The 72,089-nt window shown below is 33.2% G+C and overlaps 3 protein-coding genes across 3 annotated transcripts; 2 read left to right on the top strand and 1 right to left on the bottom strand.

Moving 5' to 3' along the window:
- Nucleotides 1-11,892: 11,892 nt before the first annotated feature.
- Nucleotides 11,893-13,182, bottom strand: LOTGIDRAFT_133359 (hypothetical protein; the record flags this gene model as incomplete). Its single annotated transcript, XM_009067640.1, has 1 exon — nt 11,893-13,182. The coding sequence occupies one exon, from the start codon at nt 13,180-13,182 to the stop codon at nt 11,893-11,895; it is 1,290 nt and encodes a 429-aa protein (XP_009065888.1).
- A 1,400-nt stretch (nt 13,183-14,582) lies between these two features.
- On the top strand, nt 14,583-17,408 carry LOTGIDRAFT_133469 (hypothetical protein; the record flags this gene model as incomplete). The annotated part of the gene is made up of 5 exons (XM_009067639.1): nt 14,583-14,801; nt 15,142-15,266; nt 15,930-16,109; nt 16,705-16,852; nt 17,160-17,408. 5 exons carry the CDS (start codon nt 14,583-14,585, stop codon nt 17,406-17,408), a joined length of 921 nt encoding a protein of 306 aa, XP_009065887.1.
- A 3,280-nt stretch (nt 17,409-20,688) lies between these two features.
- On the top strand, nt 20,689-39,303 carry LOTGIDRAFT_169322 (hypothetical protein; the record flags this gene model as incomplete). The annotated part of the gene is made up of 13 exons (XM_009067638.1): nt 20,689-20,800; nt 21,351-21,472; nt 21,937-22,074; nt 22,284-22,445; nt 26,050-26,280; nt 26,467-26,580; nt 26,957-27,116; nt 27,361-27,614; nt 27,659-27,663; nt 29,519-29,603; nt 30,985-31,168; nt 33,277-33,395; nt 39,172-39,303. The coding sequence occupies 13 exons, from the start codon at nt 20,689-20,691 to the stop codon at nt 39,301-39,303; spliced, it is 1,818 nt and encodes a 605-aa protein (XP_009065886.1).
- Between the last annotated feature and the right edge of the window lie 32,786 nt (nt 39,304-72,089).

Below are 72,089 nucleotides of genomic sequence, written 5' to 3'. Positions count from 1 at the left end.
ACAACCATATATTATAAAGGGTAGTAACCGTACGTGGAGTCTCTTTTAAAGTGATAGATTCGCCATTTTCGGGGTTGATTTGGGTAATAAAATTAATAGTAATTAAAATGTATAATTTCTTCAAAAATATCTATAGCTAGGAATTTCATTTTCTTTTTCTATATATGGCAAAGTCTCAAGAAAAGGCGAGTCGTCAATTGATTTTCAAATGCGGATACACATAGATTTGAAGGCTCATATTCGAAGATGAACTATGAACACTTTTTACTGATTAGCTTAGCTAAATAACTCACGTTTCTAAAACTAAGGTACGAACGGTCAAACAGTTGGCGAATCTATCCCTTTAAAATATGATGGCACTATTGCCAGCCATCGATTTGTTTTGACTCCCTTGGTCCATCGGCACAGGTTTGCGAAACTAATGAGTCGAAAAATAATTGGGTCATTTGAATGGAGACCCCGTTTTTTCGATTAGTCCAAGAGCTCAATTTCAACATACTTAAAGGTTAACTCAATTGAAAGGGTCCATCGAGAATACTTTTTCAGAATTTCGCCCGCCAAACCATCCATGAGAAGCAATATTCAGATACTAAGCTGCCTTCTCCTTGGAGGTAAAAAGTCCCACCTATACATTTCGTCTTAATTACCTCAAAATTATTGTACCACCGTAACACGGATAAGTAGGACATCAAACGGGGTTATGTTGCAATTCATCTGATACAAATATCTGTAATTGTATTTCACAACATTCATTACATAGTTCACTAAGTTTGTAGGATTCGATTTTCTTAATTCAAAAATTGATTTATCTCAAGATTTTACTGGATTTAATTGGAACATGTGTTAATCTTGAGGATTCTAGTAGAAAGGCGAGTTATAGCTTCTTTTTCCGCTGGTATTTACTACGAGAAACGACATATACCATCCAAAGCGCTATTTACAAACCATAGATCAAAAGCCTAATATCAATGAAGCACGTATAATTCAATAAGAAAATGGATACCACAGGTTTGCAATAAAAACAGTATGCGGTCTCTGCCGAGCGGGATGCAAAAACCGAGATGATCGCAAGTCTGCAATATCCGAAAGACGCATCATGGGGAAGAAATTTGATCACACATTCAATGTGATTCGGGGTTTGTAATAGCTGAACATTGTGAAGATGGGATCACACCTGCCGCTTCAATTAACACTGGAGTGACCAGGTGTGGTGCATGAAGTACCAATCGAAATAACCAGGTAGATTAAGAAGTCTGTAATAAACAACAATCGTGATGAAAGATAATGCTGATTGTGTGTTATCTATATATAATTAAATGATTATAAGAGAAAGGAGATATATCATTATAGGATCAGCTAATGACATGACATGGGATGATCAGTTCAAAAAATTCGTTTAACTACGTCAATACCAACTCCCTACTCGGCTAATGAAGACGGGAAATGTAACGTGAAAACAACTTTGCAGGCCATTGGTCTTTTTTTTCAATTTTCAGTTCCTGAAAATGATTTTTTTCCTGCTTATAATATTAGATACGTTCCGGTTTATTGTCGAATGAAAGCGGAGTTGCTGAAAGGTTTCTTTGATTCTGTTTCAACGTAGGACATTCAGTGACAAAACTACAATAGGGTCTGGTTGAACCAAGTCTACAGGACCCATCCCTAAAATTACAATCAAACTAAGCAATCAGAGTGAAATAGAATTAACTACTAACCGAAAATCTTTAAATCTTCCATTAGCAGGCATTAAATTGACTTACAGACGGGTCTCAGAATGAAGGAGAGCATAATATGTTAAAAACCCGTCATTGGGGAGGAGCCCGACCCACTTTAGTCTGAGGTCCCCTACTCAGTTGAGCCACTGCGGACATTACTGTTAGAAAGGAGCTGGATAAAGACACAATTTCATAAATTCGTACGTCCTTCTGCTTTTCAGTGGAGTAAGTAGACATTTGACTGCGACACTACCGACTACGTTTCAAATTTCCAGTAACCCGGGGCGATATGAATCTTGTTAATTATTTTTTTTCGCCAGTGTTAAGCTCTTCATCGAACCAAAGTTGCCATAACGACATGTATTAGATTATCAATAGGTAAAAGAACTTTAATAGATTCTTAACAATAAGGTGTGAAAAAACGACAAATCCTGGAAAATAAATGCGCATTAGTTATTGGGAGGTGGATGTCCGTCGTTATCCTAGGATGACCCTATCAATCAGGGTGCAAATCTTTTTTTACGATGAAGTTGGAGTAACTTTCAGCAACCCCCTTGCGAAACTTTCATAGTCAACCTATTTAGAAGGGGCTCATTTGTACGACTCCGCAGTTGAAGATCTTCAATTACTATCATGTTATGATCTTGCTTTTTTGGCACCTTGGATGTTTACACGGAGAAACCGAGAAACATTGGTAGGACTATAATATGTCAACCAGAAAAGGGCAGAACAATGGCCATCGAAGAGAGCATCATCATCCGATCTTGAATAAACCACGAACAACTTAAAAGAATACTACCTCTTAGAATGGACATAAAATGGACTTACCATCTATCATATATATATCAATTAAATTAAGTAATTATTGAAACACGCTTCTAAGCATGTTTCAAAATTACTTAGTTTAATGCATTTATTGGATTGTAGTAGGATTGTGTAGTATAGTTTTGCCATCAGGTAAGTCCACTAATGAACAAAGACTCATTCTGGCCATGTTTAAAAATTTCTTTTTTCTTTTGGTTATCTTTAAAGGTAGTATGCCTTTAAGCACCACATAAATTCGGTTAAACAATATATTATCACACACGGCACCTGCCACATCAATTCTGGTACGGATGTTCTGCCATTCCGTTCTGATATAATTGTCTCTAATATCCTTTTATATTTTAATCATAAAAAAATACAGCAATTATGACAGACGGTCATCAAAACATTCACTTCCGATTTTCTGCCTCAAAGGAAATAGACAAGTTTCAAGGAAAACGCGAGGGAGGAAAACACTATCGTATCAGTTTGCTTAAGACAACTGTTAAAACAAACTGTAATTGCTCTCTTCAGGGCTGAAGTTACTAAAGCTCAAATTCCATCGACCATTCCCTCCTTTAGGGCACTTATACTGTTCAGAAGCAATTCAAAGTAGACGTAATCCAAATATTATGATAAGATGAAATGAGAGGTGATGACGTATTGTTGGAATTATATGTCCGTCAAGTTGCTCATGTGTCATGAATTCTTTAATATGAATTATCTGTTGATATTTGGGAAATGATGAGATGTCTTGTAGAATGATATAATCTTAGTAAATGACATCATATCGTCTCATACTGTTAATTTCTACCAACGACATATTCGGTATAATCATAATATTTACATTTCAAGGAATATTAAAGAGCGTCTCGTATATACCTCTTTAACTGCTGGACGAAATTAGATATCGACGATCGCTCTTCTAAAACAATAATTTGTCGTCATCTTCAGTGGTTCGTTCCAAAGAACCAGTCATACTGCCCTTTATCAAAAGCATTGGTTTCGGGTTTTTTTCCCCACTAAACATAAGTTTTGCCATATCAAAAGGCAAAGGGTCACAGAAATCACGAAAAACGTTTTTCAAAACTGTTAAAAAGCGGATAACTGAACTGAAACCTGGATTTTTTCCAATAATTTATTTAATAAAGTGCACGAATCGACTTCATGGAAACAACTATTCAAATAAATGTCCAACTGAATCGCTGATTTGTGACAGCCACAATCAAGTTGCGTCATCTATTAAGAATATTTATACGACTTAATCCCCTTTCATTGAGTTCCGAATGCATGTCATGTTAACCGTATCATTTGATACCTTACTGAAAGTGGATACCTTGGGAATGGTATAAATGTTTAAAAAGTTGCACCACACCCATTACAATAATATAGTTCATTCGTAGAAACCCGATACATTTAATGCCTTGCATAATGATTATTTTTCGGCGACAGTCGCGTTCTAATGACGTTATCTAAACCACTCGAAGCATGTCATCAAGACCTGTATCTTGCTAACAGTGACGAATTATGGGATAATGGACCCTTTAAAGTCCTTACGAATTGCTCTATTTTGGGTTTCGCTATCCCATAATTCGATATCTTTAGAACGCAATTGGCGAAGAAAACTTATTGGATTAAAATGGAGACGAAAAATATCAGAAAATATACGAAATTGTAACCTTTTTTGATTAGATTATCCACACGGATTGTGTTATAGTTAACAGTATTAATAAAAAACGACGCATTTTCTTCATTTTTTTCCATACCAACAATTTGATGTTTTAAGCGGATATTCTATTGTAATGAGATACCAAAGTCTTTTTTTCAGCAAATTATATTGAGATAACCATAAAATTCTTTGAATGTATTTCATGTATTATGTTTTCAAGAGATATAATCAAATATTTTATGACGTGAAAGAAAATAAATGCGATATTTCAATATAAAAATAATGGCTATCAGATCCTTTAATCTTTTCAATCTATTCGCTCATTTCTTCTTGTCACACAAATATTCAAATGAAAATAAGAAAGAAGTTCCTTTCAATGAGATTTAATCTGATTTTCTGAATAACTAAGACGAAATGGAGTATTACGTCTCGACAAAGAACGGAGATATATTTCAGTAATCACAAGAATATCTCCTGAAACCTTTAAAAGATTTAAGAGGGATTGTGGTTTAGTCGGTTAAAAAAAACCGCAGACATCTTATTTAAAATTCAGAAATAGATAGACCTATTGAAGAATGGAAACACCAGTGTTACATCTTTTTTCTATTTCAGGCACAGATAGACCTATTGAAGAATGGCAGCACCAGTGCTACATCTTTTTTTTCAATTTCAGGCACAAACAGACCTATTGAAGAATCGAAACACCAGTGGTATGCAATCTACATGGAGAAAATTTTTACTACGACGATGGCAGCATAAGACAAATCTTTCTGTTGTCCAACCTTCGAAGAACCTTTGACGTGCCGAGTATGTAAGTCGGTGACACTGACAGTCCAAAAGGACCTTCCGACCTACATCAAAAGGAACCCGGACTGTAAAACCCGATGAGGGGTTCAAACTCTCTTTGTCACATCGAACATAATATATAGGCATACATAGCAACACAATCTTACAACAAAACGGAGAGCATTGGAAGCAATTGTGTCCGTGCATCACCAACATTCCACATTCCATTTATTATCATCCTCTGTTCAATTATTTGGTTATGAATGAAAGCGGCAACCCAGATAACTTATAAATATCTGTTGTTTTAAATAAAGTTTACATTGACGAACTCCATTATAACTTCCATTAATATTCATTACTAAGTCATTTTGAATCAAATCTACAGTAAGATCTCGATCACATCAATTTCTCGTTGATTTTCCCAATATAGATGACAATTTCAACAGATTTTACGGCAAATGAACAAATATGTCGATTATACCTACCGAGCCTTGAGAATCGACCCAATTGGCTTAATAAAGGTAATGTAGGCCATTAGGTTAGTGATAATTAGCCAAATTCTAAAAGAAAGAAGATGAAATTTCTGACATTTTATTACAAGCTTTCATCTCATTTTTTGAAACAATATTCTAGAAAATGATAGCAGCAATAGTACTAGTAGTAGTAGTTTGTTTGGCGAGTAGATGTAAGGTTCCGACCTAACTTGGATTGGGAATTTTAGGTTGTAACATTGCGGTTAAGCAATGTTACGAAAGCACAGGCACAGGCATGTAGGCGTAACCTCTAGTGATAGAGCAATGTTTGTGAAGTTAGTTTAAAAGAATGATTTAGAATATTTGAAATGCAAATCCATTATCTTCCGAATCTGAAATATATAAGAGGAATACTGGATTGGGGCTATTTCAACTTTCAAATGGCAAAGTTGGTGATTGTACTGTCTCTTGTATCATATGTCGTCCCCTCATACCATTCGCGGTTGTGTACTACTAAGTAAACTGTTGGTCTTATCATGGTGGGTCACTTTTTTTATGAATAACTGAAAATTCAAATTCTTGTATCATGTCATGACTCACAGATGCAAAATGTCATCCCTCGTTTTTACCTTGGTCTAGGAATCACAGTTTGACCAGTAGTTTCTAATCTCTCCTAAACTAATGGCTCAGTGCGTATTCAAGAAATGTCATGCTATTGCGATATCAAGGAACAAAGCTCTATAAATGTTGTAATGATTCTAATTCCACTGATAAATATTTAGATGGCTGAGTGACTACCAGACTCCATAAAATTAATCAGTTAGAACAATGTCATCAACTTATTTCAACACAGACAAATCGTTTAATTAACAATTTACAGCGTTTCTTTAATCGGAAAATCTGTCCTTAAAACTTTGAATTACTGGTCGGTTGATCTCCCAGTTCCGTGTTTCTCTGAGAAGACGCAGTGGCTCATGGGGTTAAAGGCTTGCATGCTCACCAGGGTTGTCTTGACATAATTATATCAACGTAATACCTTTGCATTTAAAGATGGTTTCCTTATTTTTTAGTGTCAAATTAAGCAAACTATTTGATTAATTGGTGTTTATAATAAATTATTATGTATTTCTTAATCATATCATTATGTTCTTATTTCATGTAATTATGAGTTTTAACCAATCATAATTGTCCATGTATATACAGTCTGGATAAACAAAAAAAAAAGACTTTTTGACTTTTCTTGATCGGTCACTCATTGGAATTCTGCTGGTAATTTAGCTAATTATGAATTAATTATGGACATGTGAGACAAACTGATCTTTTCCCAAGTCATTAGAACACCTCTACTTTCTATTAATATACAATGTAAGTATTAGCATTTTCATGTTCATAAATGGAAATAAGGGAACCCATCTTTAAAGTCGGCACCACTTTACAAGTATCAGTGATGAATGTCAGAGAACCAACCTTCTAGTGGTGCAGACGGAACAACAAATCCTTGTACTCTTTGCTCCTTGCGCTACAGAATTTGTATGTTAAGAATGCCTCTACAATAATTTGAAGTCGAAAATATAAAAGTTTATACCTCTGTCCTACCGCATAATTGGTTTTGACAGATAGAATTTTTCAATAGCGAATATAAATTGTAATTCAAAGCTGTAATAGACCTTAACCTAATAATGTTCAGTTGGTTAGACTTTTATAATACGACATACAGACTCTGGGTTTTATTCATAAAGATTCTACTCCAGTGACACAAATTCCTGGGCTAAGATAGGATTGACATTTCTTTGAGTGTTGTTGACAATCCGTTAAGAAACTCAAGAGTGTTGTATTCTTGTTAAGTAACATTTGTCTGAATTTCCTGGATTTTCAGCCTGTCATTATGAACATTTTTCACCACTGATCATTTTGACCACAGAAATCTGTCTATGTGTCAGGCATAGTTGATTTGGGTCTTGAAAAAATGTACATGGCCTTGAGAACTGTATAAACATCGCACAATTCTTCGAAAAAACACGTAATGCTAGGAGAAGCAAGGTAAGTTAACTTCCGAAAATGGTGTATCATGCCCTTTAACAAACTTACATGTTTGACATTATCTTTCGTATGATCTCGATATTAAACAAGACTGAATTTGCTTATTGTATTTTCAGGCGTAATGATTGGATAATGCATAAATGCACGCTGATACAGACCAGTGTCTACAACGGTTCTACATTGATTCTCAAGCTTCGATCGCTTATGTCGCTGTCCTGGCAAAATGTTCATAAACTATTGCAGGATCTATTCCTCTATTTCATTTTCACAATCATGTATTTGACAACCGTTTGCATTCAAAAAGTATTTCGCAATAACATTGCCCTCATTTTTGCTAATTGTCTATTATAGTACAGTGATATATGTATTTTTAAAAAGTTTAACAGGTCAAGATGTTGTGTTAACAGACGAAAATCGGGCACGAGTTTCAAATATCTATATATTAGATTTTGATAAAGAGAGAAATCTGAAACTAAATGGTACTAAGAGTATGGTTGTAATGACAGAGGTCGTTTTTAAATATCTCTCATAAAGTTTCATGTTAGACGCAAATTATATAGTAAACTAAAAAAATATAGATTTGTGTGTCTTGTTTTAAGATAATTATTAAAGGGAAGTAACCACTGTCAAACTAGTACAAACGACCAGGACTCGAAATTCATTTACCATCTGTTTCCATGTTAAATCACGAAATTCAACATTTTATAACTTCTTCAAGAAATCTCGTTGAAAAACTTTCCAATATAGCCATTACTTAGTTTCTGGACCAACATTCAACATCAACAATTTTTGCATACGAATGTAGTCTAGGCTATTTTTTAGAAATCTTCTTTCTCTCTCCCTTTTGGGGTTTTTGCATGCCTATTTTTGGTCTAGATTTGGAAAGTAAACCAGTACATTTTATCAACATCAGTTAGACTGTCTCTGCACACAAAACAACTATTTTTAGGAATATTCCTCAGCATGAAAATCTCTCATAATTTCACAAAATCCGAAAGAAAATGCAATTTCAGAGATCAAATTCCCCGATCTTTGGCAACGATCTTTGTTTTGTTTACCTGATCTTCAGTCTGTTACCTACTACTTTTCTTTCAAAACATATTGATTGAACATAAAAACATAGATTAACCTTCTGAAATCTACACAGTAACACAAAATCAATCTGAGTATAAGAATAAAAATAAGCAAAATGCAATACTTAATTCAATGAATATGTCAATAAAACCTGCCGAAAATTAAGTTTCACGTATGTTTTTTTTTTTTTGCTTCAACAAAGAAACTTTTACTTCTCTTAAAAACAGATTGCGAAAAACGATCAGTTTTCTTGTGACATCTGCATAACTTGCATAACTCACTGTTTGAAGCATTAGCAACTACAATAGATTCAATAAATTGACAACTGGGGATAAATCGTGTTAAGACTTTATCGATAATGTATTCCTTAATACATTTTCTAAAGCCAAACCTCAGCTCGACGGATTTCATTATGGCGTGGGTTCATGAGTGCGCCTACTGCTTTGATATTTCTCCCAAATTCGATGAGTTGTGCATCCCTTAGAAAATAAGAACATCTCCATCGGATTTATAGTCAACTTTAAAATGTCAGAGAGAACATAAATCTATATCAATTTCCATCCAAGTTTCATTCAATTGGAATGGATAATGTCATTTCTAATGTCAAGGGAGTCTTCCTAAATTCCGTTTTCATGTGGTTGTATTATGTATAGGTGAAAACACCTACTAAAGTGGTGAGCATACTGAAAACAATTCTTAAGGAATTGAAAACTCATTTCGCTTATCACACTCAATAGGATAACAGTGATTTTTGTCAATAAGTAAAGGTCAAAGGCTTTTGTAATCAAAATGAAATTACACTTTTCTGCGCCAAGTGGGCTAATGAAGACGGGCAACGCCATGCAGAGTGCAATACCAAAATTTGCCAGGACAGTTGCATTAGCCTGTTCTTTTTCGATTTCCAACTGTCGAGAGATCTTTACCGTGCACATTCCGTAGCACACGGGGCCTCGATTTAATATCCCATCTGAAAGACTAGGAGCTTTTTCCATGCCAGCCCCTCTAATTTGCATCACAGACAGACGGAAACGTTGTATAATCAATAAGTCATTATTAAGTATATTGTGTTTCTTACCAACAGATTTCTTGTGAATGAAACTAATTTATTCAAAATTGATTTTTTATTGTTAACTATTTTCAATTGATTTGGTACCTATAACTTCAATGCTGTTTACTTTAGTACATTTGTTGGTGAATAACTTTCCTTTAAATTATATGTTGTTTTGAAGAAAAGCATCGATTAGTGTTCAGAATTAAAATGATAAAATAATGTTCATACAAATGATACATATGGAATTAAACAGTTGACATGTTTCATAGATATGATGGGATCAAAAAGAAATGTTTGTTATTTACTAGTGCTAATATTTTGGTTGACAGGTAAGTTAAAGAGACAGTGGCTCACATACGACATATTGCACTTTTAATTTTGAATTAAGAACTTTAATTTTCACAAGGTGATAATTCGTGTAATTTTCAATTAAAAACTTAAATTTTCACAAGGTGATAATTCGTGTAATTTTCAATTAAAAACTTTAATTTTTAAATAGTTGAAAAAAATTTCCACCACGAAAAAAATTAATGAAAAATTACACGAATTATCAGCTAATTTTTTAATTCAAAATTAATTTTCACCAAGCAAAAATTAAAGTTTTTAATTCAAAATTAAAATTGAAAAATGTTGTATTTGTGCCACCTTAGATGCTTCTTGATCTTGAATATATGTAATCAGTATTCAGAAGAACTAGAAATGTACCAAAATTGCATAATTCCTTCAAAAATATCTTAGTCTAGGAAATTCTCTTCTATGCCTTTCTGTATTATGGTAGTGTCTCTAAAAAAGGAGACTCATCTTTTTAACTTTCAAACGCTGATAATTCTTGACACACGGATTTGAAGGCTAAAATTTCGACGGTGAGCTGTAAACACTATTACAGAGCTTAGCTAAAAATAATTCTCGTTTCTAAGACTTTTGACTGGTCAAAAAATGTCCCTTTAATGTGTATTTTTTATGAGATTTTCGTTTCAGAACGGAATTATACCCTTAGCTTATTCGCTCTAAATCTTTGATTTTATATTTTTCGCATTCCAGTGTTACATAAGAAAATGACGACTGATTAATAGATAAGACTATCATGTAATATGACGTGCCCACTCTGCTAACATTCTAAACGTAATCAAATTTTCATGAAATATTTCAAAACTTTTTTTTGTTGATCAGGAGACGATGCTTATCGATAATGAATTTGATTGAAACAATATTGTACTTCAATATTAAACATTCTATATTTGTACATAATATTCTGACAGTCCCTGAATAGCGAGGCGTAGGTGGGTAGATATCTGTTTGATATTTTTTATTTGTCTTATCTGATTTCTGGAAATAGTACATCATCTTATTCAGAAACATCTTTGATAAATTGGCATGTCAGGTCGACATGGCATATTTTGCTCCATTATTAACCACAACCATCCCCAAAATGCCTACTATTCAAGCGAGAAAAAATAAATGCAATTAAATGAACATATTGAATGATGTAATGAGCAACCCTTCTCCTATTCTTTCTGACCACAGCCCAATTGCATATTTCAGCTAGACTAAAGTAGTAACACATGTCGTAAACTTTTGCAGTACAGTATAGCAAAGTAAAGAATGTTAAATGCAAAACAAGATGAGTAAGGGAACTTAAGTGGGTTGGGGCCCCTCCAGTGGTAATATTTTAAAATATATGCTCTCCTTCATATTTTTCTTGAGGTGGGGGATCCTTAGCAGGCACAAGTATAAATCGGACCACATAATTTGTAATCTTACCAAGAACAATGCAATTTCAACACATATTTAGCAGTAGCAGTAAAATATAATGTAGCTATAAGTTTTAACTTAAAAGACTTAAAAGGGCCTTCCGCTTCGTGTGGGTCGAATTTTTTTTGCTCAAATTTTTAAAAACTTTACACCAAAATCTAAAGAAATGCGTCCCTTAACGAATCTGAAAGTTTTAACTAAATCCAGCCCTTAATTTTTTAACAATACTATTTAATAACATTATGCTTGTTGGAAGCTGTTTTAAAACTACTGAACGGATTTATCCTCTTTTAAAACAAATTTAGTCTGATCAAATAGATACATCCAGATATAAATAGCATACTTTAGCAATATTTTCAGGTATAATTTACGATGTTTTTGATTATAGAAATTTTACATACTGCTCCTTTAAGGTTGCAATTGAAAACATCTTTGATCGTAAACGTTCAGTTTAATCAAGCAATAAATTGAAATATAACTGTCTTGATATCTCTTTTCTTATATTTCTAAGATCCTACACAATACTTTCTAGAAAGGCATTTTTGCTTCAGATGTAACTGCATTATTTTTATTCAACTCTGCCTGCTTCTTTGATTCTTCCTCAGACCTAGAATATGGTCGGTGCAGTTTATCACGTGATAAGGTGACACCAAAGCCTGGTGTATCTAGAAGATCAATATATCCATCTTTGGGAAGCGGTTCATCAGGAAACAGGCCTCCAAAATAAGGAACAATTGCGTCAGCATTCGGACTCAAGTTAATATATTCGGCTAAGGGACAGTTTGAAAAAGCATACTGTAGATGATATGAGTACACACTAGATCCGTGAGGTATGACCAATACATCTTGAGCTGCAGCCATAGCAACTACTTTTCTGGCTTCAGTAATGCCTCCTAACCACGTAATATCTGGCTGAATAATGTCCACACAGCGACTACTTAGCAATTGTTGAAAACCATATCGTGTGTACTCGTGTTCTCCTGATGTTAAAAGAATGTCGGAACTGCTTAATGCTTTTCTTACGTCTTTGTATCCTTCATAATTGTCCGGCGGCAAAAATTCTTCGATCCATTTTAATCCATAAGGAGACAAAGCATGTGCCAGTTTTATGGTGTATGGTACCGTTAACGCCATATAGCAGTCCAACATCAAAGGGAAATCATCTCCCACTTTCTCTCGCCATCCCTTGAAAAACTCAACATTTCTCTTCAGTCCGTCATCACCTTCTGAGGGTCCATATGGGCAAGGTACTTTAGCTCCAACAAATCCAAAGTTTTTAGCAAGATCTGGTCTTGAGGTTGTGGAATACACTGGTAACCGTTCTTTAGTTTTCCCTCCCAGCAAGGCATAAACTGGTTCTCCTCGTAGCTTTCCGAGTAAATCCCATATTGCAAGATCTATAGCACTAATCGTTTGAATCGGTAGTCCTTTACGCCCGTAATTCACAGTTCCACGAAACATTTGCTCCCATATCAGTTCCACGTTGCGAGGATCTTGACCCTCAACAAATCGACTCAGATGCTTCTCAGCAATGTAACATCCTGGTTCACCACCAATAGTCACACCTACACCAACCGTGCCGTCATCAGCTTCCACTTCAATAACTAAAGATCCCAAGGCATTGATTCCCCATGACTTTCTTGTTTTACTGTATAATGGGTACATCGACATGGGATTAGCGATAGGTGTACCAGCTCCATTAATCCAGTGATCGTCAGCAACATCGTGACAATCGGCACCTTGATCACCAGCTTGTCCTTCTTGTACGGTGTAAGCTCGAAGAGTTTTAATTGTGGGAAAACCTCTCGTCGTCGCCATTTTACTAGTAACTCTATACCCTACTCTATTAATGCGTTATCACAACACCTTGAACTGATAACACTGTTATTTCATTAGAAAGATATGCAAGAGAGTATTGTTGTATCATTTTATTGGGTCATAATATAATATCAGATAAAATTTTCAGTGATTATTGAGCCATAAAAATGATATAAGATGAGGTTTTTGGCGTTATTGGGTCAAAATGACACCAGATAGGGTTTTCAGTGATTATTTGTTCATAATATCAGATAAAGTATACAGCGTCACATCAGGCATGGTAGTGAAGAAAATCATTGGCTCTGTGAACCAAAAAGTTTTGTTGACTCTGATGATAATTTCCGAAATATAGCAAAATCAGAAGAAATTATCTCTTCGCGCACATTGAAAATCGCGAAGGCTTGAAATAAGTCATAATTTAGCTTCAGTTGTCTGTTTTAGTAGCATTTCCTTCGGAATCTTGATGAATGAAGAAATCATGCGAATACATGTTGGTTTTTACAATGACAAATGTCCTTTTTTGTCTTTGAAATATGTTTTCAAAGAAAAACCAAATCATAGAAATGGCCACTGTTCGATGGCTCATTTTATGTTTTCTCTATTTCATATAGATTTGTACAATAAATCGGTATTTTCTACTTTATGCAGAATCTGGGGAATTTCTCAGAAAATATCTCTAACAGCCATTGCAGAAAAAAATCGAAATTACCTGCAGTATACATTGTAAATAACAGAGATCAATGAACTGAAATTAAAATCTTAAGAAATGGGAAGTGAAACAGCTGTCTTTATGAACAAGTGAACAAGTACATACCCATTAAAATGACATTAAACATAACAATATCTTTTGAACTGTGTTATAAGACAATGGATCAACGTTGCTACTTTGAAAATAAAAGTGCATTCAAGGACCCGTATTCGTGTATGTCTTGGATCATTTGCATTCTAGACATCGAATAGAAAAGATTTAACGTAGCTCCGGGCCGTATCTGGAAAAGCCAGATGCGGGGACCAAAATAATAACCGGCGGGGACCAAGAAAGGCGTCTCTGCGAGGCAATGCCAGAAAATCTTTTAGCACTTGAGCTAGTGACTGGGGGCTACCTGAGGTCCCGAGAAGCCAACGGATTTTAGGTGGTTGGAATTGAATTTTGGGCATTAAGAGTGCTTAATTTTCTCTTCAAAATAACACATTTACAATGGCCCACACCCTTAATACGCCTTGCGTAGCTCCCTTACAGTTTTCGACTCATTGCGTACTGCTTGGCATAATCCCATTTAGTTTTTAAAAAAAGTAGAACTTAGAACTCGAAAGTTAGTCCATTATCAAAAATATTCATGTTATGTATTGCAGTTGCTGTTCGGGTATATATTGTTACAGTAGTACAACTACATAGCCCAATGTACCTTTCTCCATTAGAAGGTACAGACAACTTGACATTCTTTATGCTTGGTGATTGGGGTGGTCAAGAAACATTCCCCTATACATCAGAAGTAGCTGCTACCACGGCTGATAGAATGGCAGATCTGGCTATGAAACTAAAACCACAGTTTATTGTGAGCCTTGGAGATAATTTTTATGACGATGGAGTGGTTGATGTTGAAGATAAAAGATTTCAGGTAAATTTGCAAGTTCAAGGCGGAGATCGGAAAGTCAATCACCTTCGATAGTAGCCAAAAAATACACCGTATCATCGTTTACGCATTTTTTAATTTTCTAATAACAATAAACAAGTCTATTATTGCAATATGTCGTTTATGTTAAATAGCTTAGATCTACAATGAATCTTGAATATGTTGACATTATATCATTGAAAATCATAAGCTCTCATGGAGACTTAAAAAGTGACATAAGAAAGTTTCAATATAGTCCCTCGTGAGAGATTCTATACCACACCCAAATCATCAAAACGAAAACGTTTAATAATAGTAATATCTGTTTTCAATTGAAATATTATAGAGAACTTATGAGAAAGTTTATGATGATCCAGCACTAAATATCCCATGGTATATAATAGCTGGTAATCATGATTGGAGAGGTAATGTGTCTGCTCAGATAGAATATTCAAAGCGTTCGCACCGATGGTAAGATTATCATTATAACCAAATCACGAAGTCACGATAGGAAAGTTCAAATTGCAATATCTTTGATTAAGCAAAAGCTGTGATAACAGCGTCTAATACCTTTCTTGTATCAAAGAATTTTGAAATGCATTCACAAACTTCCATGATAGACGCAATAGCTTGACGGTGGAAGATGTTCAGTTTCTGGGACCATGACATGAGGAGGTTTTCTGCTCACTTGAGATACGTTAGGTATCTGTTCCCTTAATACTTTATTATTTTGTTCTAAGCTCCCTTTTTGTTATTGAGCCCTTCATTCCGGGCATTCCACCGATAAAAATAATACAACCATTATTCGCGTTGAGACTGAGATAGTTGCACAGGCAATGAAATAAAGAGGTCATCGATAGAGAAGCCAGAGATCACCACCCGAAATGGACATGCCGACTCAACTATATGAGCAGTAATTTCAGTTGACAGACAACAAAATATAAATACGTGTACATGTACCTCTAAAGGCAAGAAAGGGGTGAGAACTGCTAATACTTTCAGTATCCTACCTCAAACCTGCGCGGAAAAGTCTTCGATTGCGTTCAAACTACGTTATCAATAACCTCGCTTACGTCTACGAAATTCAGCGTCATGTACAATTTATATTGCAGAAACATTTATATTCAATTTCAGGAATTTTCCATTCTATTTTTACCCTCTATCATTTACAATTCCTGGAACAAATGATACTGTTGATATTTTAATGATAGATACTAATATACTTTGTTTAAAAGAAGAAACTCAAAATATGGAAAATGTAGAGGGTATTGATCACCAATGGGAATGGTTGGAAACCAATTTAAAAAACAGCAAGTATGAACATAGGTTTTCTTTTCATTTGGAAGGAAGCTCAATAGAGAGGCTTCTGCCAAACTTGTTATCAAACGGTCAATCAGAAAAATTCCTTACTGGATGTGAAAGCTACGGCATCAGATTTCATCCGTTTCGATTTGAATCTCATCCAATGTTTTGCCTATCTAAAATGTTACTTTCTGTCTCTTCTTAGCAATCTTAACTAGGAATAAAAAAAAATATCTCTCCATTGGTCAATCAGTTTATTACTTTGGGAACTATTTTAGGTACGTTTACTTGGTATTCGTAATGATACAGGTATATGGTTGCTGGTAGATCATAACCATAAACAGCACTCAACCATGGAATATATGCTTTAGACAATTCATACTAATGCATCTTTATCTGCACCTTTGAACATAATTACCCTTAATCTTTAATCTAGATTTCCTTTTGTGGTGTTCTCAAATATACCAGAAACCAAAAGATGCATTTACCACAGTCACTAAAAGATGGCAGTGGTTTTATAAAGACGCCAATATAATCCTAAAGACCAACATGAAAAGACTATTTTAAGTGTGAGTTATTGGTTGTCATTGAAAATTTCTTATTTCAGAGCAAAATATCTACTAACGATTGGTCACATGCCTGTGTACTCGGTTGGTTGGCATGGGTCATCATCTTGTTTAATTGAAAGATTTCTACCGTTATTAGAAAAATATAATGTTAATGCCCATATAGCTGGGCATGATCATAGCTTTCAGGTAAGAACTTCGTTACGTAACTTACTTAAGATATTCAGTCACGACGTGTGAGAATAAGTTCTACTCTTCCAACTTCAGTGGGTAGGGACACAGACTGAAAATAGGCCAGTTGTCTGAAGATCGCATAGCGTGAAACTCTGGGTAAAAACAATATGTTTTTTAGGTTCTATTTCTAATTCTTTTATAACGTTTTTTTTTGCAAAAGTATTCAAGCATGAACAAATTTAAAATAATCAGAGGTAAATAAGCAAGACTTCCTGTTCTTGAACATCAAACATCTATATATTTTTTTCAGCTTCATCAAAAGGCAAGAACGAACGACATGAATTTAGATCTAATAGTATGTGGTATGGGTTCAGCCATTGACAATACGCTTGACAATTCCAACACTGTTCCTGAAGGTCTTTTAAAATTTCATTGGGGAGATGAAGATACAAATGGAGGATTTTGTGTAGCCAACGTTACCGCTGATGGAATGACAATATCCTTTATTCAAACAGATACGGAGGAACCTTTGTATGAAACTAATATATATCCGCGCAGAGTTCCACCATAGTTCAAAGTGAGGACGAGATAATTGAAGTGCCAAATGTGACAACGTATCTTAGATAGCTTTTCATACAGCATCGTGGTATTTATGTTTCATGTGGACCAATTGCAATGACGAATAACTAAGTGCAAATTAAAGTACAAGTGTTTGAGCTTTGAGCTTCAAAACCATGTATTGTGTTCAGAATTATCGGCGTTAGAAAGTTTAAAAAGAGACACGTATTTTCTTGAAACTCTGTAATATATAGAAATAGAAAGAGAAATTCCTAGTTTGGGTATTTTTGAAGGAATTGTGTGATGTTTGTACAATTCGAATACCTATGAAGACTATTTACAAATATTCAAGACCCAAATCGACCTCGAATATGGATATTATGTAGGTTATGATATCAAATGAATTATGGAGGTGAATCTTTATCGAAAAAAAGTATCATCTTTAGAACCTCTGATCGCTAACTGCATCTTGATTGTGTTTAAATCAAACTCACCAGATGATATAATGCTTTTGGTTTTGAATGTGAACTTTTTACCACTGTATATATATTTGCGATATTTTAGATTTTATAAGTTGCTTCTCCTTCCTTGTAGACTTCTTTTGAAAATAACGTTTAAAGATGCAAACTATTTGATTAATTGGTGTTTCTAATGAATTATCATGTATTCTTAATCATAATATTATGTTCTAATTGCATATATCTAAGAGTTTTAACCCATCATAAATCCCCATGTGTCTGGGTAAACAAAAACAGACTTTTTGACCTTTCTTGATCGGTCACTCATTGGAATTCTGTTAGTAACATTTTTCTGCTATGAATTAATTATGGACATTTTGAGACTAACTGGTATTTTTCCAAGTCGTTAGAACACCTCTACTATCTATTCATATAAGTATCAGCATTTTCATTTTCATAAATGAAAATAAGGGAACCCATCTTTAAAATTGTTGTTAGCACATATTATTCTTGAGAAGAATCATGGTGCCTGTTGCTATTATGTTATATTGTACATGTAATTAGATTTTGTCTTTTTTCTTTCACTATTGTCAAAATGTAAAATAGAACCACGTATAATATGCAATAATTGGTCTGTTTTAGTCGAATTTCGTTGGTGGGTGTTAGATAGATTCGAGTTAAGGAGATTTTAAAGAGGTTTTCTAAAACAATTGTATGCATCGGTGACCTTGATAGTATCAATTCCACTATTCCAATTTTCAATCAGACGCCTGTGGTTCCTGCAATTCCACAAAAACTAAATGTTTGATGACGTCACCAATCGCAAAATATACTTTAATTATAAGGCTCTTCGCAATTATCGACGTCATCAAACACCTAGTTTTAGTAGAATTGTAGGAAATGCCTCCCTGTACCTCCACTGGCAGCTCTATTTGTTATAGCATATATTCAAGTTGAATTATGCAACATCGATGGTTTTATACAATTCTATTGAACACTTATATTGTATTATAAAACGCTGTAAAGACTCGTGTCTCGAAATTGCATACTGAATATAGCATACACATCTTCACAATGTAAGGTTTTCACGAACGGCGCTAACTGCGTCTGATACCTTGACTAGTATAGCCACCTTTCTAGCATTACGGTAGTTGTAAATATAGTGTTTGCGAGTAATTGTGGACAGACGGGCATGAGTGGTGCCTATATACGCTCCACATTTCATGTGGGCGTACATAAAAAAATGTCAAAATACGGAGCAGCAGCAATATACCATATAATATTAGGGTTTGTTAGGTTTATCCATTAGGCCTACATATACATGTTTTGCAATACAAAAATACGAAGTTAACTTACCGATGCTAGTTGCATCTTTCAATTCGTTGATTTATAATATATATTTACAGGCTATACCCATTGACAAATATACGTTTCATCTCGCAAGGGCCAATATGTCTTTGTATGAGGTAACTTCCTTATTATCTGTATTTGGATCATGTTATGTTAAAGATGGTATGTAGGCCCATTCTTTTGATAACCATGTGCAACAGGCTTATAACCACACCTGTGAAAAACTACCATGCCAAAATTAGAACACTGGTTTTTAAAACCGAAATTCGAATTTATAAAGGAAAGCTCGTCTAAATCCATTTACAGTGACCTAATTATCATTAAGCGGATTTAAGTGGTTAAAACAAATGTGACATCCAATCAATGTGTAGCTTTGAAAACAGCTAAACAACCTGATTGAATGATTGGTGATAATTAGTCTAATCAGTCGGCACAATCTAAACCAAAGAGTCACGTTTTGTTCGGAATTACTCGTATCAAAGTGGTCAAAAATCAACAATTTTATACAAAAATTTATGGATTTTGATATCGGAATTTTGATTGATAATTTTAGATGAAAAATCATTCCTGTTCTAAAAGACTTGGATAATTGCAATTTGTATTTTGCGTTTTATGATGCAAAACGGTCTATTTGACTCTCTAGTTGCGTGAAAGTTGTTGTTCGGGAATATATTAAGACAAAGTCATGAATGAGTAAACTACAGCTTGGGGTCTGAGTGATTTAAAATAGACTATAACAACCAGACGAAAATTTCGCCCTACGACTTCAATGCTCTGTGTCAGGCATGATTCCAATATTTCACTTTTTCTCTTCACGTATCATTAATTCGACGAATAAATGGGTATATAATAATAGAATACCGTTAGTGTATTGTATCGATTTGTCGCATCAAGTTTGGGCGAATTGACGTTGGGGCGGAATGTCACTTCCGTTACTCATAGCAACATGAAGCTTTAATGGCGGATTATACTTTGTTATTATTTTTTTTAGGCAAAGAACGTCGAGTTAAGGTTTGTATATGACGTAATTTTTAAAACATTTACTAACAATTGTGTAAGATCTATTAATTTAGCATTATTTTCGATAGTTCTCGAAACTGAAATCTTTGAGAGGATATGATTACCGTGTTTGTAACATTGACATTACATAATTTATATTAGTAGGGTAGATCCCGAACTAAATGCCCATGTCCTAATGCCCAGTCTGAAGAAATGGATTATTCGCACTGTTAAATGTGATTTGTCAATTTACCCATATTGAATTTTCTTCACTCTTGTTATTTTCTTATCATTGACCATTTTCTAGGCCTTGTGGCATGATTTTAAAAAGCCTCTTCATTTTCGAGGGTTGGGGGTGTATGCTCTCGAGACCCAAAGACAGAGTATGTCACAATTTTTTTTTTTTAATTTCATTATGGATATTGATTATCCAGGTTCCAATTTTCCTGACATATGTTTTTATGTTTTTCAGATTAATAAATAAAGATGTATGATAGAGCGGAGCGTAATTTGAGTACCTTAATTGGTAGTACCCCAGGTGTAGTGGGACCAGGGACATATGAAGCTGGAAAAATACCAAGAACTAGGGTCAAAGCAGGTAAAATCATTACTCCTTCTAGAATATCAGGTGCTCGGTTACAAGACCAATGTGGAGTGGACAATGCAAGGTAGTCAGAGCAAGTAAAAGAAACTGTAATAAACTTCTAGAAAAAAAAACAGCATTTAACTGTTGTCTGACTTTTGTATTGTGATATCAGTGTTCTCTCCCTTCCTATATAAAGTACTAATAAATAAACTCTCAATTCAGTTTAATGCTTGAAGGACCCTATATAACATAAAAAAAAGGGTAATATGTTGTACATGAAACTGATTTGGTCCCATTTCTTCAACACATAGCACTATAAATGTTGAGTGATTAATTTGGATATCATCTGGTGGAGTAGGCTTATTTCTCATGGCAATCTGCATGGCGTTGCCCGTCTTCATTAGCCCATATGATGCAGAAAAGTAGGACGTAAAACTCCATTCATTTCATTTGTGTATACTACTGATTTGGTTTACTTGTGACTAATCATGTCCCATAAATATTGCAATATAATGTTGCATTTTGATGCCACTAGAAATAATATTAAATGTTGTTATTTCAGATGGATATGCACCATTTCTTTCCATGACATCAAGGGAAACCTTTTTAAACATGAATGATCAAGTTGTAGCAGCCCCAGGACCTGGACATTATGATCCATCCATATCAAAAGTTGATGTCAAGGTAAACACAATTTTTACTGGGATAAAACGTTTTGATTTTTGTCATAGCTTTATCTACAGCCCGATGTAAGTAATTTTTATTTAAGTAAATTATTTAAGTCATTGCATTAATTACAAGGTAAGCTTACTCATTATCAAAATAAATTATTAAAGTCACTGATTTATTTACTGGGTGGTGTAAGTAATTATTATTAAAGTAAATTACTAAAGTCATTGATTTATTTACAGACTTGTGGAAGTAATTATTATTTAAGTCAGTAATTTATTTACAGGGTGGTGTATGTAATTATTATTAAAGTAAATTTTTAAAGTCATTAAATTATTTACAGGGCGGTGTAAGTCATTATTATTAAAGTAAATCACTAAAGACATTGATTTATTTTTAGGGTGGTTACATAATTATTATTAAAGAAATTATTATGGTGGTGTAAGTAATCATTATAAAAGTTATTGATCTATTTACAGGGTGGTGGAAGTGTAAGTAATAAAAGTAAGAGATTTGATGATGAAATGAAGGATACACCTGGTCCAGGAAGTTATAACACACATATTGCCTCAGACTTCTCTCGGCAAACAAAATCTGCTCCACAATTTAAAGAATTGGTAAGTTTATATCTACTTATTTAAGGATTTGAATGATATTTCTTGCCATATTTTGTTGAACAGGGACAATCCTACAATTCATTTGCAATATTTAAATTTTAATTGCTGTTTATTATAAGTTTTTATTCCTCGACATAAGAAGATTTACATTATATGAAGTGCATACAGATATAGGATGAACAGGGTTAAATCATTTATCATTTTTGCAGTCCTCAAATCGTGTAAAGTTCCATCGAAAACCAGAAGCACCATCCATACCCTGTCCTGGTCAAGCTTATGGATATGAAGATTGTGAAGATGGTTCATTAAAGAAACAGAATCCACCAGGTCGAGATGTAACCTTAGGTCCAGCATTTTATAAATTAGATCATGTAAGTAAAATTCCGTAATGATGAGCACTCTGTAATAATATGTAAAGTGAATACAATAATAAAATGCTCAGAACCTTAAACGTTAATGTTATGTGATATTTTGGTAACTGTCAGTTCATCTGATGCTAGGGTATATACCACATAACAATTTGGCAGGTATATGTATCGAGTTAAAATGATTTGAAATGAATTATTTGTTTTGATGTTTATTTTATTTGTAATATTTTCCCAAATCATCCAAAAATTAAAAAGATTTTTTGATATTTTCCCAAATCATCCAAGAAATACAACGTATTTTTATTTTTTAATATTTTCCTAAATCATCCAAGAAATACAAAGTATTTTTATTTTTTAATATTTTCCCAAATCATCCAAGAAATACAAAGTATATTTATTTTTTAATATTTTCCCAATCATCCAAGAAATACAAAGTATATTTATTTTTAATATTTTCCCAAATCATCCAAGAAATACAATGTATTTTTATTTTTTAATATTTTCCCAAATCATCCAAGAAATACAACGTATTTTTATTTTTTAATATTTTCCCAATCATCCAAGAAATACAAAGTATATTTATTTTTAATATTTTCCCAAATCATCCAAGAAATACAAAGTATTTTTATTTTTTAATATTTTCCCAAATCATCCAAGAAATACAAAGTATATTTATTTTTTAATACTTTCCCAAATCATCCAAGAAATACAAAGTATATTTATTTTTTAGTATTTTCCCAAATCATCCAAGAAATACAAAGTATATTTATTTTTTAATATTTTCCCAAATTATCCAAGAAATACAAAGTATATTTATTTTTTAATATTTTCCCAAATCATCCAAAAAATACAAAGTATATTTATTTTTTAATATTTTCCCAAATCATCCAAGAAATATAAAGTATATTTATTTTTTAATATTTTCCCAAATCATCCAAGAAATACAAAGTATATTTTTTTTTTTAATATTTTCCCAAATCATCCAAGAAATACAAAGTAAAGTATTTTTTAATATTTTCCCAAATCATCCAAGAAATACAAAGTATATTTATTTTTTAATATTATCCCAAATCATCCAAGAAATACAAAGATGTTCAATATATTTTTCTTAATTAATTGCCAAAATTAATTAGTTGTCAACTAGTCACCCATTAACCAGATTTCATGGCTATTTTGTGTTATTTTTTTTCTGTTTTATCATTTGCTGTGATTTTAGGATTGTGATTCTATATTTGATATTATATCATGATGCTCTGACAACAATAGACAATGACAGTATCAGAGGGAAATTAGCCTAATGTTATACTACTACCACATTAAACATCTGTCCGAGTTGCTCTAGTGGGAAATTAGATTAAGATACTGATCTAGATCTTTTTCAAGTTTTTCTGCAGGTTTTACACATGCCATCCATGATCTGATGCAATTATTCTTTAAATCATGTTTAGTTATTATTAGTTCTTTGAAAATTTTAGCATTATGGAAGTTTCTCATTTAAAGGGATTGTAAAGAGATTTTCTATATTTTATTGTGTGTATCGGGGATTCTGATATCATCAATTTGCAATTTTCAATTTTCAATTAAACGTCTGTGGTTCCTGCAATTTTACTGAAACTAAGTGTTTGATCATCACATTAGGCCTTTTCGCTATTAGTGACAACATCAAATACTTAGTTTTAGTGGAATTGCAGGAACTACAGATGTTGGATTGAAAATTGAAATGGTGCAAATTTATGCTATCAGTGATTCCTGATACATACAATTATGGAAAACCTCTTTAGAATACCTCTACCTAATGTATATGGATGAGATCTGTTGCAATTACTGACCTGCAATATATTATGCTAGTGCCATATCATTCACAACGTTAAAAAATTAGATGCCCTTTTTCAGAAATTGTAAAATTATCCATAATGGTCATGTAATTAGTAAGACCTTGATCTTTCATTGTTCCTTCCAGCTGATAGTCTCAGGTGCAGCCATTTGTCTTCTTGTTTTTTTAATAAATAAAGAAAATTAATATCTCTATAGTACAGATGGTAGGGTGTTACATTGTGAAATTTGACACCAAACTCTAGGATCACGACTCAGACCTAATCCAGAACATCTCTTGTTATTTGTGTTGTGGTGTGCTCTATTGTTTGTTCCGGACAGTAATCTAGTATTGATCATGATGAATGAGACCAAACACAAGATTTGTATCCAAAAATTAATTTATTACTATAAGAATCTTTTAGTTTTTAAAGTCTGAAAGCAGATTTCAATGATACACAATTCCCATGAGTCATAAAATTAGAGAAATCGTGCCATTGGTAATATTTGAAAGTCAAATGACAATTTGTTCAGGCCATGCCAAACTTGTTTTTGAAAATTGTTTAAAGGTACCATATCACTAGGTATCAGATCAGAGCAATGTTTTACAAATCAAACTATCAAAATTTACTGTAGGTTGGAAAATTTACATGTTAAAATTACACTTAAAAAGCAATCATATATGTCAGCCAAATTTTCAGCAAGTTTCTTAGTGATGAATTTTCTAGTAAAATAACTGTCACCAATTTTCAGGTTATATTTCAAAATGTTTATATGATAAACTTCATAATGAAAAGCTAGAAATAAACATGGTGAAAAAATTTGATTCTTTTAAAAAGTTATAAGTAAATTAAGCCCAAAAAACAAGGGTTACCGTCTACACTGCTAAAAATCAAAATCTCAATATTAACAAAAACCCATATATTCTTGAACACTAAGAGAAAGGATTTAGTTAAAATTCCTGTTCAATAACAGTTCATTAAAAACATAGATTAAATATGGTGAGGCCTTCTCTAGAGATATAGTCTTACATGATATTAATGCAGACAGTAAATTATCTTCTTTCATAATTTGTAATGGACACTCAATCTAATACAAAACACAAAAAATGTCTTAAAAAGGATCAGATTTATTTAGACAGTATTTGAAACAATAAAAATTGATTTGTGATTAATCATGAAAGCTGTAACATGAACTTGAAAGGCTCATCATTCATATTTCATTCCTTTTCTTTGTTTAATTGGAACTCTTGCAAAAAGCTCTTGCCTGAGAGTGGAGATTGAGTTTTTTTTCTGTGTTCAACATGAAAAACTCTTTTACACATTGAATTCTGTTGGTAAAACACTTCATAGTATGATAGAACACAAGACAACTCAAATTATATTGGGATTTAATTAAAAACAATGTGTCAAATAGATTTTTTGCACCACATGAAAACTTTTAAAATAACATTGCTATTTTAACATTTTTTTTTCATAGTCATAGCTTAAAAGACATGTGACTGAAGAAAATATCCACTTATGACAGCATTGATCGTATTCACATTATTGTTTTATCCAATGAAATAGAAGCTTTTTCAAGTCATGATTTTTGGGTGCCAGAGATTCAGCCTTAGCCCAGTCAAAATGGAGTGGTTGTAGCATACCTAAGCTCCACCTTCTTTGCTCTAAGATTCTATTTGGCTTTCATGTTATCCAAGTATGCACAACAACAAATTGCTGATATTACACCATGGTTTCCCTCAAAAAACAAATTTTAAGCAAATCATTTCTTAAAAACATCAAATTTATTTCAGGGAGATACTAAAACCACAAAGAACTATAAAGGGGTTCATTTTAGTAAGATGACATCTAAGAGAAGTGATTTTACTGGAGCTCTATATGGACCCGGTCCAGGAGATTATGAACCTTACCCACAAACTCATACTCGTGTTGAAAACTCAAATATACATGATGATGATCCTAAAAGATATGATGCCAGAATTCCAAGATATCATGAATCTGTGGCTATAGAACAGGATAAAAAGGTAAAGATTCTTCATAAGACATTGATCCTTTAGAACAAAAATTCTTAAATGGAATTATCCTCTTAATGTGTTTATATAATTTATTATGGTACATAGATTAAGAATATTAGAAATGTTAAAGTAATTTCTCCATTAGAAGCTATGTATGATCATGTATTATGTTAAGATTGGGTTTGTGTTTTTTAGGCTGTACCCGGACCAGGTAAATATGATATAAAAGGCCAGTTTGAACCAGTTCAAGCTAAAGTTAATACGGACGGCATTGAAGTTGAACATCCACCATTTTTGTCACAAGCCAAGGTATTTTTACCACATTGTAGAATATGACCAAAATGCAAGCATTATTTTCTGTTTTTAAAAATCAAATACATACATGTGCAAAATTCAATCCAATGTACAGGTAGGGTGCTATGTAAGTCAGGACATGCCTTTGCTTCTAGAATACCTGATGTATCTAGTATTTTGGATATTAAAAAAAAGAGCAAATCTCTCGAGTCAGAATCTTAACAAAAATCTATATTTTGTCAAAGAATTTTACCATGGTATTCTAACTGATCTTTTTAAGAAAAAGAACTTTATTGCTGCTGAAACAACTTTGACAAATAAGAGTGGTAGGTTGGACACAAATTAGAAATATAGACTTGGAAAATGTAGACACATCTTTTTCTTTCAATAGAGATTTCAACCTTTGAAACAGAACAGTCCAGCACCAGGAACATACAATGATCCTAGAACAGCTTTAGACAGTTTACGTAAAGTTACAGGATTAAAAAGAAGTCCATTTTCACAAACTTCTGTAAGATTTAGTGATGATCATCATGTTAGAAAAATACCAGGTGAGAAGTCTAAATGAGTTTTGAGTCAAGTTTTGCAACCTTGAACTTTAGGGTTTGATTCCTGCCACCAAAGTAGGTTGGACGAGCTGACACAAACAATTGGTGGAAAAGTTGTAAGAAAAATTTAAACCAAGGACACCTTGACAAGTCCTTTAAGCAGTTCTGAAGTTGAACATCTTCAGTAGCCAAAGCTTATTCATAAATGAATTTCAATGGAAGAATTATTTTTTTTTACGTTTGACAGGTCCAGGCAGTTATAATATTAGTGGAATGGGTGCAGAAAGTATGAGAAAAGCCTATTTACAGAGTACCAGGAAGGGTGTATTTGGTACCATGTCTCCCAGGATTCAAGTTATTTCTAAGAAGAATGAAAATGAAATACCTGGTCCAGCTCATTATCAGGTTAAAGATAAACCAAACATGACCCGTTATCAACAATGTTCCTCTAACTTTGCTTCAGTAACAAATAGACTGTCAGAACCACCTTCTGTTGTCAAGGTAAATATTTTCATTTTCATGGTCAAATTCTCTTATTTTTTTAGAATAGGTATTTGACAACAGTTACTGTTAATCTGTAGCAGAGTGGTATCAAGTGCTTCCAAGAGGACAAGCTGGACCTATCATATCAGCAAAGTTCATTACTCTAACTATTGAAAAGGAGCTTAAACTTTTTAAAGTTTTTTTAACCTTTGACTCAAGAGCTTAAATTTAATAGGGTGAAGAATGACTCTTTGGTCAGTTTTGTACACCAGCAAGTATCTATTAGGACACAATTTAAAATCAAGTGGACAATAAAGGCACTAAATTAGCTATATGGACACTCTGGAAGATATACTGCACCAAAATTAAAGAATCGAAAAACATAGCAAAACAAAATAGAACCATCTAAAAATTTTATGATTTCAACTTCTGCATCAGTTAGTCCCAAATGTAATGATTAAATCTGTTTAAATCTGTTTTTTTCTGTCTTGTCTCTGTAATATATCAATGCATATTCCTTGTATGCCTGATTAATAATTTAAAACAATTGCATGAAAATTGTACATTATCTGGCTAATATCAACTCATAAAGATAACCATGGCAGATAAATAATTCAAATGATTACACATAATAAATTCAAAATGAGACTGCGACGCAAGATACAAACTTAATCATGGCGGCCTGATTTGACAGAAAGGCGCTCAACTTATTTACAAATAGCTTCTAATAATATTCACTGCGACTCTTACAGACTATTAATTTGACAAGCACCCTTTTAGAAAAATATTGTAAACATATCAAGTTGCCTTGTAATTGAATTTTGTTTGCAACTAGCCATCTTTTTGACATAAAAAGTGTCACATTGATTATGAATATTGATGGAAATCAGTGAGGAGGAAGGCATCTGAACAATTAGTCTCCCTTGCTGCAAGTTTTCATTTCAAGAGATATTTAAAAGAAAATAGCCATTAACAAAGCACATTTTAAATTCTTTTTTTTGAAATGACACATCAGTTGCTTTTATTGTTATTTTATTTTAATGGAAACTTGAGTCATCCATGTCAGATAGTTGTAGTCTTTAATAAGTCAATGCTAATGCTGCTGAATTGGCAAAATTTTCCCTCATTGCACACATCACTGCATTGTCCATCTACAATATCCAAAGCAGTGACAGAAGTATACAATGTAAAACTCTACATATATATCATTGTTCCTTATCTTTTTGTAAGTCTGTCAGTCCCTTTAAGACGCTAATGAAAATTTCAGAAAATGTAGAAATTTGACAGGTCTTTGTCTGTCTAGTTGACAGAGGCTACTGTCCTATTGTTCTACAATTATTTTATGTTAGTTGAGATCATGTTTTGTTATGAATAATTGAGTATTTGATAATCATAAAGAGGACTATTATAGGTGCCACGACTTTCAGTCCTCTTTGGTTACTCCAGTTAATTTTACCTTTGGGAATACTCATGACAAATGATTCACTAAGTCCAATCTTATTAGAGAAAGTCAGAAAATATTATTATTTGAAATTCATATAAATGAATATTGCTTCTAATAGAGGTTTCAGATATAGAATCTAATGCAAATCCCTGATATTCCTCATTCAGTCTAATATAATGAACTACCAATTTAAATATAATACTGAAATACTTATTTTAATTAAAAAAAAATCAACAACTATCAGGAAGAGTGTTGATAAACAACCAATGACAACTTTTAGAAATGAAAATAAAAAATATACTTATTATATGCAGTCCTGGAAAAATTCCCTTTTACCCCAAAAAGACGTACTACAATTTAAAATAAGAAGAAATATTGCACCTTTTCAATAGAAGAAATGAAATGTTATAAATCAAAATTTAGAACTTGATCTGTCTGGCATTTATTTTTATAAATATGGTGTTATTTTATCTCTTAGATCAAACTTATTATGTGTCATAGGAAATTACCATTATACAAAGATTATTGGTGTAGGATTTGTATGTCATATTGAAGGGTATCAGGTAATCTATGGGTCTGTGAATAGACTGTTACCAAGGTTTTTGATTGACTTTTGCCATAAACAAGACTGTTCCTCAGGCATTAGACTGTAAGTAAATGAACAAGACTGTACCAGTGTATCTGAGTCAATAGACTGTGAGTAAATTAATAAGACTGTACCCCAGTCAATAGACTGTGAGTAAATTAACAAGACTGTACCTCAGTCAATAGACTGTGAGTAAATTAACAAGACTGTACCTCAGTCAATAGACTGAGTAAATGAACAAGACTGTACCTCAGTCAATAGACTGTGAGTAAATTAACAAGACTGTACCTCAGTCAATAGACTGTGAGTAAATGAACAAGACTGTACCTCAGTCAGTAGACTGTGAGTGTGAGTAAATGAACAAGACTGTACCTCAGTCAGTAGATCAAGTAAATGAATGAGACTATACGTCAGACTGTGGGCTTGTTTACAACTACAAGTTAATGAAGGTAAAAATATCAATATAAATGTTACACGATGTAAATTTTCCTGGTGTTGAATGTTGGATTTAGTCATAGAAAGTCAATAAGTTTTACATTAGTTTCTTCATTATGACTCAACTCAGACCTTACAATGTAACAAACTATTCTTTGAATTATTCTGACTATTCGGTAATCTAAATGCTAGGTCAGATTCCATACACTTGAGTAAATTTGCCTTCAATATAAAAGAGTCATTTCAGTCAAAGCAGATTCTCGTATATTTTGTTATTCATTCAGTCTGATCAATTACAAGCTATATTGAAAATTAGTTCTTTGTATAAAGTTAATATAAAAGGTTATTTGATTCCTGTCATATCTAATTCTTATAAAATTCTGTGTACTAGAATAACTGCTGTTATTGGGAATGCAGCTATATTCATTTCATTAGACCACAACTAAGTTATACTGTATCTGCAACAATCAGTGACTTTTGATGAAGTGAGAACTTACAGGCTTCTGTTTACATTTTATATCAAGATCTAAAAGAAGAAATGCAATACTAAAATTAATTGCAAATATATCTTGAAATCTTTTGAATCAAGCTTTCATAGTAACTTTGAATGAAAAATTATAACAAAAGTTTATTATAATTTGAAAAGTTTTTATTTGAAAAGTTTTTATTTGAAAAGTTATTATTTGAAAAGTTATTATAATTTGAAAAGTTATTATAATTTGAACTATTACAAAAATAAAGTTCCCTCAGATATGTGCATTTTCTCATTAAAACATTTATAAATATCTGTTGATTTAAAATTAAATATAGTAAAATTAAAACCATTTAAGCTGATGACATATATGTGCACATGATAAAAATCCTGATCTTTTGAAAGCTTTACCCTAATCTAATCACTCATTTTTGCTCTTTTTCAATTGCAGGAAATTCCACCGCCTGGTTCCTATGAAGTACACAAGTCTTATGTTAGTTCTCAAATAAGACCACACCGAGCTCAACCCAGAAATGAAACTGCTAAAAAGAAACATGGTTCCTTTATGTCTGCTGCTTCAAGATTTGCACCAAATCGTAATATGGTGGCTGAACAACCTGATTTAGATGTACCAGGTTTGTTTTGTTTGTTTTTTAACTGGGAATTCCAAAATAGACCAGAAATTTAAGTTTAAACTTCAGAACATCATATTTCCCATGACATTATTTATAAGTGTCTTATTTCCAAAAAGGACTAGTCGAAAAAACTTTGGCAGAAATGCTTTTTGCAAACACGTTTTCTTACCAATAATTGTGCTATAATTAGTGCTATTCATGTTTGCTTGGCTTTTTTGGCCTTTGACTTGCTTACTCCAAATTAGACAATTTTCAACTCTCTCCCCGTAATTTGAATTTTTTTTTTAAATTACTTTTTATGGTTGTATGTGGTCATTAGTAGAACCCATGAAATAGGTGAAGTTAATTGTAAAGTGAATTGCAAAGTTAATTGCAAAGTAAACAAATTTCAATTTTATTGAAAGTTGACCTGTCATCTATACATATCAACTTAATCTGTCATCTATACATATCAACTTAATCTGTCATCTATACATATCAACTTAATCTAAAGTAAAAATATAAAATATTCAATTTCAACTTGAGGCCTTTTTATTCTGCTTGTCAGTTAAATGAGTTAGCCATTATAAGATGAAATCAGATACTAATCCTACTATTAACGTCATTAAAATATTTAAACTATGAAAAAAAATTAATCTGTACGGATATCTCTAAATTTGACAGCCTTTTTTTATTCAGAATTCAATTTAATTCTAAAATTGATAATGACTTTATATTTTCCCTGCCAACACAGTTGATATGGTTGTTATTTTTCTAACAAGGTTAGGTATATGTATATTGTGCATAGGGAAAAAAGAGCACATATTTTTCTAAGTGTGACAAAACAGGTTCTGCGAAATTGAGCTTTGGATCTGTGTTCGTGTAACAGCTGGACTGACTTCAATAACAGAGAAAATGACTTAATGCCTATGCACAATGAAATAAACCAATACCATGTTAGTCTAAGTAAGGTGATACATGGAATATGCCTTGTTGTCACTCACTATTTTTATGTCTGCATTATGCAGTCTGCAACCTCAAAAAAGGGTGCGCATTAAATACGGGTAAATGGATTTTTCCAGATTTTGATGGGGTAAGGTAGGGGCGCACAAATTATACACTCTTGCGCATAATATTCGAAAATCTAATTTGTAATTTATAAAAGTAATTTGCTCATGAACAATTTTGGGAACCAAAATATCAAGCACTCTGTTTACTTAATACCATTATACATTTTTCTGCTGATAATGCAGTTAAATTTTAGAAGAATTTAATGCTGTTTATTATGAGTGCCAATTTTGATCTTGAACAGATTCCAAGTTAGCAAACCTCTACCCCAATTACAGTTTATGAATTGATAATAGCTTCTAATTTGTTGAGAGAAACCAAAATATGCACAAACTATTCTTAATGGGTCGTAGAATTAGAAAATATGCAATAAATCTGCGAGGAGTCTAATATTTTATGTGTAGCAGAATACAACTGGCAGTGAATTATGACTTCTGCCATTTGTTTGAATGTGTCTGCTGGAGCAGGTTTTATGAAGGTGTTAAGTGAAATTTGAAAATTAAAGTTTGATGTGTAAATTGTAGAATGATTTATGTTTTCTATTTTCTGATGTTTGCCAGTTTTTAATCTAGATTGGAAATTTCTGATTATTTTTGTCTGAGTTATGTGTCCCAGGTGTGATATGATATGAACAGCAAGTTTTTCCTTAGAAATGATCTTATAATTCTACCTTTTCACTGTGTATCAATGAAATTCCTTATTACTTGACAAATTTTCTGATGTATTCCATCATATTGAGTGCTCAATTTTCCAAATTGGATGTGTAACAAATGCTTTAAAAGGATGATTATGTAACAAATGCTTCAAGAGGAAGCTATCTAAACATTTGTTGTTCCAACTGATAGAGGTTAAATTCACGTGTCCATAGAATTTTGGCAAATTATCATCTGATTTACCATTCTTTTAATATGAAGGATACAGCTTCAATTTTAATGGGCATTTTTTTTATATCAATGACAAGTAGACAACAGTCTAAATTTTCACAGATTTTTTGTGGAATTACAGGTGAACTTGTACCTTTTATGATTATTAAATTTAAATATGAATTTATTCATTTACAGGTCCTGGAGCCTATAATTCTAACACTAATACACTGTCTAATAAAGGTGGTTTGATGATCTGTAAGAATAAGAGATTTATAGATGATAAAAATGAAACACCAGGCCCTGGAACGTATGAGGTAAGTGCTCACAATATACAATTATGGTTGCTATGTTTCTAGAGCAGAGTGGTATGAGTCTTATTCAATAAACTGGCCCCTCACACCATAGCAATCACCAGTTGTGTTTGAGTTGCAACTGAGTTGTGAGTTGCGTTTGGTACTCATTGACAATTTCATTTTTCACAAACATAGTCAACTTGTAATCGCTATGGTGTAAGGCTACCTTTACTCTTGCAACAATCACCACCAAGATTCTCCAGATGCACTTATTTTGATTGAAGGTTTAGCTCTCACCAATGACATTCCTTGAAAAATAGAAAGCTCAAAAATAATTCTATCCTTTTGTGTACCAGTATTGAAAATTGTTCAATGTTAAAACAGTGATCAATGGAGTTGGCAAGATAGGTACAACTTAAGTTACAACCATTGCATGTCATAATATGGATATTTCTTTAAGCATGAGAAATAAATGAATAATTGTTAAAAACTTCATATTAAGTTCAGCAACACCACAAAAAACATAAAGATGCATCTTTTGAATTCATTAAGTCTAAATTTCAAATTACTGGACACAGCCAATTTAATTTAATGAATAAAATTCATGGAAATTCTAAAACTTGTAAAAACTATATAATGAAATGGACTCACGGAGGTGAAAGGTTATGACAATTTATTTCAAAAACTATTGTTCAAACACAATATGTGAGTCAATCAAAGTATCAGTTACCGTTATTCTAGCCGCCCATTTCCTTTCTATGTCCAATATGACGGACAGTTCCTAATCTAGATTCATTACCTCTCTAACAATCGGCCCACACTAAAGACAGTTGGTGTCAAAGGTCACATAAAATTAATGATCTAATACAAAGCGTCACCATTTCGTAACTTTTGCCGATTAAATTACCAAATCATTTATTTTTAATTAACAAACCAATAGTGGAAGTTAGCAGTAGTTAAATTTTAATGCCATGTTCTGTCCTGTTTTAATTAGGATTTAAATTGAAATGATCATGAAACTACGTGATTGTCACACTACGTTCTGGGGTAATTATAGTGTTTGATGGTAGTTTTCGGTGATTAGTTGACATTATAATAGATAGTCAAGTACCGAAGCTGGGTACCATCACAATGATAGAAAAACATTGGTAGAACAATAGAAATTGATATTTATTATATTCTAATGAATTTATGTGCCATGAATCACCAGATCTTGCTGTGAAATTTTCTGATCCCTCAAGATTTACGACTTGGCCTGTCAATTTTTATCAAACTTGCGACACTAGGGAGAGGAAATATTTCTTTTGTTCTCTTAATTTCTTTTTTGCCTCAATTAAGAAAGAAAAATATTAGTTTTTCGCATGAATAATGCCAATTAAAAAAAAAAAAAATCACAGCTTCTGTGAAAATGAGACCAATTCAAAGTATAGAACCAAACATTAAATTTGAAAAATGAATTGAAATAAGCTTAGTTTATTTCTGATTTCTAATAAATCTGATAAATTGCTATTTAAGATTTTTTAAAGATCAACTTAAAGAGCTTCTAAACACAACTTCTGAATATTCACCATAGTAGGCTAAGCCTTGCATTTTAATATTCTATGCTCTATTTGTTTTTATGATCAATCCAGTTTGTAAGAAATAGAATCATGGACGCCAAAGGACACTTAAATTTACAGAAAAATTATTTTTTGATGCTTATGGCACTACTGAAATAGATTCTGAGGCTTGATATGATCTATGACTTGCCAAGCAAACAGACAACCAACCCCTATTCAGCGAATGAACTCTTCTAAACATGCACATGACAAAGTGTCATGTAGATGAAAAGATAAGGTATTAAAGAGTTCAATAAGGGCCCTGTTAAATTCATATTTAGAGCAGTAAGAAAAGTAAATAAAGAGTTATTTCCCTTTAATCACCAAAAACCATATTATTATGTATATTATATACAAGCACTGTATCAAACCAATTCATAAGAAAACATCACAGCAGATTCACTGGACAAAGGTGATTTGAAACAAGGACTAGTTGAATTAAGATGATCTTGAAGCACAAAATTATCCACTTTACCCACTGCCTAATAACTACTGACATAGTTAAATAGTTCTTAATTGACAGATTAAACATCATTTATTCTTATCTCATTTCTAATAATCTTATCATAGTGAAGATAAAACAGTACACTATGTGAAGAGAATCAGCATTGTTAACTCAATTCAACTTCTTTCAGACTTGAATATCAACAAATATTGACTGCATACTTCAGTATATCAGTGTTTTTTTTGCACTGAAAAAATAACAAAAATAACCACTGCTATTGTGCTATTGTGCCAACACTATTAAGTGGGTCATGAGGCAAATTTTGCGAGGACACTGATAACGTCAATTAGCACCATTCCAATTATCAGTCAGATGCTTGTGGTTCCTGCAATTTCACTAAAACTAAGTGTTTGATGACTTCATGAAGGATCATAGTGATAAAGCATATTTTGCGATTAGTGACAGCATCAAACATTTAGTTTTAGTTGAATTGTAGGAACTACAGACGTCTGATTGCAAATTGATGCTATCAGTGTCCCTGATACACATAACTATTTTAGAAAACCTTTTAACAATCCCTTTAAGGATGAACTAAATTCTTAATGTTGACCAATTCATCCTACCCTATTCTGGGTGATAAATTATATATTTTCAATAATTGTCACATTATCTAGACATTCAGATGTAATAATTAAATTAAATAGATTAGTTAGGAGTGATAATGAGTCTAGCATCTAGCAGGGTCAGACTAAATCGAAAAGAATTCTGTAATTCTAGAATAAAATGACCCAAGTACTAACGATCTTAACCATGAAACCATGAAACGGTACTTTTCCATTAAAACATGGAAGTTGTATAGTTGTTTGATACTTATTCAATAAATGATACATATACTAATTCAATAACTGATACATTATCAATAACTGATACATACTAATTGAATCAATAACTGATACATACCAATTCAATGATACATACTAATTCAATAACTGATACATACCAATTCAATGATACATACTAATTCAGTAAATGATACCTACCAATTCAATGATACCTACTAATTCAATGACACTAATTCAATAAATGATACATACTTATTTCAATAAATGATACATATTAATTCAATGATACATACTAATTCAATAAATGATTAGATACTAATTCATGATAAAAATTATCTTTTGAAATGGATTGAAATGACATGAAAAGGCATCAATCTACAGTTTAACATAATGAACAACTGTCAATTCCAAACCAATTAGCTTAGAAGAATCTAATTTCCTAGGCAAGAGATAGTACCATCAACTTAGTCTTCAGCATTTGAGAACTTGGCTTCGATTCAGTTTTGAAATATGGAAGATATTCTGTCAAAAAGAGAAAATTTGATATTTGAATATCTCTGATATTTGTTCAAGTTCAAAATGCTGCAATCAATTTGTTGGTTTGTGAATAGTTTTGACAGAACAGATGATCTACTGCAAAGAATATTGCAGTCTTCTGGGACTGGTAATGGACAAATTATGCAATCAGTATTGCATATGACAAACCAAGCTAATAAAGTTTTGTGAAAAATTATCCATGCTTGTGTTTGTTAAAACAGGAAAATGATACATGGAAGTGAAAAGCTTGTTCAAACCTGTGTGATCTTTTGGTATGGTACTGGCTGTGCTAAAAATACTCCTTGGCTGTTTAAAACCATCAAAGAAAGATCTTTTAGACAAATATCCCTCAATGAACACTGCATGGCATGTATCAGGAAAGTAGGACTACATTTCCACCAATGTTTTTCAAAACACCAATTTCTGATTGGTAATGGGGTGGAAGGTCCAATAGTTGTGAATGACCATTACCACTGGCTAGGCAGTAATACAATTCAATGGAAGCAATGCTGTTGGTTATTTATTTATAAAATTTATGTGTATAAGGGACACTGATCAATTTGAACCATTCAGATTTTCAATTAGATGTTAATTTGGAATGGTGGAAACTCTTATCAATGTCTTTACAATTCCTAAACAATGTATAGTTTGCCAGTCATTTCTAAATACATTGCATTTTCACTAGTTTTTCATTTAAAACTTATTCACCATACAATAGTAGTAACAAACTTATCTATGTTCAAGTGCATGAACAGCATTTTTTCTGTCTTAACTACCTCTTGAATATAACCATAGGACAATGAAGTAGTTATTCCTTCCAAATATTTTTTACCAATTCCAGTGTAAATTCAGTTAGTTCTTCTGAAGCCTGCATATAATAGAATTAGTCAATATTCCTTTGATGTTTCTCTTGTTTAATGAATGGGAGGCCTATAAGTGTACTGTAACTAAAATTTAATTCAGATTTTGTACTGAATGCACTGATTAAACTACAACTCAAGAAATTTCATTAGGTTGCTGTTCTATAACTATAAAACTATCAAGTACAATTCCAAATACATGTATAAACAGGACTAGAATCTATCAAGAACAATTCCAAATATAAATAGGGCTATAAACAATCAAGTACAATTCCAAATATAAACAAGACTATAAACAATCAAGTACAATTCCAAATATAAACAGCTATAAACAATCAAGTACAATTCTAAATATAAACAGGACTATAAACAATCAAGTACAATTCGAAATATAAACAGGACTAGAATCTATCAAGAACAGTTCCAAGTATAAACAGGACTATAAACAATCAAGTACAATTCCAAATATAAACAGGACTAGAATCTATGAAGTACAATTCCAAATATAAACAGGACTATTAACTATCAAGTACAATTCCAAATATAAACAGGACTATTAACTATCAAGTGCGATTCCAAATATAAACAGGACTATAAACTATCAAGTACAATTCCAAATATACAGGACTATTAACTATCAAGTACAATTCCAAATATACAGGACTATTAACTATCAAGTACAATTCCAAATATACAGGACTATTAACTATCAAGTACAATTTCAAAAGTCATATAAAAAAAAAAGTAATTGGTCCTATTTTGCCCATTTCCATTGTCAAGATCTCATTTCTGCGCATTAAACTTTCCAAAAATAAACAAGATAGAGTTTCCAAGCGGAAGATACTGGAAACTGAGGAAATTGAGAAGCGCTGATTATTCCTGCTATTTTCTGTTGTAATGTTGACTGTCTATTGTTCAACTATAATCACCAAGTATAGAATATCACCACCTTTACTATTATTAATTAGATTGGAACACCTGATATCATTGTCTCAAACCACAATATTTACAACCTTACAGTATTCATTAAAACTTCTACTCATTATACTAATCAGTTCTAATGGAAATTTGATGTCCAGATTTCTCATTAGATAACGGTTTTTTTTTTAGAAATTTTCCAATTTTTGTTTTGTCTTCCTTTGTTTTCTCTTTTTTCGATTGAAATTGGAAGGAATGTTTCAGTAAAGGGAAGTAATTACATTCGATTTGAAAAGAGCTCATGTGCAGAAAAAAACGAAACCTTATTTGCCACAGGCAGTTATTATAGATCATCAAAAAAGTGCTAATGCCATGTAATTACCAAAAAATTTTCATTGTACACTGCACAGTGTTACCTGTTTTTATTGACCTAACCTAGCTACATATTCTCGAAACGAATCTTGCACTAGGATATACCAGAAACAGTGCTATGACTTAAGACCCTAGGACACTCTAGCGCTAAAATCCTTTTGAGAATACTTTGCCAGGTGTAGTAAAAAAGGAGCTAAAATTTTTACTTTTTTTTTATCTTTACAGTTTTCACCACTGATACAAGATACAGTATTAAGAGGAACATTTAATTCTACATTGGGTAATCCACTGGCTGGACGTCTAGATTCTTTACATCAAGGAAATACTGCTAAACATGCCTTTTTATTGGGTGTTTAAAATGATTGATGATTTTTTGTGTGTTGTAATGGAGCATGTCGTTTTGAAAACTTGACTTTATAAATCCTGTCATATAGCAGTGGTTGAAAGCTATAGAATGGATGAACAAATTTTAGAGTTTACCTGAGGGCCTCCAAGATGTCTAATTAATGTAGATATTTAAAGGTAATTTCTAGCCCTTGTATGTGTACCCGGAACACTTATGGCTGCTGTTTACAGCATCTAAATTGCCAATCAATTCCTGTAATTCCAGATAATTTGTCAAATACAATTCCAAGATTTGAACGATATATAGAAGCGAGGAGCACATATCACAAAACACAAGACAATATTATGGAATACAACAAACTTCTTTAATAAGGTTAGGCACATAATGACCACACGTGTATATTGTGTTGAAACACTATGTACCTAACCTTATTAAAGAAGTGTGTTATATTCCATAATATTATCTTGTGTTTTGTTAAATACAATTCTGCTAGTTTAGTTGTGATGGTGATTATCATATACCGGTCAAATTTTTCGCGAATAACAGAAACCTCGAATATTTGGTGCAAAAAGAAATTATAAGACTCATGATACACACACAAAGACTTGAAACTTCTTTCTCATCCACCTAGATTTTTATGCTTGGTAACTGTTGTTATGATTGTTTTAGATATTGTGATACAAACTGTGATATTTTGTTATATATTATTATATTCTATATATTGTATGATAATGTGAACTATATATTATTATATTCTATATATTGTATGATAATGTGAACTATATATTATTATATTCTATATATTGTATGATAATGTGAACTATATATTATTATATTCTATATATTGTATGATAATGTGAACTATATATTATTATATTATATATAGTGTATGATAATGTGAACTATATATTATTATATTCTATATATTGTATGATAATATGAACTATATATTATTATATTCTATATATTGTATGATAATGTGAACTATATATTATTATATTATATATAGTGTATGATAATGTGAACTATATATTATTATATTCTATATATTGTATGATAATGTGAACTATATATTTGTATATAGTATTTTGTTTTAAATATATACACATTTTTGATAGAGGCTCAATTATAGTAAGCTTATATATTGGATTGATATTGTCAAATTAACATCCAATAAAGGGTAACTACATTTACAAGTTAAGTAAGAAAATGTTTGGTTAGGTTGTCAGTAATCAAATAAAACAAGGTGTGAATAGACAAAGAAGTTACCACATTTTATTTGATTATAGACCAATTTAAAGTGATACAGTTTTTTTTCTGGGCACATATTTCAAAGGTTTTATCCCTAAGACAGTTTGAAACTGTGAACTAAAAGCACGTAGATGATTATTCTGAGGTATATTTTAGTTGTATTTCGAGCATTTATTTTCAACTAGATGTAGCCTCTAATAATTATACTCATCTGAAATAAATTATCTATTTCTATCACATATATATTTTTTATTGTAATTCAGATTTTGTTGCCAGCCTCTTGTTTCCATGTCACTGATGAAGAAACAGTTTTTGTGGAAAACAAATCCAGTTGTTCAGAACTTACAATAAACCCAGATCCTAGTGCTTCAGGCTATGAAGGTGAAAGATCAAAAATGTAGACTTCTACAATGTGTACACTGCCTCAAATCACTGTCTGACTACAATGTTCAAAACAAGATATCAGAATTTCTCTGGTACAGAATTGAGCAGCTCATAGTTATGCAGCATGAACACTTGATACCTATGCTTTAGCAAAAAAGTTTGATGCTCAAGGAAGGCTATCGGGAGCTTTTACATCCCAAGCGCCTCGAATCTGAGTCATTTGAAATCAGTATGGCTGAACAATTTCAGATAATTTTTAGTGATGCAAGGAACAAGCGTCAAGTAGAGGAATTCAATGATCTGTGCTTAGTGTGTCACTTGTGCTATATTGATGTCCATCACACGTGATAAATAACCAAAGGCAACATTATGATATCCTGGATAAATTAGTTTACTTGTTATTTAATGATGTCATAAGTGGGCCGTTATTGTTTATATTAAATAAACGATCATTATTTAAGTGTAAACAAATCGGACCTATAGGGCTTTTCTATTATAATATTGACCCATTATTACCTACAGTTATATCATAATTTGATTACACAATGATTATCGTTAGAGGGAATATTTCATAACCTAATAACAGCCTATCACCTGGGCGACCAAATTATGCCATCAACCAGAAAGGTACAACTTGATCTAATGAAACCAAGAGTATAAGAAATTGATATAAAATATTCACTAAATTTATAAAATCTCGAGAAAAATCTTATTGATGCTGATGCTGCGTCCCAGAAACCACCCTTTTCTTCCTATCTAAAATCATGACAATACAGACGAAAACTTTCACTTGCGTTCATCAATTTTTAGAAAACCTCTTTACAATCCCTTTAATAGAACGGGGAATTTGTATTGTACTAAATAAGATTTGAAGCTTGTGTCAGTGACGTGAATGTGACATGACACTGACATTTTCCATGTGTACCTCTAATCTTAACAATGAATCATGTAGGCCATGTTGACAATATTCGTCTTGAAGGCGCCAGGATCTCGTCTGCATTATTCCATTCCCACAGGATCTTGCGAAATCAACATCATCAAACTTGCGTAACGTCTAAGCATCGGTGCAGACGTTGACTGCCGCCGTCGTCATTGTTCAAGATTTCATTATTAATGACTTCCAGATTTGATGCCAAATTAACAGACCCCGAAAGTATAAAGAATGCAGCTAAAGGGTTCTTGATCAGTACTCAACGATTCACAGATGTCGATTTGAATAAACAAAAATATACAGTACCGACACATGTATAGTACTAAACTAGAGTACTGGCGAGAGGGACATTATCATATGTACACCATATGATGCTGGGGGCAATATCATTATTAATTTGTAATGGGGCAATTAGGCAATCCTGTCAACTAAAATAAGAGATCTCATGTTAATCATAATATACATAAGTATCACATAACCTTGATAACCGATGTCACCTGTATTAGATCTATCTATTCCAGCTATGTCACCTGTACCTTATCAAGCGGTGTCACCTGTACTTTATTTAGTGACGTCACCTGTACCTTTTCAAGTGATGTCACCTGTACCATATCTAGTGATGTCGCATGTACCTTATCTGGTGATGTCACCTGTACCTTATCGAGCTATGTCACCTGTACCTTATCCAGTGATGTCACCTTCACTTGTACCTTATCTAGTAATGTTACTTGTATTTATGTCACTATTTGTGATGTCATGTGTCCACTAGTTTATGAAAATCCGAATATTCAATATATCATCGGATATGCCGAGTGTTTCAGCATGAGTAGCAAGACTAGAGCTCACATATTATAATTATATAGCAACCCAAATATCATCGATAATCGAGTGGTTTTGCTGAACTGTCCGTATCTCTCGATTACTTGGAAATTGTCAATATGACAACTAAGTTCAGCAAAATCACAGTTAAGACCATGTTACTATGAAATATCAAAGATACATCATTAGATATATCATTACTAAATATGGCTAGTTCCATCGGATGATCTATTTTTTTTATATTTAAAATAACGTTCACATTACAAGTTATTTTTTGTTTTCGACTATGATTTCATTGCATTAATAAATTCAAAAATTGTATTTGGTCATGGTGACCCTAAAACAAATCACATCTACACCTGATGACAATCTGTCACACCTAATCAACATCAAACAGAAACAAAACATGTATAGATATCAGCCATTCCCATCGGCTATGTGTCTTTACGTCACATACACCAAATATTAACATTTGCATATGTCACTTATAAATGAAATTTCAATTGATAATACTAAAGTTTTTTCCCGGAAAGACATGAAAAGATATGAGGCATTCATATCGATGCATCTTACTGGACTAAAAAAAAACATGTAGTCATGCAGTGTAGTCTGTCATGAGAGAAAAATATTTTTTTAGATGTTCTCTGAGCTTTCAGACCTACTCTACCCCACACACCCAAAGTCATTTATTTCAACATTCATGCAAGACATGCATAAAACAGGATTTGCTGCTAGATGATGGACAATACTGTAAGAGCAAGTTTTAGGGTCAAATAGACGAGGTGTAGAGAATACGTAAATTTTGTTCTATTTCTCATTTCTTTGGTGAGCAATATGGCCAGATGAGCAACTAGTGTCCGATGTACTGTGTGGTATTATCGATACAAAAGGAAATAAAAGAATCTAATACACGAGGGCCGGATCTGGAAACATAATTCCTTTATCTAATTGCTACTGTATTGAAAATACCATACCGTACATTATTTTGCACCGGACACCGAATTTTTTTCGTAAAGGATTCTTGATAACCCAACATGCAAACATAGCATATCGATCGTTATCAATCAAACTATCTTGTTCTCGATCATTTCCTTAATTCTATATCTGACAAGGATTGTTGCATCCAGTAACAATTTGACATGAACTAGGCCATCAACAGACTTCAACGAGTTTTAACTACTTGAATTTGACATTTGATTTGAAGCTACAAGTACTTCATTAAAACAAATTTCATAATATTTTGACATATCTGTGTGCATGATCTCAAAACTTGTGAAGAACCTTAACTAGAAACGCTTACGGCGTCGATTTTTTTTGTGTGCAACCGCCAGAAGTCGTGCTCTTGATGTCATGACTTTATATACAAACAATTGCACAAAAAAGAGCCGACTTTAATGTTCTTTTAAAAATTTCCTTTATGCGTAATATATCTGGAGGCAAAACAGCATCGTCTCATGAATGTAATGCAAAAATGAATTTATTGAGTATTTTTTTTTTTTTCATTTTCATTTACTTTGATTTCAAAGTCAAACACTTACAAAGAGCAATATCAATGTATTTTTCATTGTTAAAAGGGGTTGATTTGCATCTTGAATATATGTCAATAGTCTTCAGAAGTACCAGAAATGTACAAGCATCACACAATTCCTTTATAAATACTTCAAACTAGGACTTTATATTTGTATGGCAAGGGATTATCTTGGACACACATGGACTTGAAGGCTAAAATTTCGAGAGTTTCTGAGGCTACAGTACAATTGTACGGATGACGAATCTGTCCCTTTAAATAAGTTGTATCATCCATACATTATTAAAAACTCAATATCTTAAAGTACTAGGCTAGTACTCAAAAACTAACGAAATGAAGTTATTAACCTTTCCAAAGTAGCTTGGGAAAAAATTAAAAAAAAGTAAAACAGATTTCAAGGCTAATATAACACGATATTTTATAAGATATATAAATCTATAGTTAATATATTTTATAAATTACACAGTTCTTACTTTATAACCATAGACAAAGAAAGATAAGTTATAAAATTCTCTTGGGTAAATAACTAATTGTAAGAGAAATTGATGTGAACCTAAACCAATATACAAGACAATCACATAAAATAGACAACAAGGCATCGGCTGAGCAAGCAAGAAAATATATACAAATATTGTTTCTTTCTGGCTGATTGGTTTCATTAGTAGTGGTATCTAGCCTTCTGTATTTGCAATCGTATTTCTCTCAACAGAAAATGTGTAATTAATATATACACGCAATTGACACTTTATTGCATACAAAATAATGCAGACTTTAGGTGGCTGTTCTCACTGAAGAATAGTGATTTTAATTATTAGTGAAAACATGATCGTTAGCTTGTAGCCTATTTCTGAAGGGTAAGCACTCCCTAGAACGATATAGTGGCTAGGATCGATCGAAAGAGGACGGTTATATTGCCACCTTTTGAGCCTTGAGCCCACGCAGACAGCCTACACTTACATTGTAAAGCTATCACTAAGGTACTTAAAATATGTACTAAATGTATTTGAAATCTTTTAACTCATGATCTACGTACTGTGCTTAATTGTTCAGGTCTAGTCATATAAATGTATGATTATCCAAATCATTAATTTTCATCTCTGGACACGCTTTTTCACAGCGAAAGTCTGCCAAACACTTCACAACCTCCAGGAAATAACGACCAACCTCATGCTATGCGTCATTATTAAACAAGAAGGATATGCACATGTTATGAATTCGTAGGAGCTGTCATCGTCATGTTGCAGCTTATAACCCCATATAGCATACTGCTAAATAAGAATGATCTAATAAACAATGACTATAATATATTTGGCATGTCTATATTTATTTATTGTTTATATACACCTCTTTATAGTCGAGAAATATAAGATCTTTGTTTTATTATTGTGTAGAATATATTACACAATACGTGGTAGGTGTCGGCATTGTCTGTATTCAGCTAGAAATAGCAAGGGACTAAATAACGATGAAATGGTAACCACCATACAGAAATTCTGATGTCTGGTTTTCATACCTGATGACACTTTCCGGTTGCGTATTCCAACTGGGGATCTCATAAACAAGTTTGGCGCAATAGAAAAAAGTGCACACCAATATGCTAATATGGCAGCAAGTGTCTGAGCACTTCCAAGTCATGAGTCCAACGTAAATCGCTAAGACCTTCTCGACCATCGGCAGGCTCTATCCAATAGTACAGATGTATAAAATAAATGTTGGTGGAACGAATTGCTGGAAGAAGGACAATACAGTTGGTTTTGATTTGCTTGGATATATTTTTCTTGAAACACAAAGATACACTTTACCATGTGAAATAACTTTAAACCTTCACGTTGGTAGCTAAATTAGGAAAGCCAAGATGACCATTTCACAGATAGAAATGAATAAAAACCTGTTAATCAAATAAAACTCCTCTCCAAACAGTTTGTTGAATAAAATTTATGTGATTAAAGAACTGCTATGTAAACTGACTTGGTAAGATTACGATGGTCGCCTCAATTCCACTCTACAATACAATTTGTAATGCAATAGATTTCCTTCAGATTGCATACACAAGTGTGTTTTTTCTTCTTCTCCAATTCAAGTGCTATGTCAACTCTTATCAAATTTATATATCTTAGAGGTGGATGACATCATTTCTTTCCATTTCAATCATTTACAGGCTTGGAATTGGAATAGAAATGAACTTTAGAGGTTCTTGGGCAATGGAATGACAATAATTAGACATACAACATCTCGGAACAAAACAGTTTTTGCCTCCTTAAAATGTAATAAATTACTGAAATGAACATTATGTCCATTGGTGAATATTGATGAATTGTCATCTTCTTTGCGTGTCTCGGGTGGACCGACCCATAGAACATAGTGCATGGTTATTTCGTATGTTACAAAGTCTACTGTTGCTGTCAGGAGTAACAACACTGTTGCTGAAGTTTATTTACATTCCGCTTCAAAAGCCAAACTCACCTCCATGTAAAAGGTTTGCAATAAGGCCAAATTGCATATAATGTGCAACCAATTAACCAACCATTCTTCCATTTCAATGGAACCTATATCCCCTTCCATAAGAAACACATAGTGTTACCTTAATGACCTGGATAACCTTATCAACTGATTACTTTAAATCTTGATCAAATTTCACACTAAAGATATGACCAGAGTAAGTGAGAAGAAAGTCGTAACTAGACCTGTTTTCATACTACCTCTTTAAGAGTTTATTTACGAGAGTTTCCATGACAGTGAAAAATTCCGAATGGAAATAACTCCAATTCTTGTCATTTCCTAAAACATTCTAAAGCGTAAATCAAGTCAAGTAAAAATCAATACAGATACAAACAATTTATCTCATCATAGTGTAAACTTCAGTTTTTTTGTTTTAAAAAAAAATTCTAGAAATAAGGTTTCTCGAGAAATTTTATGTAAAAAAATCAGAAGTAACAGGTATAGTGTATATGGCCAATAACCTTTCTGTACAGCAAATTGTGTTTTTAATTAATTAATGAACTTTTTAGAAAGAAAAAAATATAACACCAAGAAGGACGCCAAAATAATTTAATCTCAGGTTCACTTTGAAATTGGCAGCAACTGAAAGTAGCCGAATTTTCAATGACTGTTGCATCTTGGGAAATCTTATCAATCGCTTGATTTACAGACTACCGATAACAGTTGCCATCTAGGTGTTCATGTGCTACTTTCATACAAAAGGAAAAGATCTTATGATCGACTTCATCGGCTGGAATTTGCGGCCATTCATTCAAACGCAGTAAGTTGTCGTGGACTGCGACGGATATGATGAGATGTCATCCTGATCCCACCTAAACTCAGTAATATTGACATCAATATTTGCAATAGTAATACAAGTATGTGAAAACTCTCTTGGTTATCAATATAATAGCTTCTGTTTCTGGGACAGTCCTCTCTTAGTTAGCATGCTTCTGTCAGCTATGCACAGTACAAAATTTGCCCACGTCGGTAGTTTTAAACAAAATCTTATAATACATGAATAAAAATTATTGCGTAACTAAATGATTATAATTGTATTCTCTTCCTCTTTGCTCACTTCAAGGTCTATTGTATTTAGTGCATATTATTCCAAATTAAAACAAGTGTGTTCAATCCCTAGAGAAATGATTACCAACAGTGCTTAATCCCGCCAGACATATCCTACTTAGAAAATTACAGAAGAATTACATTTAAAAAACTATTTTAATCCATTGTCTCTCCGGGGAGTTCCTTCTAAACATTTTTCATTTAAATGACATCACGAAAGTAGACCATGACTTTTTCAGTCTCTGTGTATTCATGATGAAGTGGTCTTTAACATTCTATTCCGAGGAGAGACATTGACAAGTTCTGGTCTACAAAACTTTAAATTAAGTTGTTCCTCAACGCCAAACATATCATGTCCAGTGTCTGCTATACTTGTTGGCATTTCTTCGTGATTGTAATGATCAAAATACTTTATGTTTATTCTCGCAAGTTTAAGTCAACCCTACGTAGCCGGATTCATCCTCAATGGTACAGGTCGGGGACTGAAATTAAAATAGGAGTCTAGTCGAGATCGCGTGGGCTTCAGACTGAGCACATGAAAAAGTCACTCAGTAGTTGGAAATCGAACAGAAAAAAAAGAAAGTAAGACGCACGCAGGAAAATTAAAATATAGATGAGATCAACTTTCAATTTCAAACGTAAGAAACGTAAGGATCATATTATCGACGTAATTACACATGAGTCTAATTCATCCAAAGGAGACTTCAAGACACTCTCTTCAGGTTTTGAACTGCGAAGAAACTCCGTACACCGCACAATGAAACTTCAATAAGAGCCCAATAAGGGTTACACATCAAGTCTACCAGCGGCAATAGGATAAAGACCAATATCTGAACATAGCCGTTATAAAGATATGAGGGGATTTTAATAGACAGGTTAAACTAACCAACAACTACAATTATCTTTTGACTAGCCACTGCACTTCACTCGAGATCAATGAATCCAAGTAGGAACGGCGGAAAATCACGGTTATGTGTACACACTGCTTCAATACCAGTGTCAACAGACGATATCGATTATCTCCCCTTGCCTACAGCCAATTTAATTAGGTATTCAAGTAGATAGTTTGTGTAGGATATTGAAGGAATTGACTGATTGTTAACTCGTACATTTACCAATAATTTTTATAGTCTATTTAAACGTGAAGCGGTTTTTATTGTTGACTATCAATGGTTGTTTGCAAAACAATGACTGATATTTTAGCGGTAAATAAAAAAAATATAGAAATAACTTGTTCGTGATTTTCTAAGAAAGAAGTTAAAATATCACGACAATTAAAAATAACTATACTAATGAGCTGGAATGTCGATGCTTTTATTTCTAATCGAGTACTTATTTGGATAAAACTAGTTCATTATTTCGATAATTTCGTGTTCATCAATTAGATTTCCCAGAGCATCAACTTCTTTCGTAGTTGAGGTTTTTGAGAACAAGGAATGTTAACAAAGTTCACATTATTTTTGGACGCCCAATCTCTTGTGCAAGGGTTGGTAGTATCAATTTGGTGGGCTTTTTGTGTTGAAGATGCTTAATTGATAACAGGTCCAATCCAAAATTGTAGCGCATTTACCCCCAAGGGTGATATAATGCTTCAAATTTAACCTGGAGATCATTTGCTCAATAAGGTACAAGGCTATTGATGGAGATTTATTCTAACGCAAAATAGCACTAGATAATCAGAAAAATGTCCCGTGTTGCGGTAACCTCTATTGCTTTTTGGAAACTATTTTATCATCAGAAAGGATTCATCTTCTAATTTTAACTTTTGAGATTTTCTTATTTTCAATTACTAGAGAGTAAGGTTATGTAAACTCTGGATGATGTTCAATAATTGTTCATCAACTCACCAATCGACATCTGACTCAAGTCGGTAATTCTCACGATTAACAAGTAAAGTCTCCAGCTCCTAGTAAATATTACTAGATTTCTAGTTAACATTGAGTGGGTCAATATCAATCGTAATTTCAACATTCTATAGCGTTCTGATCTACAGATAGTCACGAAACCAATTGTTGCTCCACTGTAAAATCAACAAATTCAACGTCTCGCAACAATCTTACCAATGTGCCTTCTCAGTTTTTCTAACATGCTGTTCGATATTTCTTAAGTAAACTATCATTTGACTTGCCGACTCTCTCTCGTTATAAACTTGTTTGCTCGCCAAGGCGAAATAAGTAACATTGAACGCAATTTTCTGATTATCTAAAGTGATGCGCACCCAAAGATTGATTTTCGACTACGACATGGCGATCGCATACCATAAGGGGTAATAATGATAAACAGCCGCGACAGTTGTGAGCAAACTAAACGGGGAATAGTTTTGTAAACATTGGAAGTTTCCCAGCAACATCATACCTACTGAAAATATATCTGAAGAGCAGTGTTCTGTTTAACATGATTCTTAAGAGACACACTGCCGAAGAGCCATGTTCTTTTCAACATCATGCTTAAGAGACATACTGCTGAAACTGAAAGATACATCTGAAGAGCCGCGTTCTCTTCAACAAAATACCTAAGACACACTGCTGAAACAATAAAGATACGTCTGAATAGGCGTGTTCTGTTCATAGTGCTGAAAGATGTATCAGAAGAGCTGTACTTAAAGAACATTATACTTAAGACACACTGCTGAAACAGAAAGATACATCTGAGCAGCCGTGTTAACTTCAACAACATACTTAGGAGATACACTGCTGAAATATGTATCTGATCAACATCATTGGAGACACACTATGGAAGGTATTTCTGAAGGGCCTGTTTCTAAAGAAAAAAAAGCAACTGTTGCAAGTTATTTGTAGTCGTATGTCGGCGTAGGAAACTAGCGAAATGATCAGATGATATTACATTCTCTTCAAAGATGAATGTAATTTATTTGCGAGCACTACGAAGCGAATTAAATCAAACAGTAAGAGAAGAAAAAGATGTTATCTTATTGGAAATAATTTGGTGAATAAGCCGTCATTTAATCCTCGAGTTTCTTGGGCCATATAGATTTTATCTATGTCAATAGAGTAAGAATCGATGGAACTAAATGCAGGAAGCCAGCTTTTCTTTGATATGTATATCTAATCCGTTAATCTTATAGGATTCGATTACTTTCTGTTAGCTTCTTGGTAATTAGATCTTTTGTGAAAACCGAAACTTTCTGAAAGGACTTCTGTTTTGGTGGGGTTAACCTTTTCTGCAGATCATTACTGAGCGAAAAAGGGTGCTGGAATTACAAAGCTTCATGAAATGGTTCATATAAGCCTAGAATTCATCTTCGCTTAAGATGGACCTTAACATGGACCTAAGACATCCTTGTGGCGATGTGCAGACATAGAACCTGGTTGTCTACGTTACTTCCGATACGACACCGCACGACAAATACGACCTTTAAGGCTTGAATAAGAAAACAAACGAGGGGCACGAGTAAAGGGCATAGATCAATGATATAACTAATTCTCTGATGACTATATCAGTCTAGTCAATGTGGACATATTGCTTTCTTCATCGTCCTTTATTTACCAACCTGATTCAATTTCTACATCATTTATCAGACTTTCAAGATTTATTTAACTGAAACAACAGACTTCTAAAATTGTTCTGACCCTAGCAATTCAACCATTTATACTGGCCAGCTATGGGACGAAATGGTATAAGACTCAGAGGCCTCATCCGTAATCCAGATCTGCACATACCCTCGGATTTCAAAAACTGGTTCTCACGTCAATAATAATGAGGGACTATTATGGAATAAGTGAATAATCATTAGGATTGAACAATTTACATAATAGAGCCGTTAATTAGGAGAAAGCATGTTCACCAATCATTTTCATATTCGAGAATACAAACCGTATAAGCTACCATGTGAGCACATGAAAAATTCAAGGCCTCAGGTAGTGCAAACTACTTTGGGTTGGAGTCGCCCAGTAAAAGTAAGTACACCCCGACACGACACGAATTTAAGCCGACAAGATAAAACCTCTCTCAAGGCTGTCTAGCATTTTTGAACCTTGACGATTGTCTTATAGATATACCAGAGAAATCTCTTGTGAACATCAGAAAGATTTATATTAATATTTTCTCAAGTGAGGAGATTTCCTTTGGGTTATCTCACTAACTTCATCTCTAAACCGACATTTTTAATCTAATAGAATAGCGAGGCGACATAAATAGATCGCCACTGTTATTCAATAACCTCGTGAGCTTTTCAAAAAGTCTACGAGAAGAAACGGAATTAAGGAAAATTGTCGAAGAATAAATCGAATAAGTCTCGCTTAGATCTTGGTTAAAATGATTTAGCCACGGAGCAAGAGGCCAATGAAATTTGTAATGAGTGATCCTGTTGAATAAGATTTTCTTTAGATACCAACATTGTTACCGTAGTCCGATATATTCTAGAATTTGTTACTTTCGGACAAGAAACCCTTCTGCAGTATTTAACATTTCTGCCACAGTTTAGGCACCGTCCGCGATTCCCCTGATTTAGGCGATTAGCGAATTAGTTTAACACAGAAATCTGGCATTAATAAATATACATTTTTGTGTATATGTATATTGTAATATGTCTTTCCTTATCAAAAATTATCACTCGTCAAATTTCAACATTTATCAAAAAAATCAAGTAGATTTGACGATGTCGATGACTCTTCCTTTAGATTGAGCCAACTTAAGCGTACGCAAAGGATACTGCAAATAATAATAAAGTAAATGAATCGATCAGAATGCTTCAGACTACGGTTTTAAACATTGCCGTGATAATCAATAAGTAAAATAAGCGAGCAAATCGAGCGACAATGATAAGAAAACTTGGCCTCCAGGCTTCATGTTTTCTTACCAATTTATTCTCTAGCAGATAATAATAAAACATTAAATAACATATTTTTTGTTCCAGAAAGTAATTATAGGTAATAGAATAACGGTAAACTTGTGGTCAGGTTGCAGTGAAAAACAAAACTGTGTAATAATTATTGAATATCAGATTGATGAAAAACAAGTGAAGAAAAGCTCAGAAAGTGACACAAAAAGCGTCAAAGTTGTTTTTAACATCAATGATGATTAGAAACATACCGTTTTAACTCCATATTGTTAAAAAAAAAAAACAGCATTGCTACTTATTTAAAGTAGTGCAATAATATAAAGTTGAAATAAACTACAGACGAATCTTTTACTGATTCTGCAACAGAAAAGCAGAGGCCATGAACATTGGTGATGATCAAAAACATACCAGATGGCCTCTAATGGCTCAGAAACGACAGAAAATCAGTTGCCATGAACATCAATAATGAACAAAATTATCATATCTCGTGGCCTCCGATGGCTCGTTGGTAGAAACGAAAGAAAAGCAGAGGCCATGGACATCTGTAGTGACGAAAACCATACCAGATGGCCTCTGATGGCTCGTCAGTAGAAACGTCAGAAAAGCAGTAGCAATGAACATCAGTAATGACCAAAACCATACCCGATGGCCTCTGATGGCTCGTTGGTAGAAATGGCAGAAAAGCATGGCCACGAACATCAGTAACAACAACAGACCAGAGTTGTAAATGCTATATTGCGAGAAAAGAAGTTGGGATCTTCACAATGCTTTTCTCAGCAAAACACCCTAAAGGATAGTAAACGAGGAAATTGGTGACTAAGTACTGGGAGACTACTAGCCAGACTTTGGAACGTCTAAACGTTTGACAGGACGTGGGCGTCAGCAACAGAGATTCACACAGTCTTGATGAAAGGTACGACGCAACATATCCACTTATTTTAAGTACCATCCTTATTCCACTTACAGCAGACCTCGACTGCAAGATTAACAGATTTTCAGATCGTTAAGTTTGTAAAACTATGGTTACTATTACGATTCACCAACTATCTTGTAAATTGTACGGTGGTATACAATCAAAATATCTGTTCTACTGTTATTTCAGCTGGTAATATTGTCAAGACCTATGTCAGTCTTGTTACCAATTTACCTGTTTTTCACCTTCTGTCTTTATTTAAGCTGGTAGTATAACTTTGATTGGCCAGGTGTATTTTGTAGTAATATGTTTAACATAAGTTTAACTTACCTGGATTTATCGCCACGACTGTCTTTAAAGACGTTTATCCTTATAGATTCAAACCTGCCTATACAGATAACTATATCTGATTATCACAACGTTCTCCCTACATTCCTCCAATTAGGTGAAGAAGAGAAGGACGTAAAACTCCATTCATTTCATTCCTCCCTACACTACAAATAAAATCAACAAGAACGCAATACCTTCTGGGTGACAACAGAAAATAGTTCAATGAAGTGTTCCAAATACCAGACAAGTTCGATATTTGGCATAAGTTTTCTATTGTAACAATTAAGAATACATAACCACATAACGTGTACTTCTAAATGTGTGCTGTTCTGCTTTTTATTGGAGAACTGGAAAATCCATGCAGTGTACAATATGGGATATAGATATACAGCATTATCTTTAGTATTTTCATTAAAATGATTAAAATGAAAATATTAGTAGATTAAATTCCTTTAACAACCGCAGAGATTACAGCTCTGGATATGATATTACTAGAAAAAATTGACTTATTAAATATTAATATTTCATTATATATAGTTGATAATCAGGTAGAAATAATGACGTAAAAATGCAAACAGATTTTACAGACTGTTACCTGTTTAAATCGTCAACATTGTTGTGGATGGTTTACTTGTAACCATATGATAAAACTCGGTTGCAATAAACATGACTATTACATTTTCTGATCTTACAGCATGATTTTCGATCTAAACATCAAAACGAGCGAAATTGATCATCTAGATTGTCAAATTTCATACAACGGAACGAAACGAAAAGATAGAATTCGGAGAAATGCCCGATGCTTACAATGTTTTGTGACAAATAAACTCCTGTTGCTGGCGTATGTTTCCAAACATTGGGACCACTTCGATTTCTTCAAAATTTTCGTATTATGTAATTTAGACTTAACAATCCGTAATATTAGTAATGCGAATGTTTGGCGCCATATTTTACATCCGGTGGATCGGTTGGGGTTTTATACCCACCCGAATAATCTATTTTCTAAGATCATCAATCGTGTTGCAAATTCAAACACATCGCTTTTCAACAACATCAGTTAATGTAAAGGCGTTAGATTTGTCTTCATCCGGCAGAAACTGTTCGAATGTATAATCAAGCAGAGCAGTAGACATTCGTAACGTAGAGGTCAGACAAACAGAACAGTGAATAAATGTTGATTACCATTAAATTACACCATTAAATAGCCATTTAATTATACCATTACAGACTCTTCAGGTTAATTACGTTAGATTGTCCACAGTAAATCACAGTAATTTAAACTGTTCCGACCTGGCTATTCTCTTTTATTATCGCGTCTTAGTACGTATCTGTAGTTTATTCTTATTCTAAGCATTGAAATTCTAGCATTTTGTTTGGAGCTGTGAAAACTGTCAGTTCAATTCGACAAACCGGTATAGGCCGAGTTAACACACATCTCCATACTGTCTCTTTGTACTGTAATGTTGTTACGTGGAAAATTTTATTGCAGTATAACATGCTAGGCATTGCTATTGAGCAATCTTGTTAAAAATTTAATAAGCATTGCATCCGGTCATACGTCATACAAGCGTTTTATCCAAACTGTAAATGAGTATGGATATGTACATATTGCCCAAGCATCTGGGTCAAGGGTTAATTGAATAAAAGACTCTTGCAACCTCTATTGATTATTTATAAGTTTTCTTTATTTCAAATTATGGGGCATTGCTAGGTTTTCTCAAACTTTCGTGGAACCTTAAAATCGAACTTTCTAAAATGCCATTGCCTCAATACTATTTTAATTGCATAGATCTGTTCTGGCCAAAGTTCCATACTCTATTCCCAAGCGACAAACTGAAGTGATATGAAGGTTAAGAGACGTATATGACAGATGAAGATGACAGTAGCATGTTAATAATATATCATAGTCAGTCTTGTTTTCATTAAAACTATTCAACCAATACATACACACAGACTTTCATCTTAAATTATTTTATAATTAATCTGACTCGTATAGATCTTAAGATCTGAGTGATGAGACGAGAATGACGTCTTCTGCCTTCAAAACAGTTTCAGAAGGTGGAAGAGATGGTTATCAAAATCAAATGTTAAATATGCTATTATGAATATAATATCGAATGAAGCATGCTTTTCGCTTGGAACTTGCTAAATAATATGTTGCCAAAGCATCTAAGTGTAAAGATAAATGACGATGTTTTCGCGGGTAAAGTCAAAGCGGACCCTTCGCAAAACAGAACCAAACATTTTGAGCTAAACGAACCCAAAATTTAATGAACCCAGATTGAAATAAGATGATTCATTCTATATTTATACACACCAAAACAAAAATGGAAAACAAAACCATATATTCGTAAGCCATCACAATTATTGCCACACTTCAACGCCATTTTTACAACTACGGTTTATTTCCATCGATTTATTCAATTCAAGGTATAGAGATGTTCTGTGTTGTACATAGTTCATCTTGTTTAGTCCAAAAACTTTAAGCATGAAGGAGTTAAGGCGAAGTGCCTATGTGATAAAGCACATTTCGCGATAAGTGACGTCAACAAACACTTAGTTTTATTGGAATTACATGAAACACAGACGTCTGATTGAAATAGGGAATATTGCATATTGGTGCTATCAGTGTCCCCGATACACATCAATATTTTGAAAGATTAACTGAGTTTGAAAGTTAAATTACCCAAGGAATACGACATTAGTAATACGAGATTAAAGTCTTAGAATATGAGTCCCATTCTCAACAATTTATCTCAAAAGACTTAAAAGTTAAGGTATTTTGTTAATGAAATGTAGGTCCACTGACCCCAAACGTATTATAAAATCTTTGAAATTAAAAGTGCCATTGTGAATAAATCGTGAAGATTAAAATAGAAGATTAGAATACAAGTAGAAATGTGATATTTGTATAAATAGATATTGAAATGAGGATAAGGTTATCGGTAAATCTAGAAAATGTCAAATGTTGTCGAGGAGTTAAAGTTAAGAGCAGAACCCATGGGGCTATTACGTTACTGACCATGACATGTAAATGACTTAAACCAAATTGACTATACATCAACAAACATGGTTGAAAGACGAAAATATTTTAATGTGCCAATTTTAATATTGCCTTTACATAGCACAGAGAGCAATTGTGGTGGGGTTCTTTGATAGATTAGCCTTGAGGATATAAGAAGGGAAAACCCAATATTTTCTTACAGCTATTTCAAAGTTCAGCTTGTTGCGGACTGGCATCATTGTAAACTTTCTATTCGAGAAATGGAAAAATCATTTTTATTGCATAAATTAACCCCTCGTTTCCACTATACGAAACAGCAAAAGTGTCTTCCTTCACTCAAATCATGGACTAGCCAAGTAGTTGTTTCATTTACTCATTACATTTAAGGAACGGTTTCAAACAATAAGAATACATAAATTGTTAAACCTGTATATATATTAATAATGCACATCTAATTTTATGTCGAATTTTAAGAAAAATTATTTGCTTTCTCAAAGTGTCACAAATTCATCCTTCAACGTATATGTTCAAGATGGCGCCAAGTTTGACAGAAGGTGTGCACAGTTTAAATAAAAAGACAATTTTTACACTACTCCCAGTTGACATTGTTAGAAAATAAGACAGATTTTGGATTTATGAGAGTCTTTCAAATGATTTACAAATATCTTTATTTGGATGACATGGTTGTGTCTCCGTTTTGACGAGTGAAGAAAATATTGTGGGATACTTCAATTTAATTAAGAAATTGAGTTAATCTGGAGGGACACGAAGTATTCAAATTGATGGTTAAATTGTGTATGTCATTATGTCATGCCACCAAACGCTTACAAAAATTATCATTTTTACTTCTTGAAGCACGCTAATAGTTTACCTAAAGATGCCCTCACACCATAGCGATTACCAGTTGCGTATAGATGCAAATAATTAAAGCGGTCATGAGTTACGAACGCAACTCACAGCTCACAATGTTGATCACTATGGTGTGAGGGCATATACGCAGCTTATTTTACTGGGGCGGGTTGTCTCGCTAATATCTAACCTAAACTGCTAATTTTACTGGATCGGGTGTTCAAATCGCGGGCATAAATTGTGCAGAAATTGGTAGCATGATGTCTTCAAATCCTAATAATATAGCCAAACTAGTTTTGATGCTTTAGACCTAGGCTATCTGTAAAGGTTTAGTCAACAATAAGAAAATATTTATATTTATTTCTTTCAGTTGATAACAAAAACCGCTCATTACCAAATACAAAAAGAATTTTTTCGTCTGGAAATTTGAGATTTCTAATTTTTTTTATTTAAAACTTCCAGACCGAAATATAAGAACATACAAAATTAGTTATGTATAAAAACGTTATTTAAGGAAATCAAAGGTTTGCTATTCCAGACTGTTTTGTATTTTTCTGACTTTATCAGCAAACCTACTGCCCTCATTATCTCTAAAAAGCCATTCGTTCATCTGAGATCTCGTTTCAACTTTTTCCCCATTTGGGTCCCTATTTGGAATAGTACTTTGAATAAATCTAATACCATTGACATTAATCGAAAAAAGCCTTTAAAAAATCTTGAAATTTGATGGATATCAAACAAATGTTTTTTGACTATTTGGGTTGACGTTATGCTCAACGCGTTATAATACCCAACTATTTTGGGCCATAAAAGGACAAAGGTTCTGGTTTGGTTATATATGAATAGTTTTATGCTTACCATAAAATTCCGGACCCTACAGCGCTTTGGAGTAAAAACAGGTTCATCTTCAATGGCAGTTTCAAATTTCATGGTAGGAGTCCCACCTGCAAGTTAAATTTTTAATAAATAAGACATACATGTATAACGGTTGGAAACAAGACATAATAATCAATCAGATTGAAATAACAAGCAAATCAAAGGAACTCATACAGACTGTTATTTCCTTCTATGATATGATTAATAAAATAGGAAATAGACATAATCTTTATGTCATTCTTTGTATTTCTGTATATATTTTACGACTGGTTGTTCTCATAAACATGGTATACTAGAATAAAAGTAAATGAAGTTGTTAAGCTGGAGCTATAAAACAGAAATTCTACCCAGATTCCAGAAATATGGCCAATTGTGACGTATAATAGATATTGTTCAGATCGTCAAATTCTTTCTTTCTTTAAAAACACTAGCAAAATTTGTTTCGAAAAGGTGAGGGTCGTGTAAAACCACAAAAATGTCCGCAAAACTTGCTAGTCCGGGGGAGAGAGGGTGAATTTTATGAACTTGCAATACTACGATGGAAAACGCTTAGAAATATTCCAGAAAGAGAACGATCCTACTTTGGATATGTTTTAAAGCGTGACTGGTAGGCCTTCTGCGATAGTGAAAGTTAAAAATACGATATTTAAGAATAATGAAAGTGTTCAGATGGCACCGACTTGTAGTGTGATTTAAAAAATAAGAAAAAGCTACTGGACTTGGTTTTCGCTCTTGCAGTTTAAGAGAGAATTTCGTGGCGTTCACTGTTTAAAGGAGAGTTTATTGATGTATTAGTGTCTGTGTAATTCTAATCTTCTAAAAGTTTTTAATAATTAATGTTTCTCTATAGTATAATTTATCAAAGCTTTGTTTGATACTGCCTAGGGAATACTAAATCTTCTTTTATTATATTAAACAACCTTAACGGTGTAAACAAACTTTAATGACCCACATAGCCTTCACAAATCGCCAAGGACCGATATTTTTGCCAGGATTTCCTTTGTTTTTGACATGAGGAAGTAGGAATGGATTAAGTCAAGTGTAAGACGACAGAGGAGGGAATAGGAAGTACAGAAGACAATGACGTAGTATCGGAGACGCAAAGACGTATTAAGATAATAGTACGAGGGCTTTGGAAATTTGCTTTAATGTCACATGAATTTTTTTTATGAACTTCATTCCGAGTAAATATTTGCGCAGCTTATGACGGAGGGCTCGAAGTAAGCTGAAAAATCCATACAGGTAGATATAGCTGAAAGATTTCTGGAAGATTCTAGTTTTTCATAGCAGAAAACCAACCTACCTTAAACGTTACAAGATTTCTTCGCTAAATTTAGTAGCCTATGACACGTATTCAAAATTAACTTAAAAGTAATTAAAGATTTTCTGTCGGTTTGGGCGATAACTGACCCTTCGAACACGTGTTCGGGGTCGCCTTAAATCATTAAAATAATTTCAGTGCGGATTATGTGTGATTTATAGAACAACCACATGCATCCTTATACACGACTGATGAGGTTTTCACATCCTTCATTGTGTGACGGTAATTCCCCCGTCCCCTCCCACAAACCCATTTGTAACCCCATCTATTATAACGACTTCTGACTTGCTAACTTCTAATTATAACAAGTAAAGCACCCCTTAAATGGAAGAGCACGTGCTGTTGTAGCAAGGGGAATAACTTACAAGTAACTGCCATTGTACTGTCAAGTCCTAACTCCTCAAGGGTACGTTTTTTCTGTCACTATAATAGGGTATTTGATAATGGTTTAATGTTCAATGTTCAAGTTAGGCCGAAATATTCTCATTCCAATCACTCAGTGTCAGAGAGAGAGTGGCACAATTTTTAACACGATGAGCTATCAACATAACCTAAAAAACAGAAACACCGAAATTCCGAAAATCAGCGACATTAAATCATGACCAATATATAACATGTAAAATAGAAATGAATAGAGTTTTACGTCCTACTTTTCTGCAACATGTGGGCTAATGAACAATTGTGGGTACAATGAGGGGAATTTTGAAAGGACAGTTGCATTAGCCTGCTCCTTGTCGAACTGTCGAGGAATTTTTAACGTGCACAGCCAGTAGCACATGGGGCCTCGGTTATCCGACCTGCATCACCCACAGGGGGGAAAATATATTGCATGACACAAGGTATTATACATATTAAAGAATTTATGAATCAAAAAGGAAACACAAAGCAAGTGGACAAATCATTGTTGTCTTTATGTCTGAATTGAAGCATTTGTTGTTTTTTTTCAAAAAATCATTCGTTGACAACACTTTCAATAATAGTTAATTTTCCTATAACTTCTGAACATTCTCTGATTCTCAAAGGTTATTTGGACTATTTATTTGGTAATTTGTAAGATGTCAAAATGGTGGAATGCTATTATACTATGTGTTTAAGCAAAACCGGAGTGTTCGGACAATGTGCCATCTCAAATTATAACCGATGTTAATTTACAATACATAATTACTGAGTGGCCAATACTTCTATATATAATGACTCACAATCTGCATGATCCTTTAGAAAAGCCTGAACTTCTCGGGGGAAATATTCCGTTGAAATTTTCACAAATTCCGGGACATTATCATCGTGTATACCATTGTTGCACTAATTCATTAAAATCATTATTAAGAATGGTAACACTGGGGATCTTGTGAATGCAAGGAAGATTTATTCCCTTGGTGATTTAAGTTCTGTCGTTGTTGGGGTTTCTCAGTCCTTTGCAATTAACCGCCAATGTTTTTATGTTGTATTGGACTTGTTACATGTCCAACAAAGTAAAGTTTGAGGGAGTACCATGTCCTGTAGGACGTTGAATCACCTTAACTTAAAAACTCCTGCAAGAACGAATCAGTGTGTTTCTTAGACATTTTCGGATTGAAAGGTCATGGGCGGAGGTCCGGTATTGTTCTGCGATTTTTATCATTCTACTTACGAAACTAACGTCTTACAACGTTTTCAGATTTACCAATCGCACGTCTTAATTTGCCAAGAATTACTCGTATATTGTTTAAAACTTAGAATTTCATTCACATCGATTCAAAGGTCTCTTTCACTCTCTGACATGAAATTCAAAACTGGTATATTCAAATTTTTGCACTCGTTTGTTCTGGGAAAAAACCTAAAATTTCATTCCATTTATTTTTTACTTTATAACATTTACAAAAATTATTAAGTTTATCATTGAAAGTGATAGCCATTATAAAATGTACTAAAACCATACTGTATAAATAAATAATTTCACACTAAAAACATTCTCTTTCCGGTGACCCTACCAAAACTGATTTTCAATTAGAAGAGCAGATCCTAGACTGAAACCAATTTTCAAAATAAAAAGAGTGTGGGAAAGTCGTCTGCATCGTATCTCAGATCTTTATCAAGTAAGTTGATTCCATTGGTAATTGATTGTGGATATGATATTTCCTGATTTTCACAATATCCAACCATTTTAATAAGTCAATCAACCATTGAAATGCAGATAAGGATCTGCAATTAGTTAAAGGTCCTGTGAGCAAGATTTAAATTTAGATAACTGGTTGTGCTGATTGTGTTCTATTCTGCTTCCTTGCCGCCTGCAGTAAACTACAGCAGGAAGTTGTATCATTGGTCAAAGCATCTACTTTTCATAAAGACAGCAGACACTGACACAGTGCATATTGATCAAGATGGAGCCTTCTCAAATATATGCGACTCGGCTTTGTATAACTATGATAGGTTAAATCATTCGGCTGAATCATATTTACTGACATGGGGTTGTGGTTTTAACGAAAATGCGCTCAATCTGGCCACAGCAGTTTTTTTTCCTATGGTCAACCAGGTACGTGTACAATCATGTCAATCCGGCACATCGTTCCTTTAATAACCTTAACATAAAGTTTTTTTTCTAACTTCTCTCAGCGTTTATTTGGCTGCTGTGCCTCATACTGGGTGACATTCTAGGTTTACACTGATAAGGGCAGTATAGAGGTGTAGATGACATTGGATCATTGAGAAAATGACTAGTGCCTTGGGATGATGTTACCGTTTTCCTCTAGCCTTGAGCAATTAGTATTCTTTATTGTCTACCCTTTAGCCGTTATTAAATATGCAATTATATGGAAACGACTCCGTGTCGAGAACAATCAGAAAGAATTTGACCAGACATAAGCGATGACTCGTGCATCATTGATATTTTCATTTTTAACTCTCTATGATTTTTAGTTGTGCAATATGTATTTTCATCACACGTTATTGGACCCCTCCTTATAGCACCAGCAGATTTTACCAGGACAATTAAGTTCTCAGATCAGACATTCCGGGATCCATTCCCGAAATCAAATCAGTAACGTTTTTGGACAACTGAAAGTTGAAAAACGACAAATAGTCACTTTTTTCAAATAGCAAACGTTCAATTTAAAACCAAGTATTTTGAAAGAAAATTCGAAAAGGAATAACACAGCAAGTTTGCCACATTATGGGATTATATAAGCTAAGCAATGTTCCATATGGACGTATCGTCAAAACACTCACTTCATATCCATAATTTTATGCTTCAAAATATATGTACGTACTTAATTAGCTAAGCAACGTTCCAATTAGACAATATATCGTCCAGATATTGAATTCATATCCAAAATTTTATGGGTCATATCTTCAAGCAATATTGCTAATTATGTCAGTCTTAATTCACTTTTAGTAGGACGTAAAACTCCATTCATTCATTCATTCTTAATTCACTTTTAGCGACGGAGGTACACTGTGCACAATGAGTTGTAATATTGATGTAGTCCGTAGCCTGTATGACATAACGTGTATTGAATCTATTACATCAGTATAATATTAGATAGATGCAATATTTGTTGGCATTTAACTAACATCAGAGTTTACAGTTTGAAAACTGAGTAAATGGAACCCAGCTTACAAACGTCTATCTTTTTAACATTAAACGCTTAACCGCGCCATTGACATTTTGTGTCGCTCTCCTCACGGATGTTTGTTAGTCCGGAATGTTATTTTTGTTTGCAAGCTTTAATAGTCTGGAGAATTAAAGAAGGTTTTCTATAAATATGATCTAACATAACTTATGTCTCACTTGGACTGAGAGACTCGACTGTGAACTACCAATAATTTTAAAGACACACATCATGTTCGGTATTTTCTTTCAACTTCTTGTGCTAAAGGAATTGAAGTCTGTGTTTGCAGATGTTATAACTGAAATGCAACAATGGTCCTGTCTATCTCATTCAATCGGTTCATTTCAGGACTTTTTCAAATATAGGTTTAGCTTTTCGTAAAAGAAATGAATTAGAAGACACCCTCATAAGAAATATAAGCCTAAAACCATTCTTAACGGGATTTTGGTCTACTTATTGCATCCATGGGAACCATTCAAATTTTGAATCCGATGAATGTGGTTTATGTATTTCAGAAATGCTGATGTGGAAATCGGCATGATAAAAATAAGCTATAAGTATCAACTGTACACAAAGGCCAGACATCGTTTGCAACCTCTAAGATTTTGAAAAGATACAGAAATAATTTCTTCAATGTATGACGTCATTGTACTGAATCACGTAACAAAAATACTAGAATCTCTTAATTGTCGAATATTTAAAAAAATATTTCAGATAGTTTGTAATTTAATTGAAATTTAATTTTGATTTATAACTGACCATGAGAAATTGAATCGTACACGTTCAAATTCTGTTAGAAGATCTAGAATATCACATATTGTGGTTTTAAGTTATATGACATAGTGTAAAGCATATTGTATGAATTTACCCCTGTATAAATGTGTTGATATTTACGTGAAGGAAACCAGGTATTGTCTACAGACTCGCGTCTTCCGGAGTTTGATTGCCAAGGGGTCCTTTGAACTTGTTCCTCCCTTCAAGTTCTCTAAAATACCAGTGGTAAGGAAAAACGGTAGAATTTAGACATTATATATATAATTTTCAACCATATCATTTTCATTATGTAGATTTATACTCGATATTTTAATCATATTTTGTTAGGAATGTTAAAAATGTTAGAACCTGGCCAAATATAGCTGACATCTACAGTGGTAAAGTCTTGAAAGATCAAGTGTCTCGGTTTTGTGTCTTGTGGTTTCAGTTTATTAGGAAAAAAATTGCTATGTTTATTAAAACAATTATAATATATCATTCAGTACACATCGGTGACAAAAACTTTCAAAGGCATATCTATTCCTGGACCAGGACTGTTCTTATTTTGAGAGTCAGCTATGGAGGTACACACGCTAATAATTTATGTGGTCCAGGTTTCAATATCTGCAGCATTAAGGTTGAGATATATCTTCGTATTTTTAACATGGTTTCCTTTTGTCAGTTACACAATTGACATGGACAAAGTGTCCCGTCGTTTGAGTGTAACTAACAACACAAATGAGTAGAAAAATAATATATTTCGGGTAGGGTTAGATTCTCCCAAATGTACAGGCCTAGGATGGAGCAAATATACTTCCCCAAACCTTATATTTACCAAATCTGAAAGTGAAAAATAAGAGGTTTACGTTCTAATGCTCTATTTATGATTTCTGAAGACGGGGTAAACCTTAGTAAATAGAAACGTAAATGAAATTTTCCTTTGAGCCTTGTAACAGAACATACAAATAAAAACATTTTTAATATATCATACAAACATATATATTTTTCATGTAAAAAATGTATAAAACCATGAGATATTGGGAATAGTTTCTATGGTAACTATTAGAAAACAAAGAATAATTAACGTCAGATTTTTTTTTTAAAATACGCTGATGTATTGATTTGACCTATTTGTTTTTCCTAACTTCCTTACCTTGACATATCTTTTCTATTTTTTTGCACAATTACGCGTAACTTCCCTGTCATCGTTAAAGGGGCTGTAATGAGGTTTTCTAAACAAATATTGTGTGTATCGGGAACAATAATAGCATCAATTTTCACCATTCAAACTTTCAGTCAGACGTCTGTGGTTCCTGCAACTCCACTATAACTAAGTGTTTGATAACGTCTTGATAGCGAATGTGATAAAGCATATTAGTCGATTAGTGATGTCGTCAAATACTTGGTGCAATTGCAAATTGAAAATAGAAAAGTGCAAATTGATGCTAGTAGTATCTCTGAAACACATAAATGTTGTTTTTTAGAAAACCTACTTACAATCCCTTTAATATAATAACTAAAAAATTGAAAAAACTTAAATTGCAGGTTAGTATTGGTTAATGTTTTTGCAGACTCAGAACCGGTAGTTTATTATGTAAATTACAAAAGGCGTTTACGTGTTTTGATTGAACTAAAAATCATGTGCAAAAGTTTGTGCATGCTAAAAAATTCCATTGGAAATAAGGTCAAGTCATCATTCAGGATTTTTTCATTATTTCTGACTATAGACTTAACTGTCTGAATTTTTGTAATGCGGATATGTTTTGCCAACTCAAAATGAATATTTTCACTTCAATGTTTATGTTAATAGACTTTAGAGCAGGTGTTTTCAAATCTTTCCCTTTCTATCGCCCCTTTCAGGATCCTTGATCTACCCCTCCTCTTTCCCCTGTGGTTTCTTACGGTTCGTAATTTTTCGAGGGTTTCTCTGCAATCATTTTCATGTCGGAGAATATAGCCTGACTGAAAAGAACAACTAAAATTATAATCGTTCCAACGATTTATGCTAGACTACAAAGCGCATCATTACTCCCCAAAAAATTGCAACCTAAGGTTGAAAACTCTTGCTTAGAGAATCTTAACGCTGAAACATCTGTATCTTGCCCACTCTCTGCAATTTCATTTGACAACTGGAAACCTAATAACATTTATCTATGAAAAATCAAATAACATAATATCCATATTATATACAAGTTGATTATAGTATATGTTGATAACATCTACTTATTATGGTTGACCCTTTAACTCCAAATCTGACAGCTACCAGTGACCGTAAGTTGAGTTAGCTTTAGATGTAGATTTAGATTGTAGATGGCTATCTACATTCAAATAATACAATTAACTCGGTAGATCCGGACAAACAATGACAAACACTTGCTATAGCCAATGGCATCCTTGGCATCCAATAGGCTGTCAAGATACATGTCTGGTTTCGACGGAAAGTTACCTCATTGCGCACCACATACCAACCCTTTTTAGCCAAACAAAGAGCACAAACTTTCCATTTAATTTCCGGTTTTAAAATAATTCTGTTCGCAAATGGATTTTACTTGAGACTGGCGATTTGGCTTTCAGAAATAGATGAGGTAATGAGATGACATTTACAACGGTGTCAGTGAAAAGAGCGTGAATTTCATTTAAGAGAAATCATAGTACTTTCATGCTTCATAAATCTACTCAGAATTTGCTCATCTTCCAGATTTCAAGGTACGAGGGGCGCAAATTGAAGTCCAAGAAGTCATCAAAGTGGTAATATACAGACTTGTATAGTCAAGTCTTCCCTTATTTCTACAACATTATAGCAGCCAATTTCATGTGTACATGGAAATGCTAAACTCATTGAGATTCGACACCTTGTGGTTATTAATCAAGGTACAAGGGGAGAACTAATTCAATATTAAACCTAGACAAATTCAAATAGCTTTCATATGCAAAAATCTTAGCACGTAGGTGTACGCAATAAAAGTCCAATTAAGAATCTATCCTTATTGCTTACCAAAATTTCAATATTCTTAATACAAAACTCATGTTCAAACTTGGAAATAATCTGACATACGTGATTCTGACAGAAGACGCAGTTGAGCAGAAAATTAGGTTATAGAGGCCGTGCTATTGAGTCTGGTATTGTCGATGCCTTTCAATGGTGAAACGGTTGTTATTGTTTGTGACGTTCAACATATTAATATCATCAGACTATATTATATGGACAAATCGTGTCAGATTTTCAGAAGAAAAAAAGAAAAGAAGTAGTAGTTTGAAATCGATATCAAACCGTAGAAAATAATTCACTTGATAAATGGAGCAGAATTGAGTAGTTTGCAGTATTAAAATAACCTTTAATATTGACTGAAATTATGTGAGTTTGTTGAAAAATTTTCTTCATTGATTTGATGGTCAAAAAACTAAAAATAATTTTTTGAAAAATGTACAAAATTTTGTTAGCATGTTTTCAGTTACCCATATTTTAAGCTTTGCAATCCACTGTATATTGATTAGATTAAAAGTTAAATCCTATTTCCATTGAATGTATAGGACCTTTTGTTGGCAACATGGTGCATGGTTGTCAGTTTTGCTGTTGATCTGATACTGCAACAAGAATTTTGGTTGGTTGATTGGTTGGTTGGATGGATGGCAAGTTCAAATCGGCTCCAGAATGAGCTGCATGGTGTCAACTAGATATTTGTTGGTAGTCGTGGTAGTTTTATCTAGAACAATTGGATGGTTTGGTACTGTTGGTTTAAGTAGTTTAGAACTACTGTTTTGTTGGTAAGGAGTACGCTTTATTTGACAAAACTTGCAGGATTTTTTTTACAGGAATTTTACAAATTTCTCATCAATTTCAATATTTGCAGATCCTATCAGGGTCAGTTTTTTTTAAACGCTATGGTGTTTTGTGGCTTTCGACTTTAGGAGGTCACGTTAGCTTTGCAGTGAAATAATTATGTATCATGAACCTATATATTCTCGAAGTGTCAAAACCATAGAAATAGTATTTTATCTGTCATATTAGTACTATTAAGAAACCTGTACAATAGTCAAATTATAAGAACTTTTCTGACACTGAAACTAACTCTTGTTGACATTTTCATTATGAAAAGATTCCAATGTGATCTGGCTATAAAATCATATATAATGGGAAATGCAATCAACTGTCATAAACTAAGATGAACTGATCGAGGGACGATAGAAAAGTACATAATTTGAGTTGGCTTTCGGAAGTAGTGTTTACTACCATGTAAGAAATTCTGTTGATAGTTATGTATCCCTGGGTTCACAGAAAGATACGATTTAGAATCCCGAAAATTGAAATACTAGAACGATTCGAACAAAAAGTGAATGTTGGATGAAAGCATTTCTGAAGTATGGCAACAGTTCGGTTTACACATGTACAATATAATCTGTTCCCTGTAGGTGTATTATTTTGATAAAGATGAACAAACTATTCTTGTCAGGTCCCAGACCACGACCCTTCTTTTAGAGCGGTGGAATAGTTCGATTTCAATTGGTAACGTGTTACATTAGGCGATTACGTGCTTTTGGTTCGAATACTCAAAAGAAAACATTAAAACCGGTGCATTCCGTCAACTCATACATAACTTTATAATCACTTAAAGGACCCAACGCTTTTCAAATGGACATTCCGAGCCCTAGATTGGAGGATGTTGCATCTGAACGCGATTCTTCTGTTCTGGTACTTTTATTTCTGATTTTTTATATACCAATATCAAAACCAAGATTCTGATACCTTTTTAACCAACCCTCACCAGATTAGAGTAGAAAGACAAGTTGAAGTTATGAGAATGGAATGAAGTAAAGGGAATTAGATACATGAATGATTTTTCTATAACACTCCATATTTACCTTGTCTGCTCTCTTTAACTTTCAATTTCACTTCAAAAATCATCAATATCTCTATTATTTACGCGAATAGTGATTTAAAATAAGAAAAAGTGTAGGTAGAAACTTTAAGAGGTCAATTAGCTGGTTACTGTAGGTGTCTAATTCGCAATTTTGGCCTAGATTGTCTAAGGGACGATATTAAAGTCAGCAATCAGATTTCTCAATCAATCAAAATTAATGACGAGAATATAGGATTGTGCAAGCAACGGATAGATGTAATCATCATAATAATCTTTCAATGGCATATTAGAAGCACAAGATAGAGATAAATAAGACAATTTATGGATAGATACTTCTGGTATATTTATTACTTCAATATACCAAAAGTATCTATCCATAAATTGTCTTATTAATCATCATAATGTTGCTAAAAGAACATACGAAAGTATAGGCCTACTACTTCCGTGCGCAATTTAAGGAGAATGTCTTCATGAAAACTAAATTTACAAATCTTTATAAATCTACGAAATACTCAGGATATGTAATTTCAATAACTGTGAACAAAATCTTTGAAATCTAGAAAAAACAATAAAATCCAGATTTTAATGAGTTGACACCTATAGATACCTTAATAGTTTCTGACCAACTGCTCTGTGAATAAATCAAATAGTTACAAATCTAAAGAATGTATTATACTAAATTTCTTTATTATGGAAGCAATAACTAAACTAAATTAATAGTGCTATAGAAATTCCACAAGTTATTTAACGGCGTGTCACCTCAAGTCTTAAAAAAGCAAACCAGTATATTGCTAACATTTCCGTTTGTTTGATTCGCAAATATAAGAAACTGACCTTCCAATGCTGACAGATCTTGTCAACACGAATATCATACACGTTCTATCGAACAATAATAATTTGCTTTCTTTTGGCATCCACTGTTTGTTTTTCGAAGAAATTGATCCAAATTCCCTTCAAGCATAACAAATGGTCAGTGAAGAGGTGGGATAGTTTTACCAAGCGGCAAGTCAGTACAAACTGACAAACCGCGATTGCGGAGTGTTATCTCCGTAGAGTGAAGACCCCTTTGTTTCAAAGACAAGCGACAAACAAAGCTAAAATTCTCAATTCATACTATGCATCATCTTAAGTGCCAATTAGACTTAACAATGTTAACAAACTTTCAATGTTTCATGTTTGACAATAAATTTGATCTTTCTTACTAGAAAAGAATTACTACTAAAAACCTAGTGTTCTGGGGTTATTTGGTGAAATATAATGAAGAGCAAACAAAGTCGGAACAATTTGTGTGTACAATGAATGAGTACGTTAGTTTGGAAAACCCCCTCACCTTCGTAATGTAGTGAATGACACACGAGTTAATATGGAATCTCAATAAGAAAGGCTGGAGAAGCGAGTGTTTGATTATATTAATTCTTTCAATAATATAAATATTTCTATACTAACATAATATCAACAGATGGTACAGGTTGAAATCAGGTGAGTCGTTTACGTTTGCGAGAGGGTTCTTCTTTGATGCCATGGATAATGTTGAATTTATTTCATACTGTTCTTTACAAATAATTCTAGCAATCAAAATCCTGAAAACATGCATAGAGCTCAGCTAGAATACTGATATCAGGATGTATACAGGGCAAGATAACAATAATCATCTCCTTTTCCAGTAACTCAACATTTACAAGGACTTTTTCCAGCACTGATACATACAATAATGTTACCATGTATGCACGTCAACGTTGCCAAAAATACGAATACGGATAAAAGACAATTCGGTACGTTTTGATCGGGAACACGAGTGTTAAAATACGGACCATTCATATAGCAAATTTGTCAAAAACAAGAATCGCGTGAATACCATGGTGCGATTTGGCCCTGTATCGATAACGTCATTCAACCAATTTTCATTTTTTCAGTTCAAGTAATTTACCTTGTTGGTTTTCCAGCGTGGCTACAACACATGGTTGTCTTACTACCAAGATATTGGTGTAAAATAAGTTAAATCTGGTATCATATTTAGATCTGGTATTAGTGTATTATTACAGGTGTATTATTGTATCTAACGGTTACCAGACTCTTAATAATTTTAATGGTCATTTCATCTGTACGCAATAATCTTGGATATGGTACCTTTTGAGCAATTCGGGTTTAAGATATCTTAGCCGTTTTGGAGACCACCTGGAATCCAAAGAAATATGACCTTCACTGTTTGAAAAATAAAGGTATTCTCATAAATTGCCTCGAGAGAGGTGCTCTTTTATTGGAATCTTTACAGCAAACGCTTCAAAACCTGAGGAGATGGCACATCAACTAGTATCCTAAGAGAATTAAGGCTCGAAATTTCATTGCATCAGTGCAAAACAGCCTTCCATTTGCTATTGTTAATCTATTTAAATATTTATTTCAAGTAAATCTGACCCACTAAAAACATTGTGTAGTTAACGTAACATGGACGTAATATGTGGTTTCTTCTATAAGAGGGTGATCTCCTGGCCAAATTGTCTCATAGTCAGATTTAAAATATACCGAAAATGGTAGGTAGGTATATAGATGACAAGTTAACGTTCGCTTCCAGCGGGTGCTGATATCGCAAACTATATACCGAAAATATAAACTAAACAAATATATAGGGGCCCTATATCGTTTTAACAAAGACATGAGCCTAATTAAAACCAGCAGTTACAAGTGTCACTAATTAACATAATTAATCTAAAACAATCGTGGTACAGGTGGCAGTATAGCTGACAGGTGATAATTATATTAGATGTTCAATGTCATATTCAATTCGGATGTGAAAATATGAAATGTTATGAAGCCATAATTCACACTGTGAGCCAGGCTATTTGCAAGGAAGACCACTAAATTGTATGGAATGCCAGAATAAGAAAAGCCTCAACGCTGCTGTGTTATCGTCAGTGAAGTTACCACATTGCGAAGCAGTATTTTGGATTTGGCAATCGCAAGTCGTGGTTTTTCCCGTCTTCAACAGCTTAAGACCAGACGTAAAGATGCATATGACTATGCCAATATCAATATCCTAGTTGAAAT

This window comes from Lottia gigantea (assembly GCF_000327385.1).
Source record: "Lottia gigantea unplaced genomic scaffold LOTGIsca_84, whole genome shotgun sequence".
NCBI classification, from domain to species: Eukaryota; Metazoa; Mollusca; class Gastropoda; family Lottiidae; genus Lottia; species Lottia gigantea.
The sequence above is the reverse complement of the archived record's forward strand: the minus strand, read 5'-3'. Positions and strand labels throughout refer to the sequence as shown.